We start from the raw sequence: 72,089 nt of genomic DNA on the forward strand, positions 1-72,089 counted from the left end.
ATACGTTTAAGTCTTTGTGTTAATTGTTCAATACAATACACATACTTAACAAATATAAGCCTAGTCTACTCAATCTCTCCTCATAGGGCAATCCCCTCATCCCAGGAACCTGTCTAGTGAACCTTTCTTGCACTCTAAGGCAAGTATGTCTTTCTTTAGGTAAGGAGACCAGAACTGTAGACAGTACAGCAGGTGTGGCCTCACCAATGCCCTGTATAATTGTAGTAAGACTTCTTTACTCTTATACTCTAATCCCTTTGTAACAAAAGCTAACATACCATTTGCTCTCCTAATTGCTTGCTGTACCTGCATGTTAACTTTCTGTCATTCATGTACAAGGACACCCAGGTCCCTCTGAATGCAAACATTTCCCAGACTCTCACCATTTAAAAAGTATTCTGCTTTTATGTTTTTCCTACCAAAGTGGATAACTTCACACTTCCCCACATTGTATACCATTTGCCTTGTTCTTGTCCCTTCGGTCAACCTGTCTATATCTCTCTGCAGCCTCTTTGCGTCCTCCTCACAGCTTACTTTCCCACCTAACTTTGTATCATCAGCAAACTTGGATACATTACACTCAGTCCTTTCATCTAAGTCATTAATATAGATTGTAAATAGCTGAGGCCCAAGCACTGATCCTTGTGGTACCCCGCTGGTTACAGCCTGGCAACCCGAGAAAGTCCCGTTTATTCCCACTCTCTGTTTTGTGTCTATTAACCAATCCTCAATCCATGCTAATATTTTACCTCCAATCCCATGAGTCCTAATTTGTGTAATAACCTCTTGTGTGGCACCTTATCGAATGCTTTTTGAAAATCCAAATACACTACATCCACTGGTTCCCCCTTATCCATCCTACCAGTTACATCTTCAAAAAAACTAACAGATTTGTCAAACACGATTTCCCTTTTATAAAACCATGTTGACTCTGCCTAATCATATTACGATTTTCTAAGTGCCCTGTTAGCACGTCCCGAATAATAGATTCTAGCATTTTGCCTACTACTGATGTCAGGCTAACTGGTCTATAGTTCCCCTTTTTTCCCTCCCTCCTTTCTTAAATAGCGGGGTTATGTTTGCTACCTTCCAATCCTTGTGGAATTTTCTAGAATCTAGGGAATTCTGGAAGATTAATACCAGTGCATCCACTATCTCAGCATCTACCTCTTTTAAAACCCTAGGATGCAGGTCCTCAAGTCCAGGGGACTTGTTGCCACTTATTCTCATTCATTTCTCCATCACTATGCCTTTACTTATACTGATTTCTTTAAGTTCCTCATTCTCTCTAGACCCTTGGTTCCCCATTATTTCCGGAATGCTTTTTGTGTCTTCTACTGTGAAGACAGATACAAAGTATTTGTTTAATGTCTCTGCCATTTCCTTGTTGCCAATTATAATTTCTCCTGTCTCTGCCTCTAATGGGCCCACGTTTACTTTCAATAATCGCTTCCTATTTACATACCTATAGAAATGTTTAAAATCTGTTTTTATGTCTCTTGCTAATTTACTGTCATATTCTTTTTTTTCTTTCCTTATCAAGTTCTTGGTCCTCCTTTGCTGAATTCTAAAATCCTCCCAATCCTCAGGCTTACTACTTTTTTTGGCAACATTATAAGCCTCTTCCCTTGATCTAATACTGTCTTTAACTTCTCTTGTTAGCCACGGTTGGACCACTTTTCCTGTGGGGTTTTTGTGCCTTAAAGGAATGTATATTTGTTGTAAATTATGTATTAATTCTTTAAATAAGCCATTGCTTGTCTACCATCATACCTTTTAATGTAGTTTCCCAATCTACCTTAGCCAACTCACCCCTCATACCTATGTAGTTTGACTTGTTTAGATTTAAGATCCTAGTTTCGAACTTAACTAAATCACTTTCAAACTCACTGTAAAATTCTATCATATTATGGTCACTCATCCCTAAAGGCCCTTTTAGGACAAGGTTATTAATTAACCCTTTCTCATTGTACATTACTAGACCTAAAATAGCCTGTTCCCTAGTTGGTTCCTCAAAATACTGATCTAGAAAACTATCTTGTATACATTCCATGAACTTGTCTTCCACGTTATTAGTGTAAATTTGGTTTGCCCATTCTATATGAATATTAAAGTCCCCCATGATTACTGTATAACCTTGATACATGCTCCTCTAATTTCCTGATTCATACTCTGTCCTACATTACAACTACTGTTTGGGGGCCTATAGACAACTCCCACCAATGTTTTCTGCCCCTTGCCTTTCTTAGCTCTACCCAAACTGATTCTACTTCTTGATTTTACGAGCCAATATCTTTTCTCTCTACTGTCTTTATCCCATCCTGTATTACCAAGGCTGCCCTTCCTCCTTTTCCATTTTGCCTATCTCTTCTAAAGCTTAGGTATCCTGGAATATTTAATTCCCAACCTTGGTCACATTGCAACCATGTCTCCATAATAGCTATGAGATCAAACCTGTTCATTTCTGTCAGCGCTGTTAATTAATCTATTTTGTTGTGAATGCTTTGCGCATTCAGATATAGTGCCTTTAGCTTTGACTTTTGCTATTTTTCCCTGATGTCACCTCAGTCACTGATGCCCTATTACCTTTGTTTCTCTCTCTGTCCCTTCCTGACCCACCCTGCTTATTTTTACCCAAAACTCTGCTCTGCTCTCGAGCCTTGACATTTCCCTTGCTGCGTTTATATTTACTCTTTCCTGAATCCTCCCACCCACACTTTCATTAGTTTAAAACCCTGTCTACTGCCCTAGTTATTCAATTCGCCAGGATACTGGTTCCAGCTTGGTTTAATTGGAGCCCGTCCCAACGGAACAGTACTGGTGCCAATAGCCCATGAAGCAAAACCCGTGCCACCCACACCATTCTTTCAGCCATGCATTTAACCTTCTAATCTGCTTATCCTTATGCCAATTGGCGCGTGGCTCAGGTAACAGTCCAGAGATTATTACCTTTGAATTTCTGCTTTTTAATTTGGACCCCAACTCCTCAAACTCTCTCAGCAGAATCTCATTCCTAGTTCTACCTATGTCGTTGGTTCCTACGTGGACCAAGACAACTGGATCCTCCCCTTCCCACTCCAAGTTCTTCTCCAGCCACGAGGAGATGTCTTTAACCCTGGCACCGGGCAGGCACCACAGCCTTCGGTACTCCCTGTCGCAGCTGTAGAGAGCAGTATCTATCCCCCTGACTATACTGTCGCCTACCACTATCATATTCCTTTTTACTCCCCTCACTTGAATGGCCTCCTTTACCACGGTTCCTTGGTCAGCTTGCCCATCCTCCCTGCAGTCCTTGTTCTCATCCATACAGGTAGCAAGTACCTCATACCTGTTGGACAAGGTCAAGGGCTGGGGCTCCTCCATCACTATGTTCTGGTTCCCCATACCTTCCTGACTCACAGTCACACCCTCCTGTCCCTGACCATTGACTAACTCTAAAGTACTACTTCACCTAAGGGGTGAGACTGCCTCCTGGAACAAAATGTCCAGGTAACTCTCCCCTTCCCTGAGTCATCGCAATGCCTGCAGCTCGAACTCCAGCTCAACAACTCTGAGCCGAAGTTCCTTGAGATGCAGACACTTACCGCAGATGTGGTTGCTTGGGATCTCGTTGGTCTCCACCAACTCCCACATGCTGTAGCTATGACACACCACCTGCACTGCCATCTCTATCTAACCTTATTTTATTTATATAATTAGTTACAATTTTTATTGAAATTATTATTTTAATTTTTAATGGATGTTGATGCGCCAGTCCGTCCAGAACGGGGATTTGCTGCCTTCCTCCTCCTCCTGAGGTGGTTGCGGAACCCGAAGTGGCAAGAGCTGCGTGCTCATGATGGCCAAGTTGTGGAGGATGCATCCAACTACCACAAAATGGGACAGCCGTTCCGGTGTGTACCGGAGGGCTCCTCCCGTGCGGACAAGGAAGTGAAACATTGCCTGAACACCCCGCTGGTCTGCTCGATGACATTCCTCGTGGCAGCATGGTTGTCATTATACGACTGCTGGCCAGGAGTGGTGGGGTTGTGGAGTGGAGTCATCAGCCAGGTATAGAGCAACCAGCCATCCTCTGATTCAGTGTGGTGGCTGGAAAATGGCTGGCACACCGGACTAGAGCAGGGTGAAGACATCATGACTGATGCCAGGATACTGGGCCTTCACCATCATGATATGCTGGGTGTGGTCGACATCAACTACATATTAAGAGAGCAGTAGCCTTTGCGATTGCGGTGAATATTGGGATTGAAATGTGGTGCCCGCAAAGCCACCTCTGTGCACTCAATGGTGGCCTACACCATGGGGAAGCCTGATATCCTGGCAAAGCCACATGCGTGCTCCTCCTGCTTCTCTCTGTCCAGGGAGAAGACAACGAAGTCCCTTCTCCTGGGGTACAGAGCCTCTGTGACCCCTGAATGCAGCGATGGATGGCGAACTGGGAGATGTTAGCCATGTCACCTGCTACAGCTTGGAACGATCCGCTGGCGATAAAATTCAGTGCCACGATCATCTTGACGGACACTGGCAGTGCCATCGTTGCCCTCCTCTGAGGCTGCAGGTCTGAATTAAGAGGTAGTAGAGTTCTGCCACCACCTCCTTTGTGAAGAGGAGCCTCCGAATACTCTGCTCCTGGCTTAAGTGCAGGTAGGAGAAGTGCTCTCGGAAGACCCTAGGTGGGTGCGGCCTCCTGCCGCGAGCTCTCCTGCCCCTCCTCCTCCTCCCTCTGCAAGCAGCTTGTCTTTGCTGCGTCTGCTCCATCTCCCTGTCCTGCTGCAGCGCGAGGGGGATTGTAAGTAGATCCCCGTGACTGGGAGCAAGTGGTGTAGTCAGAGGCCTTCCAGTCACAGCCAATGCCTTCCCAGCGTCCAGCAGCACTCCCTGCACACTTTACCAACTTTATAAATGTGTTCCAGCAAACCAGTGTCGATATAAACACTGCAAGAGCCAGTACAAGAAAAAAATCAACTTACCTGCAAGTTGGATGTATCCCTTTGAATAGCACTGATGGGGAGTCCCTCGTGGAGCTGAACACACATTCAGCTGTTTGTGTTTAGGAGACGGCGTTGATTGGAATGGTGACATCCAAAATGGCCGGTCATTGCATGCTGATTGATGTCTCGATCTGCCTCATTTAAATCCTACCGCCGCACGCAGGTAATGGCCATGCTAGCAACCTGCCCAAAATGGTGACTGCCCCGTCCTGCGCCAGAACCGGTCGGATTGAGGCGACCGCCTTTTTTTGCCAAAACCAGCCTTAACTGCCGGTGCTAAGCAGGGGAATTTTACAGCAAATCTACTGGACAAATTAACAGGCCTAAAAGTTGATAAATCCCCTGGGCCTGATGGCCAATACCCTATGGTTCTAAAAGAGGTGGCTGCAGAGATAGTGGCATTGGTTGTGATCTTCCAAAATTCCCTAGATTCTAGAATGGTCCCAGTGGATTGGAAGGTAGTAAACATAACCCTGCTATTCAAGAAAGGAGGGAGAGAGAAAACAAGGAACTACAGACCAGTTAGCCTGAGATCAGTCGTCAGGAAAATGCTGGAATCCATTATTAAGGAAAATCATATTATGACTAGGCAGAATCAACACGGTTTTATGAAAGGGAAACCATGTTCAAAAAATTTATTAGAGTTTATTGAGGATGTAATTAGCAGGGTAGATAATGGGGAACCAGTGGATGTAGTATATTTGGATTTCCAAAAGGCATTCGATAAGGTTGCACATAAAAGGTTACTATGTAAGATAAGGGCTCATGGGGTTGGGGGTAATATATTAGCATGGATAGAGGATTGGTTAACGGACAGAAAACAGAGAGTAGGGATAAACGGATCATTATCGGGTAGATTGATTCCTGGGTTGAGAGGGTTGTCCTGTGAGGAGAGATTGAGTAGAATGGGCCTATACTCTCTGGAGTTTAGAAGAATGAGAGGTGATATCATTGAAACGTTTAAGATTCTGAGAAGACTTGACGGTGTAGATGTGGAGAGGCTGTTTCCCCTGGCTGGAGAGTCTAGAACTAGGGGCCATAGTCTCAGGATAAGTGGTCGGCCATTTAGGACTGGTGAGAAATTTCTTCACTCAGGTTGTGAATCTTTGGAATTCTCTACCCCAGAGGCTGAGGATGCTCAGTCACTGAGTACATTCAAGGCTGAGGTCGATAGATTTTTGGACTCTAAGGGAATCAAGGGATATGGGCAACAGTTGGGAAAGTGGAGCTGAGCTGGAAGATCTGCCATGATCTTATTGAATGACGGAGCAGGCTTGACGAGCCGTATGGCCTACTCCTGCTTCTATTTCTTATGTTCTTATGACCTCCACAGTTTAGAATTATTTCTGAGGCTGCAAAGTAATCTTTTGACGGTGATGAATCCTAATTTGTACAATTTTTATGAATGATTAATCAGTACATGTTACAGTTGTGTAAAATTCCATACCTGTTGTTGAAGTTGCAGTTGTTCCCGATGCTGGAAAGGATACAGTTAAAGGTGTAAGTGAGGAGAGCACCAAAAGGAGCCATTTTTATCAATGGATGATACCAATTAACAAGTTAATACGAAATCAGGTGCTCCTGATTAATCCCAAATTATAACTCAATTCATATTCATTTGATAAGTTATTGAAGTCTGTCATTCACTGTCAAGGGGGCTTGTGGTTGTCTCCACTTGTAGACTCCAGAAAAGAGATGTAACAAAAGAGGGTGGTGTGACACAGGACTACACACTGTCTGTGTGGAGTTTGCACATTCTCCCCGTGTTTGCGTGGGTTTCCTCCGGGTGCTCCGGTTTCCTCCCACAGTCCAAAGATGTGCGAGTTAGGTTGATTGGCTATGATAAATTGACCCTTAGTGTTAGGGGGATTAAATACGTGGGGTTACGGGGATAGGGTGGGATATGTGTTGGTGTAGGGGTTACGGGGATCGGGTGGGATATGTGTCGGTGCAGGCTCAATGGGCCGAAATGGCCTCCATCTGCACTGTGGGGTTTCTGTGACTCTGTGACTGTGACACTGCTTCCATCACTAAATGTAAAAGAGCAACAACATTCTGCAAAAAGTATTCAGTGAGACACAACAACCAATTTTTGTTTGAAGAGGCCTTATAACTGATATTTCTTGACAATACGCGCTTGTCCCTTCCAGGCAGATAGCACCTAAATGGCAGCTCTGGAATCAGCAGCACCAGATGTTTATGGAGACAGGCTGCCTCTGACCTGAAATTTATTATCGGAAATCTGTGTGCAGAGGCAGCTGACACTCATTTACATCGAACCTACATTGCTGCCCCCTCCTCAGGGACAGTCAGCTGCAGCTACCAGGAAAGCGGAGTCTCGGGGCAGTGTTATTCAGGTAAAGAATTATATTTAAGGATTGGAGCCTGTTTAGCCTGTACGCTGCACAATGTTTTTCACCAATATTTGAGCAATAAAGCCAGGAAAATCTGTCCGCTGGTTTTGTAAAGCTCATGAAAATATTTTCTTCATGCTGGGAGCAATGGATCCCACAGAATGAGAACATGGCCATGTTAAAATAGATCTGTGTAAGGGCTTTTCATGTTACATGAATTGAGGATTGAGCTGAGAAAAAGTCTAATACCGTGCAACTGAATATAAATAAAACTTTACTACTTTGCATTATCTGGTAAAGTAAAATTAAAACATTGCTTACTTCCTTGGGTGCCTCCAACTATACCTTCTGAAAGACAGATCATAATTTGGAATGAGGAATATTAGACATTACTAAGATGAATTTATGTCACTAGTGGCACAGGTGAAAGTTTAAGTATGGAGAATGTTAAATGATGATTCTGTCAACTTTCCTCTATCCTGTTGATAACAGTGATAGTAACCCTTTAAAATTAATGCGTTCCCATTGACATTACAATCAGAAAAGCTTGGCCTGAGTGTGTGACTTTTTATTCCATCTTTATTCAGAAGACATTGCTCAATCTATATTGCTAATATCATACCTGTTGTCGAAATTGATGGCGTAGTTGTTGCTGGAAAGGAAGTATTTCAAGGTATAAGTGTAGCAAATACAAATTAATTCCAACGTCTTTTAATTGAAAATCTCAGTTGTCAAGTCAACAGAAAGGCACTTTAGGACCACAATTTTCAGACTATCCAGCACACTCCTATAATCTCCATGGGAGTTGGCTGGAAGAGCCACAATTTAGGCCAGGCCATGATGGCTCCTTGTGTTACAAGCAAGGCCATCAGTGTTGGGGATTTGTTCAGGGACTATCTACATCGGGACATCCCACTTTCTTGGCTCTCAGAGAGACCAACCATAGTGTTGGCAGAGTTTTGCCTCTTGGCCAATCAACAGTGAAATTAGGGCCTGTGGGGTTCAAGACAGGGTGGCTTAATTTTTATTGTGTTTTTTTTTATTACTTCATCCAAATATACTGCTGAATTTTTGTAAATTCTTCGTCTTGTTTTAGTTGGGGTCACTGATACTGGAAATGAACTTTTGAACGTGTGTCTGTGTGAACAACAGTAATCCACTCTATGATCTTGCAGTGGCTTATATCAGCTAACAAGACATAAGACCTCATCAGTAACAAAGAGCCAATGAGCCCATCAAGGTCACTCCATGTATTAATATTCTTTTCTGCCCCAGCAGCATCTGTTGTTCTCTGAATCATTAATGCTCACTTATTTGCCCTTTTGCCCACAACCAGTGTTGATCATCGGCATTCCATTGGCTATGTTGGATTTGGAGAAGGAAGGCTCATTTCTGTGGAGAAAAGAGTGGAGGAACACTGGTGCAGCAGATGGCTGGCATTCACCCACCTGAGTCATTGGATTCAGGGAGAAAGAATTAATGTCACAAGGGACATGCATTGGCCAGCGAGTGAGGCAGTCCCTGTGTTATGCTATGTACTGGTGCCTGAACTTCACACAATGCAACACGGTGACATCCTTGCCTGTTGCACTTAATGTCTTCACCACATTGAACTTTTAAATTACTTGCTGATTTCAAGACACTATTGGTGACATTGGTGATATTGTCCACTTCAGTCAATCAATCATAATAATAAAACCGGATGACCCACCCGGCATTGACCTAGGCACCGGCCTCAGACAGGACAATGGCACACCCAGCCCAGTCTATTCTCCCAAGTACTCCTCACTAACATCTGGGGACTTGTGCCAAAATTGGGAGAGCTGTCCCACCGGCTAGTCAAGCAACAGCCTGACATAGTCATAGTCTCAGAATCATACCTTTCAGTCAATGTCGCAGACTCCTCCATCACCAACTCTGGCTGTGTCCTCTCCCACTAGCAGGACAGACACACCAGAGGTGGTGGCACAGTGGTATACAGTCGGGAGGGAGTGGCCCTGGGTGTCCTCAACATTGTCTCTGGATCCCATGAAGTCTCATGGCTTCAGGTCAAGCATGGGCAAGGAAACCTCCTGCTGAATACCACATAGTGCCCTCCCTCAGCTGATGAATCAGTACTCCTCCATGTTGAACACGACTTGGAAGAAGCACTGAGATCAGCAAGGGTACAGAATATACTCTGGTTGGGGGACTTCAATGTCTATCACCAAGAGTGGCTCGGCAGCAGCACTACTGAGCGAGCAAGCCGAGTACTGAAGGACATAGCCGCCAGACTGGGCCTGTGGTAGGTGGTGAGAGAACCAACACGAGAGAAAGACCTACTTCAGCTCATCCTCACCAATCTACCTGTCGCAGATGCATCTGTCCATGACAGTATTGGTAGCATTGACCACCGCACAGTCCTTGTGGAGATGAAGTCCCGTCTTGGAAAGAGCAGTCGTGCTTAGTCCCACATCCCCACTTTTTGTCCTCATCCTCAAGTACCTGTCCAACTCCCTTTTAAAATTATTCATGGAATTGTAAGGTTACGGTAGCGTAGTGTTTATGTTACTGGACTAGTAATCCAGAGATATGAGTTCAAATTCCCCCATCGCAACTGCAGAGTTTGAATTATATAAATTTGGAATTAAAAATCTGTAGTGGTGACCATGAAAGTATCGTATTGTTGTAATAACCCTAATGTCCTTCAGGTGTGACTCCAGACCTACAGCAATGTGGTTAACTCTTAACTGCCCTCTGAATTGGCCTAACAAGCCACTCCGTTTTACCAAACTGCTACAACAGAATATAATAAGAATAAAACCGGAGAAATCAACTGGTCTCGTCCTCAACAATCTATCTGTCACAGATGCATCTGTCCATGGTCAGAAGTGGGGATGTTCGCGTGATCACCACTCAGTCCTTGTGGAGATAAAGTCTCATCTTCACACTGAGGATACCCTCCATCGTATTGTGTGACACTACCAGCGTGCTAAATAGGATAGATTCAGAATAGATCTTGTAACTCAAAACTGGTCATCCATGAGGCGCTGTGGGACTTCAACAGCAGCAGAATTGTATTCCACCACAATCTGTAACCTCGTACCCTCACTCTACCATTCCGATCAAGCCAGGCAACCAACCCTGGTTCAATGAGGAGTGTAGAAGAGCACGCCAGGAGCAGCACCAGGCATACCTAAAAATGAGGTGCCAACCTGATGAAGCTATCTTACTGGACTACTGAACAGTGGAAGCAGTATGCTATAGATAGAACGAATAATCCCCAAACCAATGGATCAGATCAAAGCTTTTCAGTCCTGCCTCTTCCAGTCATGAAAGGTGGTGGACAATTATCTCAGTCCCAGGATATTAGTGCAGAAGTTCTTTAGGGTGGTGACCTAGGACCAACCATCTTCAGCTGCTTCATCAGTGACCTTCCCTCCATCATAAGGTCAGAAGTGGGGATGTTCGCTGATGATTGCACAGTATTCAGTTCCATTCACAACCCCTCAGATAATGAAGCAGTCCGTGCCCACATGCAGCAAGAACTGGACAATATTCAGGCTTGGCTGATAAGTAGCAAGTGACATTCGCGCCACACAAGTGCCAGGCAATGACCATCTCCAACAATAGAGAGTCTAACCACCTCCCCTTGACATTCAATGGCATAACCATCACTAAATTTCCCGCTATTATGGAGGCAGGTATGGCAACCCAGGAGGTAGTGATGGAGGAGCCTCAGCCCTTGCTCTTGTCCTACAGTTACGAGGTTCTTACTCCCTGTGTGAACAAGAGCAGGGACTGCAGGGAGGATGAGCAAACTGACCACAGCACCATGGTACAGGGAACCATTCAAGTGGGGGGAGCAAAAAGAAATGTGGTAGAGGTAGCGGGATAGACACTGTTCTCTGCAGCCAAGAGCATGAGTCCCAAAAGCTGTGTTGCCTGCCCGGTGCCAGGTAACTAAGATCACAGAGATGAACGAGTGGCTCAAAGATTGGCGTGGGAAAAATGGGTTTCGATTCCTGGGGCACTGGCACCAGTACTAGGATAAGAGGGAGCTGTTCCGTCAGGACGGGGTTCATTTCAACCAGGCTGGGACCAGTGTCCTAGCGAATCTAGGGCTTTAAACTAAATAGTGGGGGGGAGGGATACGCTGAGCGGAAATTAAAAAAGTCAAAGAAAAATGAGAAGGCAAACGTGCAGGGTAGCAATAGGGGTAATGATAACCAGGGTGTGACAGAAAGGGACAGAGCGTATACACATAAGAGTACATCAGACAGAGGGGTCAGAGTAGGGAAAAATGGTAAAAAGACAACATTAAAAGCTCTATATCTGAATGCACGTAGCATTCGTAACAAGATAGATGAGTTGACGGCACAAATAGAAATAAATGGGTGTGATCTGATAGCCATTACAGAGACGTGGTTGCAAGGTGACCAAGGCTGGAAACTGAATATTCAGGGGTATTTGCCATTTCATAAGGATAGGGAGAAAGGAAAAGGAGGTGGTGTAGCTCTGTTAATAAGGGATGAGATTATTGCAGTAATGAGAAATGATATTGGCCTAGAAGATCAAGACGTAGAATCAGTTTGGGTGGAGATAAGCAATAATAAGGGTAAGATGTCATTGGTGGGAGTGCTCTACAGGCCCCCAAACAGTCACCACACTGTAGGTCAGAGTATAAATCAGGAAATAATAGAGGCTTGTAAGAAAGGTATAACTATAATCCTGGGAGATTTTAATCTTCATATTGATTGGACAAAGCAAATTGGCAAAGGTAGACTTGAGGAAGAGTTCTTTGAGTGTATATGGGATGGTTTCTTGGAACAATATGTTGTGGAACCAACCAGGGAGAAGACTATTTTAGATCTGGTAATGTGTAACGAGGCTGGATTAATTAATGATCTCAAAGTGAAGGATCCTCTTGGGAAGAGTGATCATAGTATGGTAGAATTTCAAATTCATTTTGAGGGTGAGAAAGCTAGGTCTCAAACTAGTGTCCTGAACTTAAACAAGAGTAATTACAAAGGTATGAAGGCAGACTTGGTTAAAGTGGACTGGGAAAATATATTACAGGGTAAGACTGTAGAAAAGCAGTGGCAAACATTTAAGGAGATATTTCATAACTCTCAGCAAAGATATATTCCAGTGCGAAAGAAAGAATTTAAGAGAAGGATGAACCATCCGTGGCTAATTAAGGAAGTAAAGGATGGTATCAAATTGAAAACAAAACCATACAATGTTATGAAGAATAGTGAAAGGCCAGAGGATTGGGAAATTTTAAAAAACCACCAGAGGATGACTAAAAAATGATACAGAGAGAAGATAGCTTATGAGAGTAAGCTAGCAAGAAATATAAAAACAGACAGTAAGAGCTTCTACAGGTATATAAAAAGGAAGAGAGTAGGTAAAGTAAACTTGGTCCCCGAGAGGATGAGTCTGGGGAATTAATGGGAAACAGCGAAATGGCGGAGACTTTGAACGAATATTTTGAATCGGTCTTCACGGTAGAAGACACTAAAAGCATCCCAATAATGGATAATCAAGGGGCTATTGGGGTGGCGGTGGGGGGAACTTAAAACAATCACTATCACTAGAGAGAAAGTACTAGACAAATTAATGGGACTAAAGGTGGATAAGTCCCCTGGACCGGATGGCCTGCATCCTAGAGTCTTAAAAGAGGTAGCTGCAGAGATAGTGGATGCATTGGTTGTAATCTACCAAAATTCCCTGGATTCGGGAGAGGTCCCAGTGAACTGGAAAACCGCAAATGTAACGCCCCTATTTAAGAAAGGAGGGAGACAGAAAGCAGGCAACTATCGACCAGTTAGCCTAACATCTGTCATTGGGAAAATGCTGGAGTCCATCATTAAGGAAGTGATAGCAAGACATTTAGAAAATCATAATATAGTCAAGCAGAGTCAGCATGGTTTTATGAAAGGAAAATCATGTTTGACAAATTTGCTGGAGTTCTTTGAGGATGTAATAAGCAGGGTGGATAAAGGGGAACCAGTAGATGTCGTGTATTTGCATTTCCAGAAGGCATTCGATAAGGTGCCACATAAAAGGTTACTACACAAGATAAGAGCTCACGGGGTTGGGGGTAATATATTAGCATGGATAGAGGATTGACTAACTAACAGAAAACAGAGAGTCGGGATAAATTTGTCATTTTCAGGTTGGCAAACTTTAACTGGTGGGGTGCCGCAGAGATCAGTGCTGGGGCCTCAACTATTTACAATCTATATTAATGACTTGGATGAAGGGACTGAGTGTAATGTAGCTAAATTTGCTGATGATATAAAGATAAGTGGGAAAGCAAATTGTGTGGAGGACGCAAAGAATCTCCAAAGGGATATAGATAGGCTAAGTGAATGGGCAAAAATCTGGCAGATGGAGTTTAACGTGGGAAAATGCGAGGTTATCCACTTTGGTAGGAAAAATAACAAAGCAAATTATTATTTAAATGGGGAGAGATTACAAAATGCTGAGGTACAGAGGGATCTGGGGGTCCTTGTACATGAATCACAAAACGTTAGCATGCAGGTACAACAAGTAATTAGGAAGGCAAATGGAGTGTTGGCCTTTATTGCAAAGGGAATGGAGTATAAATGTAGGGAAGTCCTGTTACAACTGTCCAGCGTTGGTGAGACCACTTCTGGAGTACTGTGTACAGTTTTGGTCTCCTTATTTAAGGAAGGATATACTTGCATTGGAGGCAGGTCAGAGAAGGTTCACGAGGTTGATTCCGGAGATGAAGGGGTTGTCTTATGAAGCAAGTTTGAGAAGGTTGGGCCTATACTCATTGGAGTTTAGAAGAATGAGAGGGGATCTTATTGAAACATATAAGATTCTGAAGGGGCTTGACAGGGTAGATGCAGAGAGGATGTTTCCCCTCGTGGGGGAAATCTAGAACTAGGGGGCATAATTGCACAATAAGGGGGCACCCTTTTAAATCGGAAATGAGGAGGAAAATCTTCTCTCAGAGGGTCGTGAATCTTTGGAATTCTTTTCCCCAGCGAGCTGTGGAGGCTGGGTCATTGAATATATTTAAGGTGGAGATAGACAGATATTTGAAAGGTAAGAGTATCAAGGGTTATGGGGGATGGGCAGGGAAGTGGAGTTCAGGACAAGTTCAGATCAGCCATGATCTTATTGAATGGCGGAGCAGGCTCGAGGGGTAAAATGACCTACTCCTGCTCCTACGTCTTATGTTCTTATGTTATTAACCTCCAGGGCTCACCATAGACCAGAAACTTAGCTGGACCAGGCAGATAAATACTGTGGCAACAAGAGCAGGTCAGCGGCTGGGTATTCTGCAGCGAGTGATTCACCTCCTGATTCCTCAAAGCATTTCCACTATGAACAAGGCACAAGTCAGGTGTGTGATGGAATACTCTCCACTTGCATGGATGAGTGCAGCTCCAACACTCAAGAAGCTCAACACCATCCAGGACAAAGCAACCCGCTTGATTGGCACTCGCTTCCTCCACCACTGGTGCACCGTGACTGAAGTGTGTATCATCTACAAGACGCACTGCAGCAATTCAGCAAGACTTCTTTGACAGCACCTTCCAAACCCGCGATCTCTGTCGCCGAGAAGGACAAGGGCAGCAGTCGCATGGGAACGCCAGAACCGGCAAGTTCCCCTCCAAGTCACACAACATCCTGACTTGGAAATGTATCGAAGTTCATTCATCATCGCTGGGTTGAAATCCTGGGACTCCCTAGCTAACAGATCTGTGGGAGTACCTTCAATACGCGGACTACAGCGTTCAAGAAGGCGGCTCACCACCACTTTCCCGAGGGCAATTAGGAATGGGCAATAAATGCTGGCCTTGCCAGTGATGCCCACATTCCGTGAATGGATTAGTTGTTAAGGATTGTTTCCACTGCATGGCAGATCAGTAATTTCGAGGCATGAGTCAGGATTACCACCAGAAGAATCAATCAGGAAGTTCGAGGAAAGATTCATACTGAGGGTAATTAGAACATGGAATGCTCTTTCAGAAATGGGTGCTGACAGTTACTGGATAATTTTTAAAAGGGAGCTGGATAAGTATTTCAAAATGAAGCCCATGAAAGGATGCAGGAAATGGTCAAGGAAATACGTTTATAGTACTTCACTCCATTAAAAGAGTAAGCACTGCTGCATAACTGATGGAATGAATGGACTTTGTTTAGGGTCTAATTTCTATGATTTGAGGAGTCTATGTACATATCAAAACCATCTGGTCGAAGAATCTACCCTATAGATTCCAGCAAATCTCGCAATCCATTGATCTCTGTGGTTGGTGACTTGGATGAGGGATGTGATGACATGAGTTAGTTCAGCTTAGATTTTACTGATGATCTACAAAGTTTTGATGAGCTTACATTTTTTCTTTGCTCATCATTCTTCTCCCTTCATCGTCACTCAGTTGAACTCCAGAGTGATAGCACTGCCTTCTTCTCTAGCGCACTCTTCCCATGGATCCTAAAACTATGGATATTCCCTTCCTCCTGAAGTCTACAGACCATTAATAGCCAAGCCACCTAACAACCACTCCTTGATTTACCTCCCACCCTCCACCACCTCTCTCTTACACAACACACTGGTGTCCTTCACCATGGTCACCTCATGTATGAAAAATTGCAAAACAGAACTAAATCTTGGGTGTTAAATCAACAAGCGTGGAGAAGGGGAAGGCAGCGAGTAAAATGAAAGCTAGATGTGGAGATGATTGATTTTAAAGTGAGGAAGGGAATCAGTTTGATACATGTGAAGAGATTCTTTCTACAGAATCAGGTTAAGAAATCAGGGAGATAAGATAACCTAATAAGGACCTTGAACTAAATGTAATGGAGGAACGATTCACATTCTGAATCGTTAACTTATAGAGAAGTCTATAAAGAACCAGCACAGTGCTTGATAGATTGAGTTGAAAACACAACAAGCATTAATGAACTTACCAGTGGGAGTTGATGCTGGTAATTTGGAGGGAACAAAAGTTGAAATTAGATTTGACAAATAAAGAGTTGGGCAAACATTTCAATGGAATACAATAATCTATATTATTGTGTGATAGAAAGAACACTTATTATTGTACCAGGAAAAGTGATATATTGGCAATGCTGTTGTATGAAACAATGAAACATGATTGCTGGGGTTTTCTGCCTCTCTTTCCCCAGGCCTGCAATTTCCCCCGACCCCGCTTTTAATTTGAATGTGCATGAAATCATGGGTTGTTACGTACACAGTCAGAAATCCCCCACTGTTCATATTCTTCTGTATGTCTGTAATTTGAAACAGTGTTTGCAAATCAATGGAAAAGATCTTCATGTAAGATTCTCAATGGTTCCTTAGGAACAGCTACAGTGAAGAAAATCTTTGGTCTTACATAATCTAGTCTCTGAACTGTGTTAGACCCTATAATAGACGCACTAGATATTTCTTCAAGAAAACTGCCTCATCACTTTCAGTTAATACAGTTGTTGCTGAAGATGTTGGGAAGAGATGTTGTGACAGTGATTGAAAATTATATTAGATGGTTCACATCAGATTGCAGAATGAAAAACTAGTAACATTATGAAGTAAAGTTATGGCCCCAGTGGTGCAAACTGGGCGGGGAGGCAGTTAAAATAAGGGCAGCGACTTACGCTGTGCTCCCGCTGTCTTCCCGCCAGGCCACAATAACAGCCTACTTTTTTGAGCAGGTGAGCAGGACACCCACAGGAAAGTAGTGGGTCCTGCTTTACATATGCAGATCAATCCCAACTTCAATATTAGTCCGAGGCCTGAGCGGGGGTAAGTGACTTTTATCGGGCAGGCCATGCCTGCCAGGCGTTGGATCGTGGCCCAGAGGATGCACAGGCAGGTAAGGGTTTTACAGTTGTTTAGTCTTCCTTGTGGGCTAGGAAGAGCAGGAGTGCTTCTCCAGGCCCAACAAGGGAATCTTGGGACCACCTTGTCCCAGGCTTCCCTTTCCTTTCCCTTATCATGAACACCTCCTTGCCCCGTTAAAATCGGGGCTATATAAATCCAAACATGAATGAGATTGTAAGCCATGTCTACTTTACCTTTTGTTGAAGATGGTAGTGGAAAATATGCGTGGCCGGTTATTCTGGCTGGCAATGAAAAGATTTGGAAGGAATAAGGAGAAATTAAAAGAGTAAGATCTGTATTTCAAGGAGTACTGCAATGCAACAAGCTGAAGACTACTGAAATTGGAAGTCCATTTGATCCACACTGATTCTATTAGGATGCTGTTTAATATTTTTTTTTATTCCTTCACAGGATGTGGGCATCACTGGCAAGGCAAGCATTTATTGCCCATCCCAATTGCCCTTGAGTGGCTTGCCAGGCCATTTCAGCAGGCAACCACTTTGCTATGGGTGTGGAGTCACATATAGGCCAGACCAGGTAAGGATGGCAGATTTCTTTCCCTAAAGGACATTAGTGAACCAGATGGGTTCTTACGACAATCCGGTGGTTTCATGATCACCATTACAGATACTAGCTTTTTATTCCAGATTTATTTAATTAACTGAATTTAAATTTCCCAGCTGCCATGGTGGGATTTGAACTGCCGGATTATTAGTCCAGGCTTCTGGATTACTAGTCCAGTAACATAACCACTATGCTACTGTTCCCTTATAATATGAAGAGGACAGCCCATTAGCATTATTATACAAGCAAAATAAGTGGCTGGTGATGCCGCTGAATGGAATTATGGGCCGTAATTTGCGGCCCTTACGGGTGCGTACGTGCCCGTAAGGGCCGCGCAAGTTCTGGGTTTTCACACGCGAAGCTCATGTGCGAAAACCCGGAACTTGTGAACTGTGAAGAATTTAACATCATCCGCATCCTCGGGAAAAGGGCTTCCGCTGGCGGAGGGTTGGGCTATTTGCCCAACTTCTGCCCAGCGAATGCCCATGAAATTCTTATGCCTGGCCTGCTTTTACCAGCGTCAGAGTTTAAAAAACATATAAATAAAATTTTATCAATCATTTATACGTTAAAAACCCTGTGCAATAAGGTACGTTTATTTTTAGCCCTGTTAAAATGTAAATTTATTGATCAAAAAATAAAATTTTTGTTTTAAATATTTAATTAAATGCCATGTTAATTAATTTTAAATATTGTTATAAATCTCATCATTCATCAAGAAACTACTCGTGAAATAACACTGGACGGTCAGCTGGTGGCGCCGTACAAGGAGTATAAATACTCGGGCGTGGGCCCAGCTTGCCCAGGGACATTTTGTAAGACAAGGAACTAGTGAAGTACAACTAGACCTCCATGTTCTGAAACAAGTTGATTAAAGCCTTGCTTTATACTCAAACCAAGTCCGGAGTGAGTATTATTACGTCAAATATGAAATGGATTTTTTTATTTAATTGAAGTGTAGATGTATTTTTTGGGGTATTCTCATTTATGCTTATGGGGATAAGCATGAATGGGGATCCCCTTTTATTAGTTGGGCTGGCCCACGCGATCCCAGGGGCGCTTGCGAACCACATGCGTGGGCCTCTACCCACGGGTACCCAGAGAGACCCAGGACCGCGAATCTCCGTACGTCCTGGACCACGAGGTACTCAGACATTTTATTTGTTGATCGGAGGCATTTTCCTACAGAAGCCTCCAAGCGCAAATTCAGGGCCATTGTATTTTGGGATGTGCTTGGAAGATAAGGCTGTGTAGGGAATGAGATGGAAAATCAGAGTTTCAAAGTTTCAGTATGAAGATGCTGTTTATAGTTTTAACTGAAAGTTGCTTTTTGTACACCTTTTGTGTGATTTTGCTGTTGATTGTGGAGAATATTAACTGATTCCATGGGGGTGAAATTCGATTTAGCACAAAAACGGGCGCAGGGATCGCGATGTTCGATCTGCCCATGCCTGTTGAAAGGAGTTCAGGCAGCACGTAAAATTAAGGCTGCCTGCTACTTTGCATGATTGCTGCGCACAGCCCAGTGCTGAACGTGCTGCTGACAGGCTGTCCCCTTTGCTGCCTCTGCTCTATCTCCAAGTCATGCTGCAGCCCATGGGTGACTGCAACTAGACCCCCAGGACTGGGAGCAAGTGGATTTCTCAGAGGACTTCCTTTAAGAGCCAAAGATTTGCAAACAACCACCATCACTCCCTGCACACTTTAACAACTTTTTAAATCTCTTACACCAAGCCATTACTCAAATAAACTGTAGAAGAACCAGTACAAAAGCAACAAGCAAAACTTAGCTCAGAGTTGTGTAGGTCCCTTTACGCAGCACTGGTGGGGGGTCCATCGTGCAGCTGAATGCACGTTCAGCTGTGCGTGCTTTGGAGACGTCGTACATTTGAGCGGGAACATCCAAATAGCAGGTTGTGCGTCAAATCAGCGATTGACGCCACAATCTGTTCACTACCATTTTTCTAGTGAAAACAGGCAACGTCCGCTCTACTGACCTGTCCAAAATGGCAGCTACCGTGGGACACGCTGGAAGTGGGCGAGAGCGAGGCGGACAGAATTTTTTTGCCAAAACTGGCCTTAACATCCGGCGCTAAGGTGCTGAATTTCACATCCCATGTGTTTCAGCGGAAAATAGCCGTTTTAGAGCTAATTTTACAGCTTATTGGAGCAGGATTTTCATTTGACCATTTCTGATGGATAGAGTTAAGTTTTTAGATCTGTTCTCCAGAGTTGCAATTCACACTCTGATGGTGTCCGTGATCAGGGGAACGAAGAGTTGGTATGAGGAATGATGCTGTGGGAATAGGAGGAGGGTGCTGGTTTTACAGTGAGGGCTCTCTCTTTATTCCAGTTAGATGGAGTGTTTTTGTGATCAGGGACAGGGGGCTTTTGTGCTGTGAATAGGGAAACAGTTGTGAGTGGCTCAGGAGAGTGCCAGATGATTTAGATCATTCACTCTCAAGGGGACTTATGGTTGTCTTCACTTGTGGACTCCAGATATCAGATGTAATAATTTTTTTTCTTCTTAAATTGGGATTCCATATGTACAGTGTCTATCGGAAGAAGGTTTATCCATTTCTGAACATTGCTTGAGACAAATGACTTGTGCCCATTGCTCGTATACTCAGTGTCTCAGTAAAATACTGTGGTCAATTCAGACTGATCTGTACCTATTATTGTGTGGAACATTTCTGTGATGTTGGGGTTCCCTCTTTGATATGGGAGTGAAAAAAATTTAGTTGCTGGAACCTTTCCTTGGAACAGTCCACTTCATGGTATGTGGCCTGGAATCATCTGAGTCACTTGTCTGATGTGTTTCTATCCATTCTCAGCTAGAGAGCCTGAATCTACAGCACTTTCTCCAGAATTGTTCTCACCATTGATCAGTCTATTGGCAATATAACTTCTGACTTGTAATCTAGCGGGTAATTTTCACCTTCACCACTTGTGTGTAAATGAACATTGGGTTGTTTCTATAACAGGCGGGTGATCTGCTCCGCTGGTTTACTGTCCAAGTGGTAAAGGTGAAAATTACCCCTTAATGTCTCCAAGATGAATTCCCGTTCCAAGCGACAACTACTGGGGGCTGATTCACACTGATTATTGTGAGTTTCTTTCATGTATATTTATCTCATTTAACAGAGCAAAATGTTTAATGGTCCTTAGTAATAGCTGGATTAATGTGATTCAATCATTTTGAACAACAGTGCCAATTTGGAAACCGCAGAAGACACTTTTTCTGCTGCTTTTCTATAAGTTTGTGCTCAGTGATGACGCAGATGGCAATTGTTACAATGATGTGATCAAGTTCATCCCCGTTTTTGACATTGTCGTGGATATTGGTACCACAGAGAATAGTTAATGATGTAATTGTGGAGAATATAAGTTTAACATCAGTTTAAAAGAATTGAAGCGATACAGTGCTAGTAGAGGAAACTCCTTATTAATATTGAGAATTGTGGTTCCGAGGTTAATTGGAAATCTTTACTGACAGTCTGTTGTTTATTATATACCTGTTGTTGAAGTTGATGTTGATGTTGGTGCTGGAAAGAACACAGTTGATGGTGTGAATATGCAGAATGGAAAATCATCCCACCATCTTTCAATGCAGAATATCAGTTGTGAAGTCATCAAACATGCAGGTTGCATCCATTGATTGTACAGTTTTTACCGAAAATATTGCCCCAATTGCACAGCTAATTTCATACCTGTTGTTGAAGTTGTAGTCGGTGTCGATACTGGAAAGGATGAAATAGAAGGTGTGAGTGTGGAGTGTACAGAACCATCCCATCATCATCAGCACAGAATCCATGGGTCAACTGGATTCCTGTGCTGTTAATTTCTATGTTTAATATAATTTTGTAATTTTTAATGGGAAATATCCAGCACAAAATCAGAGGTTAAAACAAAAGTATTGTTGCAATGATGATCTGAATTATGTTTTGGAAGGTTTAAGAGTGAGAATTACTATCCAATTGGAGTCCATTTCAGTGGATAATGTCAGTCATAAAGTCACAGAGATTTTGATGCATTGATAGAGTAGCTTTGGTGATTGTTAAATGAGTACAAATTATTGGAATTAGGTGATGGATTTTATACCTGTTGTTGAAGTTGGAGTGGCTGTTGACACTGGGAAAGATAGAGTTGAAGTTATAAGTTCAAACAAATCAAATCCAGAAATTACTGATGAATGATGAAAACACTCTCTCTGCTACTTTAAAATACACTGTACTAAAATAACAGATGGAACAATAACATTCTTCATTGGAAAATTCCAATTGTGAAGACAACGATTGACACACATTGTTGTAATTAGATTATTAATTTCCTACCTGGTGAAGGTATAATTGTCGGGAATACTAAATGATACTGTGAACCTTCCATGGAGAACACCAATTATCGTGTACTAAAACCTCCTATCAATCTTCATAGAATGACTATGTGGTGAGGACAATGCAAATACAGAGCTGGATAAATCGTAATCAGAGTGGATCGCAAGCAGAGTGGAAGAATTTGGTGTTAGTAGGAATTTACTGGAGAGGAGGAAGGCGGTTTCTCACGTCCAACTCAAAAGGAGGAATGGAACCACAGAACCCAAGGACTGTAAGTTAAGTATCTAGATATCTAATATTTAGGTTCCTCGTGTTTAGTATCTCAGTGGTTCTTGTTAAACTGCAGTAAGTAATTTTATCCTTTTTCTCTCTAAGTTAGGGCTGTGGGTTAAACTAAAGAAAGACTCGATTTATTAGACGGCAACATACGAAGTTTAGCTTGTAGTCTAATAAATTGAGGCATGGCAGGGCACCTCACTCCCGTCGACTGCACATCCTGTGCCATGTGGGAAGTCCAGGATCTTTCCCATGTCCTGGACAAGCACATGTGCAGGAATTGTCGTCAGCTGGAGGAGGAGGAGGTCTGGGTTTTGGAGCTTGAGCAGCAGCTGGCAACACTGCAGTGCATCCGAGAGGCCAAGAGCTACGTGGATAGCACATTTCAGGAGGTCGTCACCCCACAGCTCAAGAGTTTGCAGGCAGAGAGGGAATGGGTCACCGCCAGTTCAGACAAGGAGAACCAGGCAAGTAATGCAGGAGTTCCCTGAGAGCATCTCGCTCTCTAACTGGTATTCACTTCTGAATACTGGTGAGGGCGATGTTTCCTCTGGGGAGTACAGCCAGAGCCAAGGCCACGGCACCATGGGTGGCTCAGCTGTACGGGGTGGGGAGGAGGAAGGTCAAGAAAGCAATAGTGAATGGGGATTCAATAGTTAGGGGAACAGACAGGTTTCTGCGGCCGCAGACGTGAGTCCAGGATGGTATGTTGCCAGCCTGGTGCCAGGGTTGATGCGGGTAGCTCGTTTGATCTAGTTTACATTGTTATTAGCAAGGCTTTTGAAAAGATCCCACGTGGCAGATTTGTCAGAGAAAGAAAAGCCCAGGGGATCCAAGGGAAAGTGGCAAGTTGGATCCAAAATAGGCTCAGTGGCAGGAAGCAAAGGGTAATGGTCGACGGGTATATTTGTGACTGGAAGGCTGTTACCAGTGGGGTTCTAGAGGGCTCAGTACCAGGTCCCTTGCTTTTTGTAGTATATATCAATGATTTAGACTTTAATGCAGAGGGCATGATTAAGAAGTTTGCAGATGATACAAAAGTTGGCCATGTGGTTGATAATGAGGAAGAAAGCTGTAGACTGCAGGAAGTAGGACAAATCCAACCCGACCAATTACTGCCCCATCAGTCTACTCTCAGTCATCAGCAAAGTGATGGAAGGTGTCATCGACAATACTATCAAGCGGCACTTATTCACCAATAACCTGCTCACTGGTGCCCAGTTTGGGTTCCGCCAAGACCACTCGGCTCCAGACCTCAATACAGCCTTGGTCCAAACATGGACAAAGGAGCTGAATTCCAGAGGTGAGGTGAGAGTGACCGCCCTTGACATCAAGGCAGCATTTGACCGAGTCTGGCATCAAGGAGCCCTAGTAAAACTGAAGTCAACGGGAATCAGGGGGAAAACGCTCCACTGGCTGGAGTCATACCTAGTACAAAGGAAGATGGTTGTGGTGGTTGAAGGTCAATCATCACAGCCCCAGGACATCACTGCAGGAGTTCCTCAGGGCAGTGTCCTAGTCCCAACCATCTTCAGCTACTTCATCAATGACCTTCCCTCCAACATAAGGTCAGAAATGGGGACGTTCGCTGATGACTGCACAGTGTTCAGCGCCATTCACAACTCCACAGATAATGAAGCAGTCCATGCCCGTATGCAACAAGACCTGGATGACGTTCAGGCTTGGGCTGATAAGTGGCAGGTAACATTCGTGCCACAGAAGTGCCAGGCAATGAGTATCTCCAACAAGCGAGAGTCTAAGCACCTCCCCTTGACATTCATTGGCATTACCATCGCCGAATCCCCCACCATCAACATCCTGGGAGTCACCATTGACCAGAAACTTAACTGGACCAGCCACATAAATACTGTGGCAACAAGAGCAGGTCAGAGGCTGGGTATTCTGCGGCGAGTGTCTCACCTCCTGACTCCCCAAAGCATTTCCACCATCTACAAGGCACAAGTAAGGAGTGTGATGGAATACCCTCCACTTGCCTGGATGAGTGCAGCTCCAACAGCACCCAAGAAGCTCGACACCATCCAGGACAAAGCAGCCCGCTTGATTGGCACCCCATCAACCACCTTAAACATTCACTCCCTCCACCACCGGCGTACCGTGGCTGCAGTGTGCACCATCTACAAGATGCACTGCAGCAACTCGCCAAGGCTTCTTCGGCAGCACCTCCCACACCCGCGGCCGCTTCCACCTAGAAAGATGAGGGCAGCAGGCGCATGGGAACACCACCACCTCCAAGTTCCCCTCCAAGTCACACATCATCCTGACTTAGAAGTATATCGCCGATCCTTGATCGTTGCTGGGTCAAAATCCTGGAACTCCCTCCTTAACAGCACTGTGGGAGTACCCTCACCACACGGACTGCAGTGGTTCAAGAAGACGGCTCACCACCACCTTCTGAAGGGCAACTAGGGATAAATGCTGGCCTTGCCAGCGACGCCCACATCCCATAAACGAATATTTAAAAAAAAGACTTCAATGTGAATCAGCCATGGCTCATTAGGTAGCACCTTCACCTTTGAGTCAGAGGTTGTGGGATCAAGTCCCACTCCAGAGCACGGTGGCATAGTGGTTAGCACTGTTGCCTCACAGCTCCAGGGACCCGGGTTCGAATCCGGCCTCGGGTGACTGTCTGTGTGGAGTTTGCACATTCTCCCCGTGTTTGCGTGGGTTTCCTCCCACAGTCCAAAGATGTGCAGGTTAGGTTGATTGGCTATGATAAAATTGACCCTTAGTGTTAGGGGGATTAAATACGTGGGGTTACGGGGATAGGGTGGGATATGTGTTGGTGTTGGTGTAGGGGTTACGGGGATCGGGGGTGGGATATGTGTTGGTGCAGGCTCGATGGGCTGAAATGGCCTCTATCTGCACTGTGAGGTTTCTGTGATTTCTGTGAATTCAGCACAAATATCTATGCTGATACTCCAGTGCAGGACTGGGGGAGTGCTGTACTGTCGGAGATGCCATCTTTCGGTTACACCGAGGCCCCGTCTGCTCTCTCAGCTGGACATAAAAGGTCCCATGGCACTATTTCTAAGTGGTGTTCTGGCCAATATTTATCCCTCAGTCAACATCAGTAAACAGATTACCTGGTTATTATCGCGTTGCTGTTTGTGGGAGCATGTTGAGTGCAAATTGGCTCGAGGAACATCACCTCATCTTTTGATTAGGCACTTTACAGCCTTCTGGACTCAACATTGAATTCAACAATTTCAGACCATAACCTCTGCCCCTATCATTTTTTTTTTCTCTCGCTCACATGGCAGCTGTCGATCATTCTGCCATTGCCATTTACACTCCATCTAGAGTCATCTATTGTTTCTTAACTTGTCCCATTACCATCTCCTTTTGCCTTGCACCTTTTGTCTCTTACACTTTCCTGCCTTCCATCCTATCACATCCTTCCATCCTTTTGTTCTTTCCTCCCCATCCCCATTTCCCTGCCCCGACACTTGCTTAAAAACTTGTTACATCTCCAACTTATTCCAGTTCTGGCAAAGGATCATCGACCTGAAACGTTAACTCTGTTTCTCTCTCTACAGATGCTGCCTGACCTGCTGAGTATTTCCAGCATTTTCTGTTTTTAGTTCAGATTTTCAGCATCCACAGTATTTTGCTTTTGTAGCTAGATACAGTGGTTTAGAAGGTATACCACATACTTTCCTTCATTAGCCAAGGCATAGAATATAAAAGCAGGGAGGTTATGCTTGACTCTATAAAACACTAGTTAGGCCACAGCTGCAATAATACTGTGTACCGTTCTGGTCACCACGTCTATATTGTCCTGTAGCCTGAGGCTTCCCTCCTCGCTATTTACCATTCCACCAATTTTCGTGTCATCTGCGAACTTACTGATCATACCTCCTACATTCATAAATAAATAATTAATGTTCACTACAACAGCAAAGGACCCAGCACCGATCCCTGTGGTACACCACTGGACACAGGCTTCCAGTTACAAAAACAACCTTCGACCATCACCCTCTGCCTCCTGCCACTAAGCCAACTTTGGATCAAATGTGCCAAATTGCCCTGGATCCCATGGGCTCTTACCTTCTTGACCAGTCTCTCATGTGGGACTTTGTCAAAAGCCTTACTGAAGCCCATGTAGACTACTTCAACGCCCCTCAAATCCTTCTAACAATTAGTTTTCTCTCAGGTGCAAGGTCCCCTGGCACTATTTTGAAGAAGGGCAGTGGAGTTATCCCAAGTGTCCTGGCCAATATTTATCCCTCAATGAACATCACTAAAACAGATTAGCTGGTCATTATCACATTGCTGTTTGTGGGAGCTTGTTGAGGGCAATTGGCTGCCGCACTTCCTACATTACAACAGTGACTACATTAAAAAAAAAGTACTTCATTGGAGGTAAAGCACTTTGGGATGTCCGGTGGTCGTGAAAGGTGCTATATCAATGCAAGTCTTTCTTCTTTCAATGGACTGGTTAGGTGGGCAGAAAAGTGGCAAATAGAATTCAATACGGAGAAGTGTGAGGTAGTGCATTTGGGGAGGGCTAACAAAGCAAGGGATTACACAATAAATGGTAGGATACTGAGAAGTGTAGAGAATAGAGGGACGTTGGAGTGCATGTCTACAGATCTCTGAAAGTAGCGGGACAGGTAGATAAGGTGGTTACGAAGGCATACCGGATACTTTCCTTCATTAACCGAGGCATAGAATATAAGAGCATGGAGGTTATGCTTGAACTGTATAAAACACTAGTTAGGCCACAGCTAGAGTACTGCATACAGTTCTTGTCATCACATTACAGGAATGATGTGATTGCACTAGAGAGGGTACAGAGGAGATTTACGAGGATGTTGCCAGGACTGGAGAATTTTAGCTGTCGGGAAAGATGGGATTGGCTGGGGTTGTTTTCTTTGGAACAGATGAGGCTGAGGTGTATAAAATTATGAGGGGCCTAGATGGATTGGATAGGAAGGAACTATGGGGTAAAAATTGAGTCGCGTCCCTTTGGGACGCTAACTTCACCCCTGTGGCCGAAATTCATCGGTAGCGCCCCAAGAGGGAAGCGGGATGCTACTATAAGCTCCCCGCCTCCCTCTTCGGGCGCTGCGAGGGAATATCGCGGCGCTATGTGCTGAAGCGCCGTGTGCTGTGGTACGTCGCGCCGCGTTACTGCAGGCCTTCCTCCCTTTCTTAAAGGGGAGGGGCCTTGCGTAGCGCGTCCTGGGGCCCAGCTGGGCCACCAGGGATTGGAGTGCTGGCAAAAGAGCCCGGCACTCAAGAGAAGTGCCAGGCTCATGGAGCGCAGCCGCGGGGGGGGGGGGGGTGGGGAGGCGGGGGCTTGAGAGGAGGCCGGGGATGGCAACGGGGGCAGCAATTGCCGCAGGTAGGCCCCCCTGACCCCGTCGGACATAGCGTCCGGCCGTAAGTCAGGGGGCGCTACTGAAAATTGCGTCATCACAGCACCGTGGGGGACTAACAGTTACTGTCGGCGCTAATCTCCTGCTGAATTCCACGGGAGGTGTTGGAGGCGCCGCGACCGGGTGCTAGTTGCTTTGGGCCCCGTTAGCGCCAAGCAACCACATTTTTCCCCCTATATCTCTTAGCGGAGAAGTGAATAACCAGGGGGCATAGATTTAAAGTAATTGTTAGAAGGATTGGAGGGGCGTTGAGGAGAACTTTATTCACCCAGACGGTGGTGAGGATCTGGAATTCACTGCCTGACAATGTGGTAGAGCCAGAAACCCTCATCACATTTAAAAAGTACTTGGATATGCATTTGAAGTGCCGTAACATACAAGGTTACGGACTAAGAGCTTGAAAGTGGGATTAGGCTGGATAGCTCTTCGGCCGGCACGGAAACGATGTGCCGAATGGTCTCCTTCTGTGCTGTAAATTTCATTGATTCTGTGAAAACAATTCCATTTATATTGGTAACTTGATACCTGTTGTTGAAGTCACGGTGGTTGTCGGTGTCATTGTTGATGATGCTGCAAAGTAAAGATTTGAAGCTTTAGGTGAGGAGGATACGGTGAAATTCCACCATCTTTCAATGGGAAATACTCGATATGATGTGAACAAACAGGTGGAAATGAGCAGCAGAAGCAATGAATTCAATCCCGTTTAATGTTGATGCTGCAAAGGATACAGTGAGAGGAGCAATTCAAGGTTGAAAACAGGTATTGTAAAGAAAATGCCAATACAAGTACTGCACTGGGGACTGGGGAATGGCAATTACAGTGGATGTGTACTCGCATCGTGACAAACATCCTGCTCCTGGCAATTTCAAATAAAAGCTAAAAAGGATGTAAATACACAGCAGGACAGTCAACACAAGACAGGTTGTTGGTGCCAGGCCATTAGCCAGAGCTGAAAACTGAAATAGAATTGAGATCCTTTGCAGAGTGGAAGAAAAAGGTTAAGGGATAAGAGATCCTGCAGTCAGAGATAGGAAGTTAATGAGTTGAAGGACAAACAAACTGCTTAATAGAAAGGAGGAGGGATACAATCAACAGACATGAGATGAAAAGACGGTGGGACTGGGTAGCCTGGGTACAAACCCGTATGGGAACTAATTCTGCTCAAGGGTCTGCTTCCCAATCATCAACCGTTGTCTACGTCTTTGGATACCAACAGACTCTTTGCAGCCCTGAGTTCTGAACATTGACTCCAGCAACTTCAGAGCATCGTGATATTGCCCATTTCTGTTTGAGCAGGGATTGGTGCGTTTGGGGTGGATCTGTTGGAATCGGACTATTCCTTTTTGTTGAAAAAAGCAACTTCCTTTTATATGATGCCTTTAATATTGAAAATGTCCGAAGTCACGACACAGTTAGACGTGAGGAAAAATGATGCAGAGCCAAGAGAAGAGAACTGAGGAGGAGCGACTGCAAGCTGAGAGCACGAGGTGGGTTTTAAAGAAAACCTTAAAGGAGCTGAGCGTGTGGAGAGACAGAGATGTTCAGAGAGTGACTTCCAGAGAGAGCTTTTCCAGCACTGCTTGTTGGCCAGGAGGAGCAGGGGTGCTTCCCTCGGCCTCACAAGCTAACCTGCATTCAGGCACCCTCGCCGTGATCTCCAGAAACCCTCCCCATGGTCCGATGTTTCTCACCCCCGCGAGCCTATGTTTCTCCCACCGCGAACCTGTGTTGCTGACACCCCTGTGGTCCCATGTTTCTCCCCACCCGAGATATGGTGTTTCTCCCCACCCATGACATGATATTTCTGCCGGTGGTGATCACATGTTTCTCCCCACCCGTGATATGGTGTTTCTTGCTAACCCGTGATATGATATTTCTCCCGCCCGTGATAGCATGTTTCTCCCCCGCCCGTGATCCCGTTTCTCCCCCTCCCATGATCCCATGTTTCTCCCCGCCCGTGATCCCATGTTTCTCCCCGTCCGTGATCCCATGTTTCTCCCCCTCCCGTGATCCCATGTTTCTCCCCGCCCGTGATCCCATGTTTCTCCCTGCCCGTGATCCCATGTTTCTCCCCACCCGTGATACCATGTTTCTCCCCACCCATGATCCCAGGTTTCTCCCCTCCCGTGATCCCATGTTTCTCCCCGCCCTTGATCCAATGTTTTTCTTTTCCCCCCTCCCCCCAGACTCCCAATGACAGACACATCACCTATATTGGAAAAAATGCTCGTGGACTCCATTTTGCAGGATGTGGAAGCACCACAGCTGGAGTGGAACAGGGCGGTACGAGGAGAGTGAGCAGGAGGTTTGTAAACATTTTCGTGGTGCGTTTTCAGAACATACAATACTTCATCACAGGGAATGATTGAGGAGGAGACCATTGCCTCATTTAGCAGAAATGTTAATAGACATGTGAATAGAGGAAAATACAGGGATGTGGAGACAGTGGCCCAATGGGATGAGTTTTAAAGTCTAAGAACAATTTTGTCATTATTCTTGGATCAATGATTAACACATGTATGACATTCCTCTGTCTGCTAATTAATATGCACTGTCCTAAAATAACACATGGAAGAATGTTATCTGAATTATTATAAAATCTTGTGCCAATTTAGCAACTTCCAGACTTAAATCGTGACATCTTTCATTTCAAAATACCAATCTTCAAGCCAGTGATTGACACATTTTGTTGGAATTAAATGGTTCATTTCCTGCCACGTGGTAGTATAACTCTTGGGAATACTGATGATATTGTCAAATTTCCCACGGAAACATCCAAATATCATGTACTAAAACTTCCTGTGCATCTTTTATCATCACTTTGTTGTGAGATCAATACAAAATGATTCAATTTATATTGGTAATTAGATACCTGCTGTTGAAGTCAAGGTTGTTGTCGGTGCCATTGTTGATGATGCTGTAAAGTAAAGATTTGAAGGTTTAGGTGAGGAGGATACGGTGAAATTCCACCATCTTTCAATGGGAAATACTGGATATGAATTGAACAAACAGGTGGAAATAAGCAGCAGAAGCAATGAATTCAATCCCGTTTAATGTTGATGCTGCAAAGAATACAGTAAAAGGAGCAATTAAAGTTTGAAAACGGGTATTGTATAGAATGTGTTATTGGAAGCAATGCACTGGGGAATAGGAAGTACAGTGGACGTCCATTTGCACCGTGATTAACACCCTGCTCCTGGTTACAATCCCTAAGAATGAGGAAAACAGACCGAATGGAGCAATTTTTTTGTTTGAATTCCACTTGAGGCAGCAAGTCAGCATGGAATAATGTATTTAGTAGCATACTGCTGAAGGCTTCAGATAAGCATATAAGGTATTCCTCAATCACATAGGAAGATAAAGGGTTGAATGATATATAAACTGCTTAAAAGCCAGGAGGTACCTGGTGTGAGATCATCTGAGTGAAGCAATGAAAGGAGATGAGATGAAAGAATGTGGAAATGGCTAACAAAGTGTAAAGCATTGGAAAAACCTCAAGAAAAAAGGCAAGATGGGGCAAAAAAGGAGAACAGACGCACGAGGTTCAAAATAAGAACAGGAAATGCTCAAAACAAATTGTGGCCAGTCTAGAAAAACAAAAGAAAGTCCAGCAGCCGGGGTACGACCCATTATGGGAACTAATTCTGCTGAAGTGTCTACAAATCAGGCAACGTCTCGTTCTTTGAAATGCCTTTATTTTAGCAGTGTGTGATGGGATTTGGGGCCAGTCTGTCAGCACCTGACCATGTTTTCACTGAAACACAGCAATTTGTATTCATATAGTGCCTTTGATAGGGAAAATGTCCCAAGTCTGTTCAGAGAGAGACGTGAGGAAAATGGATGAAGAACCAAGAGAAGGGAGCTGAGGAACATTGACTGAAAACTTGTTAATGAGAACCCGTATCATTCTTCTGGAAAAAAAAACGAATTGAAACTTATAAAATTCTAACAGGACTAGACAGACTAGATGCTGGAAGGATGTTCCCGATGGCGGGGCAGTCCAGAACCAGGGGTCACAGTCTAAGGAAAAGGGGTAAACCATTTAGCACTGAGATGAGGAGGAATTTCTTCACCCAGAGTGGTGAACCTGTGGAATTCTCTGCCACAGAGGGCAGTTGAGGCCAATTCATTAAATATATTCAAGAAGGAGTTAGATATATTTCTTAAGGCTAAAGGGATCAAAGAATATGGGGAGAAAGCAGGGACAGGGTACTGAATTTGGATGATCAGCCATGATCTCATTAAATGGCGGAGCAGGCTCGAGTGGCTGAATGGCCTACTCCTGTTCCTATCTTCTATGTTTCTATGTTAAAAGACATGAGCCGAGATGTTCATTGAGTGAGATCCAGATAGTGGCTCCTAAAGAAAAGAATGAAAAACTTGCGTTTAAATAGCACCTTTCACAATGTCAGATATCCCAAAGTGCTTTACAGCCAATGAAATACTTTTGAAGTGTAGTCGCTGTTGTAATGTAGGGAATGCAGCAGCCAAATTGCACAACTCCCATAATCAGCAGTTTGATAATGACCAGAAAATCTGTTTTTGGTGATGCTGATTGAGGGATAAATATTGGTCAACACATAGGGCTAAAAATTCAGTTTGGGGCGCCAAGCTCGCCTGGGCGCCGGAATTACCGCTGCGTGCGGAGCCACTTGCGCCATCCGGATATTCAGTTTCTGCGCCCCAAATGGAAGCAGGCCGCTAAACGAGGCTTCCCGCGCCCCGCTTGGGGCGCTGAAACTGAATATCGGCGCGCTAAGGGCCGCAGCGCCACACGCTGCGGCACGGCAGGCTGCGGTACTGCAGGCCTTCCTCCCACTGTTAAGGGGGAGGTGCCTGCAACAGCGCGATCCCCGCTCGCGAGTGCCGGCAAATGAGCCCGGCACCAAGGAGAAGTGCCAGGCTCTCGGGAAACAGCCGGCAATGCCGCGGGGGGGGGGGGGGGGTGTAGGAGGCTGGGGACGGAGGTTGGGGGCAGGCGTGCGCCGAAAATGCGGCCGGCCGCACCTCCACCTTAACTAGCGCCACTACCGCCACGGGTAGGCCCCTGTGTACCGGTCGCTATTTGCGGCCGGCGCTGAAGAGGCGGGCGCGACCAAATATGGCCATCGGGGCGATAGCGGGGCGCTGCGCACACCGATGACGTCATCGGTGGCGGCGCAGCGCTACAGGCTAACGCCGCCATTAGCGCCCCGCTAAATATCGCGGTAAGTGTGGCCAGTGGCGCAAAAGCCACTGAGTGCCCTCTTTGGGCGCAAACTGGTGGCGCAGGCCACTGAATTTCTAGGCCATAGTGCCATAGGATATTTTACGTCCACCTGAGAGAGCAAACTTTCATCCAAAAGATGACACTTTTGACAGTGCAGCACTCTTTCAGGACTGCACTGGAGTGTCAGCCTAGATTTTTCTGTTCAAGTCTCTGGAGTGGGACACTGAACCCACAACCTTCTGACTCAGAGGCAAGGTTACTCTCAACTGAACCACAGTTGTAGATGAAGCTTCTGTCTCCAATGAATGTGGTAAAGAGATGTACGAGTGGCTTGAGTATAAATGAGGATGTTCATGGGGAGAGTAAGGGGATGGAGAAGGTTATGGATATAGGGAGCGGTATGGCCATGGAGGAATTTTAAGGCGATGGTGAGAATTTTAAAGTTGAGGTGCTGTGGGATGGATAGCTCGTGCTGTGAGGATAGTGTGATAGGAGCAGGACTTGGAATTTTTAACTTCTCTTCTCAGGTGAACAGAAGAACATAAGAAATAGGAGCAAGAGTAGGCCATTCAGCCCTTTGAGCCTGCTCCGCCATTCAACAAGATCATGGCTGATCTATTACCTTAACTCCACCTTCTCGCACTATCCCCATATCCCTGAATCCCCTTAGTTTCCAAAAATTTATTGACCTCAGTCTTGAATACACTCAATGATTGAGCATACACAGCCCTCTGAGGTAGAGAATTCCAAAGATTCACAACCCTTTGAGTGAAGAAATTTCTCCTCATCTCAGTCATAAATTGCCGCCACCTTATCCTGGGACTGTGACCCTGTGTTCTAGATTCCCCAGTCAGGGAAAACATTTTCTTAGCATTAACCCTGTCAAGCCCCTTAAGAATTTTATATGTTTCAATTAGATCAGCTCTCATTCTTCTAAACTCTAGGGAATATAAGCCTAGTCTACTCAATCTCTCCTCATAGGGCAATCCCCTCATCCCAGGAACCTGTCTAGTGAACCTTTCTTGCACTCTAAGGCAAGTATGTCTTTCCTTAGGTAAGGAGACCAGAACTGTAGACAGTACAGCAGGTGTGGCCTCACCAATGCCCTGTATAATTGTAGTAAGACTTCTTTACTCTTATACTCTAATCCCTTTGTAACAAAAGCTAACATACCATTTGCTCTCCTAATTGCTTGCTGTACCTGCATGTTAACTTTCTGTCATTCATGTACAAGGACACCCAGGTCCCTCTGAATGCAAACATTTCCCAGACTCTCACCATTTAAAAAGTATTCTGCTTTTATGTTTTTCCTACCAAAGTGGATAACTTCACACTTCCCCACATTGTATACCATTTGCCTTGTTCTTGTCCCTTCGGTCAAACTGTCTATATCTCTCTGCAGCCTCTTTGCGTCCTCCTCACAGCTTACTTTCCCACCTAACTTTGTATCATCAGCAAACTTGGATACATTACACTCAGTCCTTTCATCTAAGTCATTAATATAGATTGTAAATAGCTGAGGCCCAAGCACTGATCCTTGTGGTACCCCGCTGGTTACAGCCTGGCAACCCGAGAAAGTCCCGTTTATTCCCACTCTCTGTTTTGTGTCTATTAACCAATCCTCAATCCATGCTAATATTTTACCTCCAATCCCATGAGTCCTAATTTGTGTAATAACCTCTTGTGTGGCACCTTATCGAATGCTTTTTGAAAATCCAAATACACTACATCCACTGGTTCCCCCTTATCCATCCTACCAGTTACATCTTCAAAAAAACTAACAGATTTGTCAAACACGATTTCCCTTTTATAAAACCATGTTGACTCTGCCTAATCATATTACGATTTTCTAAGTGCCCTGTTAGCACGTCCCGAATAATAGATTCTAGCATTTTGCCTACTACTGATGTCAGGCTAACTGGTCTATAGTTCCCCTTTTTTCTCTCCCTCCTTTCTTAAATAGCGGGGTTATGTTTGCTACCTTCCAATCCTTGTGGAATTTTCTAGAATCTAGGGAATTCTGGAAGATTAATACCAGTGCATCCACTATCTCAGCATCTACCTCTTTTAAAACCCTAGGATGCAGGTCCTCAAGTCCAGGGGACTTGTTGCCACTTATTCTCATTCATTTCTCCATCACTATGCCTTTACTTATACTGATTTCTTTAAGTTCCTCATTCTCTCTAGACCCTTGGTTCCCCATTATTTCCGGAATGCTTTTTGTGTCTTCTACTGTGAAGACAGATACAAAGTATTTGTTTAATGTCTCTGCCATTTCCTTGTTGCCAATTATAATTTCTCCTGTCTCTGCCTCTAATGGGCCCACGTTTACTTTCAATAATCGCTTCCTATTTACATAACTATAGAAATGTTTAAAATCTGTTTTTATGTCTCTTGCTAATTTACTGTCATATTCTTTTTTTTCTTTCCTTATCAAGTTCTTGGTCCTCCTTTGCTGAATTCTAAAATCCTCCCAATCCTCAGGCTTACTACTTTTTTTGGCAACATTATAAGCCTCTTCCCTTGATCTAATACTGTCTTTAACTTCTCTTGTTAGCCACGGTTGGACCACTTTTCCTGTGGGGTTTTTGTGCCTTAAAGGAATGTATATTTGTTGTAAATTATGTATTAATTCTTTAAATAAGCCATTGCTTGTCTACCATCATACCTTTTAATGTAGTTTCCCAATCTACCTTAGCCAACTCACCCCTCATACCTATGTAGTTTGACTTGTTTAGATTTAAGATCCTAGTTTCGAACTTAACTAAATCACTTTCAAACTCACTGTAAAATTCTATCATATTATGGTCACTCATCCCTAAAGGCCCTTTTAGGACAAGGTTATTAATTAACCCTTTCTCATTGTACATTACTAGACCTAAAATAGCCTGTTCCCTAGTTGGTTCCTCAAAATACTGATCTAGAAAACTATCTTGTATACATTCCATGAACTTGTCTTCCACGTTATTAGTGTAAATTTGGTTTGCCCATTCTATATGAATATTAAAGTCCCCCATGATTACTGTATAACCTTGATACATGCTCCTCTAATTTCCTGATTCATACTCTGTCCTACATTACAACTACTGTTTGGGGGCCTATAGACAACTCCCACCAATGTTTTCTGCCCCTTGCCTTTCTTAGCTCTACCCAAACTGATTCTACTTCTTGATTTTACGAGCCAATATCTTTTCTCTCTACTGTCTTTATCCCATCCTGTATTACCAAGGCTGCCCTTCCTCCTTTTCCATTTTGCCTATCTCTTCTAAAGCTTAGGTATCCTGGAATATTTAATTCCCAACCTTGGTCACATTGCAACCATGTCTCCATAATAGCTATGAGATCAAACCTGTTCATTTCTGTCAGCGCTGTTAATTAATCTATTTTGTTGTGAATGCTTTGCGCATTCAGATATAGTGCCTTTAGCTTTGACTTTTGCTATTTTTCCCTGATGTCACCTCAGTCACTGATGCCCTATTACCTTTGTTTCTCTCTCTGTCCCTTCCTGACCCACCCTGCTTATTTTTACCCAAAACTCTGCTCTGCTCTCGAGCCTTGACATTTCCCTTGCTGCATTTATATTTACTCTTTCCTGAATCCTCCCACCCACACTTTCATTAGTTTAAAACCCTGTCTACTGCCCTAGTTATTCAATTCGCCAGGATACTGGTTCCAGCTTGGTTTAATTGGAGCCCGTCCCAACGGAACAGTACTGGTGCCAATAGCCCATGAAGCAAAACCCGTGCCACCCACACCATTCTTTCAGCCATGCATTTAACCTTCTAATCTGCTTATCCTTATGCCAATTGGCGCGTGGCTCAGGTAACAGTCCAGAGATTATTACCTTTGAATTTCTGCTTTTTAATTTGGACCCCAACTCCTCAAACTCTCTCAGCAGAATCTCATTCCTAGTTCTACCTATGTCGTTGGTTCCTACGTGGACCAAGACAACTGGATCCTCCCCTTCCCACTCCAAGTTCTTCTCCAGCCACGAGGAGATGTCTTTAACCCTGGCACCGGGCAGGCACCACAGCCTTCGGTACTCCCTGTCGCAGCTGTCGAGAGCAGTATCTATCCCCCTGACTATACTGTCGCCTACCACTATCATATTCCTTTTTACTCCCCTCACTTGAATGGCCTCCTTTACCACGGTTCCTTGGTCAGTTTGCCCATCCTCCCTGCAGTCCTTGTTCTCATCCATACAGGTAGCAAGTACCTCATACCTGTTGGACAAGGTCAAGGGCTGGGGCTCCTCCATCACTATGTTCTGGGTCCCCATACCTTCCTGACTCACAGTCACACCCTCCTGTCCCTGACCATTGACTAACTCTAAAGTACTACTTCACCTAAGGGGTGAGACTGCCTCCTGGAACAAAATGTCCAGGTAACTCTCCCCTTCCCTGAGTCATCGCAATGCCTGCAGCTCGAACTCCAGCTCAACAACTCTGAGCCGAAGTTCCTTGAGATGCAGACACTTACCGCAGATGTGGTTGCTTGGGATCTCGTTGGTCTCCACCAACTCCCACATGCTGTAGCTATGACACACCACCTGCACTGCCATCTCTATCTAACCTTATTTTATTTATATAATTAGTTACAATTTTTATTTAAATTATTATTTTAATTTTTAATGGATGTTGATGCGCCAGTCCGTCCAGAACGGGGATTTGCTGCCTTCCTCCTCCTCCTGAGGTGGTTGCGGAACCCGAAGTGGCAAGAGCTGCATGCTCGTGATGGCCAAGTTGTGGAGGATGCATCCAACTACCACAAAATGGGACAGCCGTTCCGGTGTGTACCGGAGGGCTCCTCCCGTGCGGACAAGGAAGTGAAACATTGCCTGAACACCCCGCTGGTCTGCTCGATGACATTCCTCGTGGCAGCATGGTTGTCATTATACGACTGCTGGCCAGGAGTGGTGGGGTTGTGGAGTGGAGTCATCAGCCAGGTATAGAGCAACCAGCCATCCTCTGATTCAGTGTGGTGGCTGGAAAATGGCTGGCACACCGGACTAGAGCAGGGTGAAGACATCATGACTGATGCCAGGATACTGGGCCTTCACCATCATGATATGCTGGGTGTGGTCGACATCAACTACATATTAAGAGAGCAGTAGCCTTTGCGATTGCGGTGAATATTGGGATTGAAATGTGGTGCCCGCAAAGCCACCTCTGTGCACTCAATGGTGGCCTACACCATGGGGAAGCCTGATATCCTGGCAAAGCCACATGCGTGCTCCTCCTGCTTCTCTCTGTCCAGGGAGAAGACAACGAAGTCCCTTCTCCTGGGGTACAGAGCCTCTGTGACCCCTGAATGCAGCGATGGATGGCGAACTGGGAGATGTTAGCCATGTCACCTGCTACAGCTTGGAACGATCCGCTGGCGATAAAATTCAGTGCCACGATCATCTTGACGGACACTGGCAGTGCCATCGTTGCCCTCCTCTGAGGCTGCAGGTCTGAATTAAGAGGTAGTAGAGTTCTGCCACCACCTCCTTTGTGAAGAGGAGCCTCCGAATACTCTGCTCCTGGCTTAAGTGCAGGTAGGAGAAGTGCTCTCGGAAGACCCTAGGTGGGTGCGGCCTCCTGCCGCGAGCTCTCCTGCCCCTCCTCCTCCTCCCTCTGCAAGCAGCTTGTCTTTGCTGCGTCTGCTCCATCTCCCTGTCCTGCTGCAGCGCGAGGGGGATTGTAAGTAGATCCCCGTGACTGGGAGCAAGTGGTGTAGTCAGAGGCCTTCCAGTCACAGCCAATGCCTTCCCAGCGTCCAGCAGCACTCCCTGCACACTTTACCAACTTTATAAATGTGTTCCAGCAAACCAGTGTCGATATAAACACTGCAAGAGCCAGTACAAGAAAAAAATCAACTTACCTGCAAGTTGGATGTATCCCTTTGAATAGCACTGATGGGGAGTCCCTCGTGGAGCTGAACACACATTCAGCTGTTTGTGTTTAGGAGACGGCGTTGATTGGAATGGTGACATCCAAAATGGCCGGTCATTGCATGCTGATTGATGTCTCGATCTGCCTCATTTAAATCCTACCGCCGCACGCACGTAATGGTCATGCTAGCAACCTGCCCAAAATGGTGACTGCCCCGTCCTGCGCCAGAACCGGTCGGATTGAGGCGACCGCCTTTTTTTGCCAAAACCAGCCTTAACTGCCGGTGCTAAGCAGGGGAATTTTACAGCAAATCTACTGGACAAATTAACAGGCCTAAAAGTTGATAAATCCCCTGGGCCTGATGGCCAATACCCTATGGTTCTAAAAGAGGTGGCTGCAGAGATAGTGGAATTGGTTGTGATCTTCCAAAATTCCCTAGATTCTAGAATGGTCCCAGTGGATTGGAAGGTAGTAAACATAACCCTGCTATTCAAGAAAGGAGGGAGAGAGAAAACAAGGAACTACAGACCAGTTAGCCTGAGATCAGTCGTCAGGAAAATGCTGGAATCCATTATTAAGGAAAATCATATTATGACTAGGCAGAATCAACACGGTTTTATGAAAGGGAAACCATGTTCAAAAAATTTATTAGAGTTTATTGAGGATGTAATTAGCAGGGTAGATAATGGGGAACCAGTGGATGTAGTATATTTGGATTTCCAAAAGGCATTCGATAAGATTGCACATAAAAGGTTACTATGTAAGATAAGGGCTCATGGGGTTGGGGGTAATATATTAGCATGGATAGAGGATTGGTTAACGGACAGAAAACAGAGAGCAGGGATAAACGGATCATTATCGGGTAGATTGATTCCTGGGGTTGAGAGGGTTGTCCTGTGAGGAGAGATTGAGTAGAATGGGCCTATACTCTCTGGAGTTTAGAAGAATGAGAGGTGATATCATTGAAACGTTTAAGATTCTGAGAAGGCTTGACGGTGTAGATGTGGAGAGGCTGTTTCCCCTGGCTGGAGAGTCTAGAACTTGGGGCCATAGTCTCAGGATAAGGGGTCGGCCATTTAGGACTGGTGAGAAATTTCTTCACTCAGGTTGTGAATCTTTGGAATTCTCTACCCCAGAGGCTGTGGATGCTCAGTCACTGAGTACATTCAAGGCTGAGGTCGATAGATTTTTGGACTCTAAGGGAATCAAGGGATGTGGGCAACAGTTGGGAAAGTGGAGCTGAGCTGGAAGATCTGCCATGATCTTATTGAATGATGGAGCAGGCTTGAGGGGCCGTATGGCCTACTCCTGCTTCTATTTCTTATGTTCTTATGACCTCCACAGTTTAGAATTATTTCTGAGGCTGCAAAGTAATCTTTTGACGGTGATGAATCCTAATTTGTACAATTTTTATGAATGATTAATCAGTACATGTTACAGTTGTGTAAAATTCCATACCTGTTGTTGAAGTTGCAGTTGTTCCCGATGCTGGAAAGGATACAGTTAAAGGTGTAAGTGAGGAGAGCACCAAAAGGAGCCATTTTTATCAATGGATGATACCAATTAACAAGTTAATACGAAATCAGGTGCTCCTGATTAATCCCAAATTATACCTCAATTCATATTCATTTGATAAGTTATTGAAGTCTGTCATTCACTGTCAAGGGGGCTTGTGGTTGTCTCCACTTGTAGACTCCAGAAAAGAGATGTTATAAAAGAGGGTGGTGTGACACAGGACTACACACTGCTTCCATCACTAAATGTAAAAGAGCAACAACATTCTGCAAGAAGTATTCAGTGAGACACAACAACCAATTTTTGTTTGAAGAGGCCTTATAACTGATATTTCTTGACAATACGAGCTTGTCCCTTCCAGACAGCTAGCCCCTAAATGGCAGCTCTGGAATCAGCAGCACCAGATGTTTATGGAGACAGGCTGCCTCTGACCTGAAATTTATTATCGGAAATCTGTGTGCAGAGGCAGCTGACACTCATTTACATCGAACCTACATTGCTGCCCCCTCCTCAGGGACAGTCAGCTGCAGCTACCAGGAAAGCGGAGTCTCGGGGCAGTGTTATTCAGGTAAAGAATTATATTTAAGGATTGGAGCCCGTTTAGCCTGTATGCTGCACAATATTTTCCACCAATATTTGAGCACTAAAGCCAGGAAAATCTGTCCGCTGGTTTTGTAAAGCTCATGAAAATATTTTCTTCATGCTGGGAGCAATGGATCCCACAGAATGAGAACATGGCCATGTTAAAATAGATCTGTGTAAGGGCTTTTCATGTTAGATGAATTGAGGATTGAGCTGAGAAAAAGTCTAATACCGTGCAACTGAATATAAATAAAACTTTACTACTTTGCATTATCTGGTAAAGTAAAATTAAAACATTGCTTACTTCCTTGGGTGCCTCCAACTCTACCTTCTGAAAGACAGATCATAATTTGGAATGAGGAATATTAGACATTAGTAAGATGAATTTATGTCACTAGTGGCACAGGTGAAAGTTTAAGTATGGAGAATGTTAAATGATGATTCTGTCAACTTTCCTCTATCCTGTTGATAACAGTGATAGTAACCCTTTAAAATTAATGCGTTCCCATTGACATTACAATCAGAAAAGCTTGGCCTGAGTGTGTGGCTTTTTATTCCATCTTTATTCAGAAGACATTGCTCAATCTATATTGCTAATATCATACCTGTTGTCGAAATTGATGGCGTAGTTGTTGCTGGAAAGGAAGTATTTCAAGGTATAAGTGTAGCAAATACAAACTAATTCCATCGTCTTTTAATTGAAAATCTCAGTTGTCAAGTCAACAGAAAGGCACTTTAGGACCACAATTTTCAGACTATCCAGCGCACTCCTATAATCTCCATGGGAGTTGGCTGGAAGAGCCACAATTTAGGCCAGGCCATGATGGCTCCTTGTGTTACAAGCAAAGCCATCAGTGTTGGGGATTTGTTCAGGGACTATCTACATCGGGACATCCCACTTTCTTGGCTCTCAGAGAGACCAACCATAGTGTTGGCAGAGTTTTGCCTCTTGGCCAATCAACAATGAAATTAGGGCCTGTGGGGTTCAAGACAGGGTGGCTTAATTTTTATTGTGTTTTTTTTTATTACTTCATCCAAATATACTGCTGAATTTTTGTAAATTCTTCGTCTTGTTTTAGTTGGGGTCACTGATACTGGAAATGAACTTTTGAACGTGTGTCTGTGTGAACAACAGTAATCCACTCTATGATCTTGCAGTGGCTTATATCAGCTAACAAGACATAAGACCTCATCAGTAACAAAGAGCCAATGAGCCCATCAAGGTCACTCCATGTATTAATATTCTTTTCTGCCCCAGCAGCATCTGTTGTTCTCTGAATCATTAATGCTCACTTATTTGCCCTTTTGCCCACAACCATTGTTGATCATCGGCATTCCATTGGCTATGTTGGATTTGGAGAAGGAAGGCTCATTTCTGTGGAGAAAAGAGTGGAGGAACACTGGTGCAGCAGATGGCTGGCATTCACCCACCTGAGTCATTGGATTCAGGGAGAAAGAATTAATGTCACAAGGGACATGCATTGGCCAGCGAGTGAGGCAGTCCCTGTGTTATGCTATGTACTGGTGCCTGAACTTCACACAATGCAACACGGTGACATCCTTGCCTGTTGCACTTAATGTCTTCACCACATTGAACTTTTAAATGACTTGCTGATTTCAAGACACTATTGGTGACATTGGTGATATTGTCCACTTCAGTCAATCAATCATAATAATAAAACCGGATGACCCACCCGGCATTGACCTAGGCACGGGCCTCAGACAGGACAATGGCACACCCAGCCCAGTCTATCCTCCCAAGTACTCCTCACTAACATCTGGGGACTTGTGCCAAAATTGGGAGAGCTGTCCCACAGGCTAGTCAAGCAACAGCCTGACATAGTCATAGTCTCAGAATCATACCTTTCAGTCAATGTCGCAGACTCCTCCATCACCAACTCTGGCTGTGTCCTCTCCCACTAGCAGGACAGACACACCAGAGGTGGTGGCACAGTGGTATACAGTCGGGAGGGAGTGGCCCTGGGTGTCCTCAACATTGTCTCTGGATCCCATGAAGTCTCATGGCTTCAGGTCAAGCATGGGCAAGGAAACCTCCTGCTGAATACCACATAGTGCCCTCCCTCAGCTGATGAATCAGTACTCCTCCATGTTGAACACGACTTGGAAGAAGCACTGAGATCAGCAAGGGCACAGAATATACTCTGGTTGGGGGACTTCAATGTCTATCACCAAGAGTGGCTCGGCAGCAGCACTACTGACCGAGCAAGCCGAGTACTGAAGGACATAGCCGCCAGACTGGGCCTGTGGCAGGTGGTGAGCGAACCAACACGAGAGAAAGACCTACTTCAGCTCATCCTCACCAATCTACCTGTCGCAGATGCATCTGTCCATAACAGTATTGGTAGCATTGACCACCGCACAGTCCTTGTGGAGATGAAGTCCCGTCTTGGAAAGAGCAGTCGTGCTTAGTCCCACATCCCCACTTTTTGTCCTCATCCTCAAGTACCTGTCCAACTCCCTTTTAAAATTATTCATGGAATTGTAAGGTTACGGTAGCGTAGTGTTTATGTTACTGGACTAGTAATCCAGAGATATGAGTTCAAATTCCCCCATCGCAACTTGTGGTAAACCACTGTTTGTATTCCTGTTTGTCCTGTTTGTATTCCACTGTGTACATGCCTGGACATGCCTCGGCTGACTCCTCCCACAGGTCCTAGTATAAAGGTGACTGCTCCCCAGCCCTTAGTATCATGGACCGGTCGGCCACGCGAGGCAGACCTCCATTCTGTTGTTAATAAAAGCCTTTGGTTACTCTTCTAACTCTCAGTCTTTTATGAGTAATTGATAGCGCATCAATTTTATTAACAACATTTTTATAATGGAGAAGATCCTCACACCAGCATGCCTGGACTTAGATCATCGGGAGGCGGACTCATCCACCAAGTTTACTCACTGGCTTAAGTGTTTCGAAAAATTCCTGACCGCCTCCGAAGCAATCAAATCGGACGAGGACAAACTGGATGTCCTGACCTCCAAAGTGAACCACCGAGTGTACTCGGTCATCCAAGACGCGACCTCGTACGCGGACGCTATCAAGCTCCTCAAGGACCAGTACACGCGCCCAGTGAACGAAGTGTACGCCAGGCACCTCCTGGGGAGTCGTAAACAACAACCTGGGGAATCGACCGTGGAATACCTTCAGGCACTGTCTGTGCTTGGCCGGGCCTGTGGTTGTCAGGATGTAAAGGCCGCCGTGTACACAGAGGAACTTATCCGGGACGCTTTTGTAGCGGGCCACAGATCCAATTACACCCGACAGCGACTGTTGGAGCAGAGTAACCTCGACCTCAACAAGGCCTCTGAACTCGCACTATCGTTGGATGCAGCCTACCAGGGCATGGATGCCTACTCCTCTGCACCGTGGACGCCGCGGGGAATGACAGCCTGGGACATGGTAGGACCGCCTCATAGCGCCGTGCCACCCCAGCCACACCCCAACAACGGCCCAACTACCGCAGCAGTGTCCCAAGGCCAGACAGCAGTGCCCCAAGGCCAGAAATGCTACTTCTGTGGCCAGGCAAAACACCCCAGAGCGCGCTGCCCGGCGAAAAACGCGATCTGCTCGGGCTGCGGGAAGAAGGGACACTACGCTAGCGTCTGCAGGGCCAAAGCCACCCCGAACCCCAGCAGCGCCGCGTGTGGGCCATGCGGGCCGCCATCTTGGACCTCCCCGGCCATGTGCGAATCACCGGTACAGCAGCCATTTTGGACGCCTCCAGCCACATGGGGATCATGGACACCGCCATCTTGGACGACAGCCGGGACGCAGCAGGCCCCCGACACCGCCTCATCTGATACCCGCAGCGACACACCGACCCCTACGCTGGCATCCGTTACACTGGACCAAGCGAGACCGCACCAACTGGCCAGTTCCACAATGGACATTAAGGTAAATGGTCACGATACAATCTGCCTTTTTGACTCTGGGAGCACGGAGAGCTTCATCCACCCCGACACGGTGCGGCGTTGCTCTCTCCCAGTCCTGCCTGCGCAACAGCGGATTTCTATGGCCTCCGAGTCCCAGTCGGCGGACATCGGCGGCTACTGCGTGGTGACACTCGTAGTAGACGGGACCGTGTACGATCATTTTAAACTTCTGGTCCTGCCTGACCTCTGCGCTGCCGTCCTGCTGGGGTTAGATTTTCAGTGCCACCTTAAAAGTGTTACGATGGCGTACGGTGGACCCCTACCCCCACTCACAGTCCGCAGCCAGCAGCTTCCAAACTGCCCGCCGCGCACCAGGTGCAACCTCTCCACACTCAGAGTCACCCCCCCCCCAACTGTTTGCTAACCTCACCCCCGACTGTAAGCCCATCGCCACAAAGAGCAGGCGATACAGTGCCGGGGACAGGGTTTTCATTAAAACCGAAGTGGAGCGGCTCCTGAAAGAAGGGATTATTGAGGGCAGCACCAGCCCCTGGCGAGCCCAGGTTGTGGTCGTTAAGACCGGCGAGAAGCAGCGCCTGGTCATCGACTACAGCCAGACAATAAATCGCTACACCCTGCTGGACGCCTACCCACTCCCCCGTATAGCTGATATGGTCAACCAGATCGCGCAGTACCGCGTCTTCTCGACCATTGACCTGAAATCAGCGTACCACCAGCTCCCCATCCGCCCTGAGGACCGCCAGTACACTGCCTTTGAGGCAAACGGCCGCCTCTATCACTTCCTTAGGGTTCCCTTTGGCGTCACCAACGGGGTCTCCGTCTTCCAAAGGGAGATGGACCGGATGGTAGATCAAAATGCGTTGCAGGCCACTTTCCCATATCTGGACAATGTGACCATCTGCGGCCGTGACTTGCAGGACCATGACGCAAACCTCGAAAAATTCCTCCGCACCGCCCAACTCCTAAACCTGACATATAACAAGGAGAAGTGCATATTCCGCACAAACCGCCTCGCCATCCTTGGCTGTGTTGTGGAACACGGAGTCATCGGCCCCGACCCCGACCGGATGCGTCCCCTTATGGAACTTCCACTGCCCCACTGCCTCAAGGCCCTGAAGAGGTGCCTAGGGTTTTTCTCCTATTACGCCCAGTGGGTCCCCTACTATGCGGACAAGGCCCGTCCGCTGATCAAGTCCACCTCTTTTCCCTTGACGGCAGAGGCCCGCTTAGCCTTCCACCGTATCAAGGAGGACATTGCCAAAGCCACCATGCACGCAGTGGACGAATCCATCCCCTTCCAGGTGGAAAGCGACGCGTCTGACTTTGCCCTGGCCGCTACCCTCAATCAGGCGGGGAGACCCGTGGCCTTCTTTTCACGAACCCTCCAAGGCCCGGAGACCAGACACTCCGCTGTTGAGAAGGAGGCCCAGGCGATTGTGGAGGCTGTGCGTCATTGGAGGCACTACCTGGCCGGAAAACGATTTACCCTGCTCACTGACCAGCGTTCAGTTGCTTTTATGTTTAACAACAAGCAGAGGGGCAAAATCAAAAATGACAAGATCTTGAGGTGGAGAATCGAACTTTCCACCTACAACTACGAGATCTTGTACCGGCCCGGGAAGCTAAATGAATCCCCGGATGCGCTATCGCGTGGCACCTGCGCCAGCGCGCAGATCGATAGACTGCGGGCCCTCCACAATGACCTCTGCCACCCGGGGGTCACCAGGTTCTTCCACTTCATCAAGGCCCGCAACCTGCCTTACTCTATTGAGGAGGTCAGGACCATGACCAGGAACTGCCAAGTCTGCGCTGAGTGCAAACCGCACTTTTATAGACCAGACAGGGCCCACCTGATAAAAGCCACTCGCCCCTTCGAGCGCCTGAGCGTCGATTTTAAAGGGCCTCTCCCCTCCTCCGACCGCAATGTGTACTTCCTCAATATTATTGATGAGTACTCCCGTTTCCCGTTCGCCTTCCCCTGCCCGGACATGACCAGTGCCACGGTCATTAAATGTCTGAACAACCTCTTCACCCTGTTCGGCTTCCCCAGCTATATCCATAGCGACCGGGGCTCATCGTTTATGAGCGACGAACTCCGTCAGTACCTGCTAACTAGGGGTATTGCCACAAGCAGGACCACCAGTTACAACCCCCGGGGGAACGGACAGGTGGAAAGAGAAAATGCGACAGTTTGGAAGGCCGTCCTGCTAGCCTTAAAGTCTAGGGGCCTTCCAACCTCCCGCTGGCAGGATGTGCTCCCCGATGCGCTCCACTCTATTCGGTCACTGCTCTGCACTGCCACTAACGCCACCCCTCATGAGAAAATGTTTGTCTTCCCAAGGAAGTCCACATCGGGGACATCGCTACCGCCATGGCTGACGTCCCCAGGGCCGGTCCTACTGAGAAGACACGTGAGGACCCATAAAACGGACCCCCTGGTCGAGAGGGTCGACCTCCTCCACGCCAACCCCCAGTATGCTTACATCGCATACCCGGACGGGCGGGAGGACACAGTCTCCATAAGAGACCTTGCACCCTCGGGGGCCGCAGTAACCCACTACCCACTACCACCCCCCCCCATGATCCGATATCCAGCCGCAGCAGACGGCAGGCCTGGGCCCCGCGACCCGCTCGACATCTACGAGGACGACACGCCTGTGCCACAGCCTACGCTGGACTCGACGCCGGAAACTTCACTACCCCTGCCGTCGCCACGCAGATCACAGCGGCAGACAAGACCTCCGGAGAGACTCCAATACACTAACTTTTAATACGCTTCACCCCGCCGGACTCAATTTTAAACAAGGGGTGAATGTGGTAAACCACTGTTTGTATTCCTGTTTGTCCTGTTTGTATTCCACTGTGTACATGCCTGGACATGCCTCGGCTGACTCCTCCCACAGGTCCTAGTATAAAGGTGACTGCTCCCCAGCCCTTAGTATCATGGACCGGTCGACCACGCGAGGCAGACCTCCATTCTGTTGTTAATAAAAGCCTTTGGTTACTCTTCTAACTCTCAGTCTTTTATGAGTAATTGATAGCGCATCACAACTGCAGAGTTTGAATTATATAAATTTGGAATTAAAAATCTGTAGTGGTGACCATGAAAGTATCGTATTGTTGTAAAAACCCTAATGTCCTTCAGGTGTGACTCCAGACCTACAGCAATGTGGTTAACTCTTAACTGCCCTCTGAATTGGCCTAACAAGCCACTCCGTTTTACCAAACTGCTACAACAGAATATAATAAGAATAAAACCGGAGAAATCAACTGGTCTCGTCCTCAACAATCTATCTGTCACAGATGCATCTGTCCATGGTCAGAAGTGGGGATGTTCGCGTGATCACCACTCAGTCCTTGTGGAGATAAAGTCTCATCTTCACACTGAGGATACCCTCCATCGTATTGTGTGACACTACCAGCGTGCTAAATAGGATAGATTCAGAACAGATCTAGTAACTCAAAACTGGTCATCCATGAGGCGCTGTGGGACTTCAACAGCAGCAGAATTGTATTCCACCACAATCTGTAACCTCGTACCCTCACTCTACCATTCTGATCAAGCCAGGCAACCAACCCTGGTTCAATGAGGAGTGTAGAAGAGCACGCCAGGAGCAGCACAAGGCATACCTAAAAATGAGGTGCCAACCTGATGAAGCTATATTACTGGACTACTGAACAGTGGAAGCAGTATGCTATAGATAGAACTAATGATCCCAAAACCAATGGATCAGATCAAAGCTTTTCAGTCCTGCCTCTTCCAGTCATGAAAGGTGGTGGACAATTATCTCAGTCCCAGGATATTAGTGCAGAAGTTCTTTAGGGTGGTGACCTAGGACCAACCTTCTTCAGCTGCTTCATCAGTGACCTTCCCTGCATCATAAGGTCAGAAGTGGGGATGTTCGCTGATGATTGCACAGTATTCAGTTCCATTCACAACCCCTCAGATAATGAAGCAGTCCGTGCCCACATGCAGCAAGAACTGGACAATATTCAGGCTTGGCTGATAAGTAGCAAGTGACATTCGCGCCACACAAGTGCCAGGCAATGATCATCTCGAACAATAGAGAGTCTAACCACCTCCCCTTGACATTCAATGGCATAACCATCACTAAATTTCCCGCTATTATGGAGGCAGGTATGGCAACCCAGGAGGTAGTGATGGAGGAGCCTCAGCCCTTGCTCTTGTCCAACAGTTACGAGGTTCTTACTCCCTGTGTGAACAAGAGCAGGGACTGCAGGGAGGATGAGCAAACTGACCACAGCACCATGGTACAGGGAACCATTCAAGTGGGGGAGCAAAAAGAAATGTGGTAGAGGTAGCGGGATAGACACTGTTCTCTGCAGCCAAGAGCATGAGTCCCAAAGGCTGTGTTGCCTGCCCGGTGCCAGGTAACTAAGATCACAGAGATGAACGAGTGGCTCAAAGATTGGCGTGGTAAAAATGGGTTTCGATTCCTGGGGCACTGGCACCAGTACTAGGATAAGAGGGAGCTGTTCCGTCAGGACGGGGTTCATTTCAACCAGGCTGGGACCAGTGTCCTAGCGAATCTAGGGCTTTAAACGAAATAGTGGGGGGGAGGGATACGCTGAGCGGAAATTAAAAAAGTCAAAGAAAAATGAGAAGGCAAACGTGCAGGGTAGCAATAGGGGTAATGATAACCAGGGTGTGACAGAAAGGGACAGAGCGTATACACATAAGAGTACATCAGAAAGAGGGGTCAGAGTAGGTAAAAATGGTAAAAAGACAACATTAAAAGCTTTATATCTGAATGCACGTAGCATTCGTAACAAGATAGATGAGTTGACGGCACAAATAGAAATAAATGGGTGTGATCTGATAGCCATTACAGAGACGTGGTTGCAAGGTGACCAAGGCTTGAAACTGAATATTCAGGGGTATTTGCCATTTCATAAGGATAGGGAGAAAGGAAAAGGAGGTGGTGTAGCTCTGTTAATAAGGGATGAGATTATTGCAGTAATGAGAAATGATATTGGCCTAGAAGATCAAGATGTAGAATCAGTTTGGGTGGAGATAAGCAATAATAAGGGTAAGATGTCATTGGTGGGAGTGCTCTACAGGCCCCCAAACAGTCACCACACTGTAGGTCAGAGTATAAATCAAGAAATAATAGAGGCTTGTAAGAAAGGTATAACTATAATCCTGGGAGATTTTAATCTTCATATTGATTGGACAAAGCAAATTGGCAAAGGTAGACTTGAGGAAGAGTTCTTTGAGTGTATATGGGATGGTTTCTTGGAACAATATGTTGTGGAACCAACCAGGGAGAAGACTATTTTAGATCTGGTAATGTGTAACGAGGCTGGATTAATTAATGATCTCAAAGTGAAGGATCCTCTTGGGAAGAGTGATCATAGTATGGTAGAATTTCAAATTCATTTTGAGGGTGAGAAAGCTAGGTCTCAAACTAGTGTCCTGAACTTAAACAAGAGTAATTACAAAGGTATGAAGGCAGACTTGGTTAAAGTGGGCTGGGAAAATATATTACAGGGTAAGACTGTAGAAAAGCAGTGGCAAACATTTAAGGAGATATTTCATAACTCTCAGCAAAGATATATTCCAGTGCGAAAGAAAGAATTTAAGAGAAGGATGAACCATCCGTGGCTAATTAAGGAAGTAAAGGATGGTATCAAATTGAAAACAAAACCATACAATGTTATGAAGAATAGTGAAAGGCCAGAGGATTGGGAAATTTTTAAAAACCACCAGAGGATGACTAAAAAAATGATAGAGAGAGAAGATAGCTTATGAGAGTAAGCTAGCAAGAAATATAAAAACAGACAGTAAGAGCTTCTACAGGTATATAAAAAGGAAGAGAGTAGGTAAAGTAAACGTTGGTCCCCGAGAGGATGAGTCTGGGGAATTAATGGGAAACAGCGAAATGGCGGAGACTTTGAACGAATATTTTGAATCGGTCTTCACGGTAGAAGACACTAAAAGCATCCCAATAATGGATAATCAAGGGGCTATTGGGGTGGCGGTGGGGGGAACTTAAAACAATCACTATCACTAGAGAGAAAGTACTAGACAAATTAATGGGACTAAAGGTGGATAAGTCCCCTGGACCGGATGGCCTGCATCCTAGAGTCTTAAAAGAGGTAGCTGCAGAGATAGTGGATGCATTGGTTGTAATCTACCAAAATTCCCTGGATTCGGGAGAGGTCCCAGTGAACTGGAAAACCGCAAATGTAACGCCCCTATTTAAGAAAGGAGGGAGACAGAAAGCAGGCAACTATCGACCAGTTAGCCTAACATCTGTCATTGGGAAAATGCTGGAGTCCATCATTAAGGAAGTGATAGCAAGACATTTAGAAAATCATAATATAGTCAAGCAGAGTCAGCATGGTTTTATGAAAGGAAAATCATGTTTGACAAATTTGCTGGAGTTCTTTGAGGATGTAATAAGTAGGGTGGATAAAGGGGAACCAGTAGATGTCGTGTATTTGCATTTCCAGAAGGCATTCGATAAGGTGCCACATAAAAGGTTACTACACAAGATAAGAGCTCACGGGGTTGGGGGTAATATATTAGCATGGATAGAGGATTGACTAACTAACAGAAAACAGAGAGTCGGGATAAATTTGTCATTTTCAGGTTGGCAAACTTTAACTAGTGGGGTGCCGCAGAGATCAGTGCTGGGGCCTCAACTATTTACAATCTATATTAATGACTTGGATGAAGGGACTGAGTGTAATGTAAGTAAATTTGCTGATGATATAAAGATAAGTGGGAAAGCAAATTGTGTGGAGGACGCAAAGAATCTCCAAAGGGATATAGATAGGCTAAGTGAATGGGCAAAAATCTGGCAGATGGAGTTTAACGTGGGAAAATGCGAGGTTATCCACTTTGGTAGGGAAAATAACAAAGCAAATTATTATTTAAACAACAAGCAGAGGGGCAAAATCAAAAATGACAAGATCTTGAGGTGGAGAATCGAACTTTCCACCTACAACTACGAGATCTTGTACCGGCCCGGGAAGCTAAATGAATCCCCGGATGCGCTATCGCGTGGCACCTGCGCCAGCGCGCAGATCGATAGACTGCGGGCCCTCCACAATGACCTCTGCCACCCGGGGGTCACCAGGTTCTTCCACTTCATCAAGGCCCGCAACCTGCCTTACTCTATTGAGGAGGTCAGGACCATGACCAGGAACTGCCAAGTCTGCGCTGAGTGCAAACCGCACTTTTATAGACCAGACAGGGCCCACCTGATAAAAGCCACTCGCCCCTTCGAGCGCCTGAGCGTCGATTTTAAAGGGCCTCTCCCCTCCTCCGACCGCAATGTGTACTTCCTCAATATTATTGATGAGTACTCCCGTTTCCCGTTCGCCTTCCCCTGCCCGGACATGACCAGTGCCACGGTCATTAAATGTCTGAACAACCTCTTCACCCTGTTCGGCTTCCCCAGCTATATCCATAGCGACCGGGGCTCATCGTTTATGAGCGACGAACTCCGTCAGTACCTGCTAACTAGGGGTATTGCCACAAGCAGGACCACCAGTTACAACCCCCGGGGGAACGGACAGGTGGAAAGAGAAAATGCGACAGTTTGGAAGGCCGTCCTGCTAGCCTTAAAGTCTAGGGGCCTTCCAACCTCCCGCTGGCAGGATGTGCTCCCCGATGCGCTCCACTCTATTCGGTCACTGCTCTGCACTGCCACTAACGCCACCCCTCATGAGAAAATGTTTGTCTTCCCAAGGAAGTCCACATCGGGGACATCGCTACCGCCATGGCTGACGTCCCCAGGGCCGGTCCTACTGAGAAGACACGTGAGGACCCATAAAACGGACCCCCTGGTCGAGAGGGTCGACCTCCTCCACGCCAACCCCCAGTATGCTTACATCGCATACCCGGACGGGCGGGAGGACACAGTCTCCATAAGAGACCTTGCACCCTCGGGGGCCGCAGTAACCCACTACCCACTACCACCCCCCCCCATGATCCGATATCCAGCCGCAGCAGACGGCAGGCCTGGGCCCCGCGACCCGCTCGACATCTACGAGGACGACACGCCTGTGCCACAGCCTACGCTGGACTCGACGCCGGAAACTTCACTACCCCTGCCGTCGCCACGCAGATCACAGCGGCAGACAAGACCTCCGGAGAGACTCCAATACACTAACTTTTAATACGCTTCACCCCGCCGGACTCAATTTTAAACAAGGGGTGAATGTGGTAAACCACTGTTTGTATTCCTGTTTGTCCTGTTTGTATTCCACTGTGTACATGCCTGGACATGCCTCGGCTGACTCCTCCCACAGGTCCTAGTATAAAGGTGACTGCTCCCCAGCCCTTAGTATCATGGACCGGTCGACCACGCGAGGCAGACCTCCATTCTGTTGTTAATAAAAGCCTTTGGTTACTCTTCTAACTCTCAGTCTTTTATGAGTAATTGATAGCGCATCACAACTGCAGAGTTTGAATTATATAAATTTGGAATTAAAAATCTGTAGTGGTGACCATGAAAGTATCGTATTGTTGTAAAAACCCTAATGTCCTTCAGGTGTGACTCCAGACCTACAGCAATGTGGTTAACTCTTAACTGCCCTCTGAATTGGCCTAACAAGCCACTCCGTTTTACCAAACTGCTACAACAGAATATAATAAGAATAAAACCGGAGAAATCAACTGGTCTCGTCCTCAACAATCTATCTGTCACAGATGCATCTGTCCATGGTCAGAAGTGGGGATGTTCGCGTGATCACCACTCAGTCCTTGTGGAGATAAAGTCTCATCTTCACACTGAGGATACCCTCCATCGTATTGTGTGACACTACCAGCGTGCTAAATAGGATAGATTCAGAACAGATCTAGTAACTCAAAACTGGTCATCCATGAGGCGCTGTGGGACTTCAACAGCAGCAGAATTGTATTCCACCACAATCTGTAACCTCGTACCCTCACTCTACCATTCTGATCAAGCCAGGCAACCAACCCTGGTTCAATGAGGAGTGTAGAAGAGCACGCCAGGAGCAGCACAAGGCATACCTAAAAATGAGGTGCCAACCTGATGAAGCTATATTACTGGACTACTGAACAGTGGAAGCAGTATGCTATAGATAGAACTAATGATCCCAAAACCAATGGATCAGATCAAAGCTTTTCAGTCCTGCCTCTTCCAGTCATGAAAGGTGGTGGACAATTATCTCAGTCCCAGGATATTAGTGCAGAAGTTCTTTAGGGTGGTGACCTAGGACCAACCTTCTTCAGCTGCTTCATCAGTGACCTTCCCTGCATCATAAGGTCAGAAGTGGGGATGTTCGCTGATGATTGCACAGTATTCAGTTCCATTCACAACCCCTCAGATAATGAAGCAGTCCGTGCCCACATGCAGCAAGAACTGGACAATATTCAGGCTTGGCTGATAAGTAGCAAGTGACATTCGCGCCACACAAGTGCCAGGCAATGATCATCTCGAACAATAGAGAGTCTAACCACCTCCCCTTGACATTCAATGGCATAACCATCACTAAATTTCCCGCTATTATGGAGGCAGGTATGGCAACCCAGGAGGTAGTGATGGAGGAGCCTCAGCCCTTGCTCTTGTCCAACAGTTACGAGGTTCTTACTCCCTGTGTGAACAAGAGCAGGGACTGCAGGGAGGATGAGCAAACTGACCACAGCACCATGGTACAGGGAACCATTCAAGTGGGGGAGCAAAAAGAAATGTGGTAGAGGTAGCGGGATAGACACTGTTCTCTGCAGCCAAGAGCATGAGTCCCAAAGGCTGTGTTGCCTGCCCGGTGCCAGGTAACTAAGATCACAGAGATGAACGAGTGGCTCAAAGATTGGCGTGGGAAAAATGGGTTTCGATTCCTGGGGCACTGGCACCAGTACTAGGATAAGAGGGAGCTGTTCCGTCAGGACGGGGTTCATTTCAACCAGGCTGGGACCAGTGTCCTAGCGAATCTAGGGCTTTAAACGAAATAGTGGGGGGGAGGGATACGCTGAGCGGAAATTAAAAAAGTCAAAGAAAAATGAGAAGGCAAACGTGCAGGGTAGCAATAGGGGTAATGATAACCAGGGTGTGACAGAAAGGGACAGAGCGTATACACATAAGAGTACATCAGAAAGAGGGGTCAGAGTAGGTAAAAATGGTAAAAAGACAACATTAAAAGCTTTATATCTGAATGCACGTAGCATTCGTAACAAGATAGATGAGTTGACGGCACAAATAGAAATAAATGGGTGTGATCTGATAGCCATTACAGAGACGTGGTTGCAAGGTGACCAAGGCTTGAAACTGAATATTCAGGGGTATTTGCCATTTCATAAGGATAGGGAGAAAGGAAAAGGAGGTGGTGTAGCTCTGTTAATAAGGGATGAGATTATTGCAGTAATGAGAAATGATATTGGCCTAGAAGATCAAGATGTAGAATCAGTTTGGGTGGAGATAAGCAATAATAAGGGTAAGATGTCATTGGTGGGAGTGCTCTACAGGCCCCCAAACAGTCACCACACTGTAGGTCAGAGTATAAATCAAGAAATAATAGAGGCTTGTAAGAAAGGTATAACTATAATCCTGGGAGATTTTAATCTTCATATTGATTGGACAAAGCAAATTGGCAAAGGTAGACTTGAGGAAGAGTTCTTTGAGTGTATATGGGATGGTTTCTTGGAACAATATGTTGTGGAACCAACCAGGGAGAAGACTATTTTAGATCTGGTAATGTGTAACGAGGCTGGATTAATTAATGATCTCAAAGTGAAGGATCCTCTTGGGAAGAGTGATCATAGTATGGTAGAATTTCAAATTCATTTTGAGGGTGAGAAAGCTAGGTCTCAAACTAGTGTCCTGAACTTAAACAAGAGTAATTACAAAGGTATGAAGGCAGACTTGGTTAAAGTGGACTGGGAAAATATATTACAGGGTAAGACTGTAGAAAAGCAGTGGCAAACATTTAAGGAGATATTTCATAACTCTCAGCAAAGATATATTCCAGTGCGAAAGAAAGAATTTAAGAGAAGGATGAACCATCCGTGGCTAATTAAGGAAGTAAAGGATGGTATCAAATTGAAAACAAAACCATACAATGTTATGAAGAATAGTGAAAGGCCAGAGGATTGGGAAATTTTTAAAAACCACCAGAGGATGACTAAAAAAATGATAGAGAGAGAAGATAGCTTATGAGAGTAAGCTAGCAAGAAATATAAAAACAGACAGTAAGAGCTTCTACAGGTATATAAAAAGGAAGAGAGTAGGTAAAGTAAACGTTGGTCCCCGAGAGGATGAGTCTGGGGAATTAATGGGAAACAGCGAAATGGCGGAGACTTTGAACGAATATTTTGAATCGGTCTTCACGGTAGAAGACACTAAAAGCATCCCAATAATGGATAATCAAGGGGCTATTGGGGTGGTGGTGGAGGGGGGGGGAACTTAAAACTATCACTAGAGAGAAAGTACTAGACAAATTAATGGGACTAAAGGTGGATAAGTCCCCTGGACCAGATGGCCTGCATCCTAGAGTCTTAAAAGAGGTAGCTGCAGAGATAGTGGATGCATTGGTTGTAATCTACCAAAATTCCCTGGATTCGGGAGAGGTCCCAGTGAACTGGAAAACCGCAAATGTAACGCCCCTATTTAAGAAAGGAGGGAGACAGAAAGCAGGCAACTATCGACCAGTTAGCCTAACATCTGTCATTGGGAAAATGCTGGAGTCCATCATTAAGGAAGTGATAGCAGGACATTTAGAAAATCATAATATAGTCAAGCAGAGTCAGCATGGTTTTATGAAAGGAAAATCATGTTTGACAAATTTGCTGGAGTTCTTTGAGGATGTAATAAGTAGGGTGGATAAAGGGGAACCAGTAGATGTCGTGTATTTGCATTTCCAGAAGGCATTCGATAAGGTGCCACATAAAAGGTTACTACACAAGATAAGAGCTCACGGGGTTGGGGGTAATATATTAGCATGGATAGAGGATTGACTAACTAACAGAAAACAGAGAGTCGGGATAAATTTGTCATTTTCAGGTTGGCAAACTTTAACTAGTGGGGTGCCACAGAGATCAGTGCTGGGGCCTCAACTATTTACAATCTATATTAATGACTTGGATGAAGGGACTGAGTGTAATGTTGCTAAATTTGCTGATGATACAAAGATAGGTGGGAAAGCAAATTGTGTGGAGGACGCAAAGAATCTCCAAAGGGATATAGATAGGCTAAGTGAATGGGCAAAAATCTGGCAGATGGAGTTTAACGTGGGAAAATGCGAGGTTATCCACTTTGGTAGGAAAAATAAAAAAGCAAATTATTATTTAAATGGGGAGAGATTACAAAATGCTGAGGTACAGAGGGATCTGGGGGTCCTTGTACATGAATCACAAAACGTTAGCATGCAGGTACAACAAGTAATTAGGAAGGCAAATGGAGTGTTGGCCTTTATTGCAAAGGGAATGGAGTATAAATGTAGGGAAGTCCTGTTACAACTGTCCAGCGTTGGTGAGACCACTTCTGGAGTACTGTGTACAGTTTTGGTCTCCTTATTTAAGGAAGGATATACTTGCATTGGAGGCAGGTCAGAGAAGGTTCACGAGGTTGATTCCGGAGATGAAGGGGTTGTCTTATGAAGCAAGGTTGAGAAGGTTGGGCCTATACTCATTGGAGTTTAGAAGAATGAGAGGGGATCTTATTGAAACATAAGATTCTGAAGGGGCTTGACAGGGTAGGTGCAGAGAGGATGTTTCCCCTCGTGGGGGAAATCTAGAACTAGGGGGCATAATTGCACAATAAGGGGGCACCCTTTTAAATCGGAAATGAGGAGGAAAATCTTCTCTCAGAGGGTCGTGAATCTTTGGAATTCTCTTCCCCAGCGAGCTGTGGAGGCTGGGTCATTGAATATATTTAAGGTGGAGATAGACAGATATTTGAAAGGTAAGGGTATCAAGGGTTATGGGGGATGGGCAGGGAAGTGGCGTTCAGGACAAGTTCAGATCAGCCATGATCTTATTGAATGGCGGAGCAGGCTCGAGGGGTAAAATGACCTACTCCTGCTCCTACGTCTTATGTTCTTATGTTATTAACCTCCAGGGCTCACCATAGACCAGAAACTTAGCTGGACCAGGCAGATAAATACTGTGGCAACAAGAGCAGGTCAGCGGCTGGGTATTCTGCAGCGAGTGATTCACCTCCTGATTCCTCAAAGCATTTCCACTATGAACAAGGCACAAGTCAGGTGTGTGATGGAATACTCTCCACTTGCATGGATGAGTGCAGCTCCAACACTCAAGAAGCTCAACACCATCCAGGACAAAGCAACCCGCTTGATTGGCACTCGCTTCCTCCACCACTGGTGCACCGTGACTGAAGTGTGTATCATCTACAAGACGCACTGCAGCAATTCAGCAAGACTTCTTTGACAGCACCTTCCAAACCCGCGACCTCTGTCGCCGAGAAGGACAAGGGCAGCAGTCGCATGGGAACGCCAGAACCGGCAAGTTCCCCTCCAAGTCACACAACATCCTGACTTGGAAATGTATCGAAGTTCATTCATCATCGCTGGGTTGAAATCCTGGGAATCCCTAGCTAACAGATCTGTGGGAGTACCTTCAACACACGGACTACAGCGGTTTGAGAAGGCGGCTCACCACCACTTTCCCGAGGGCAATTAGGAATGGGCAATAAATGCTGGCCTTGCCAGTGATGCCCACATTCCGTGAATGGATTAGTCATTAAGGATTGTTTCCACGGAATGGCAGATCAGTAATTTAGAGCCATGAGTCAGGATTACCACCAGAAGAATCAATCAGGAAGTTCGAGGAAAGATTCATACTGAGGGTAATTAGAACATGGAATGCTCTTTCAGAAATGGGTGCTGGCAGTTACTGGATCATTTTTAAAAGGGAGCTGGATAGGTATTTCAAAATGAAGCCCATGAAAGGATGTAGGAAATGGTCAAGGAAATACGTTTATAGTACTTCACTCCATTAAAAGAGTAAGCACTGCTGCATAACTGATGGGATGAATGGACTTTGTTTAGGGTCTAATTTCTATGATTCGAGGAGTCTATGTACATATCAAAACCATCTGGTCGAAGAATCTACCCTATAGATTCCAGCAAATCTCGCAATCCATTGATCTCTGTGGTTGGTGACTTGGATAACGGATGTGATGACATGAGTTAGTTCAGCTTAGATTTTACTGATGATCTACAAAGTTTTGACGAGCTTACATTTTTTCTTTGCTCATCATTCTTCTCCCTTCACCTTCACCCTGTGGAACTCCAGAGTGATAGCACTGCCTTCTTCTCTAGCGCACTCTTTCCATGGATCCTAAAACTATGGATATTCCCTTCCTCCTGAAGTCTACAGACCATTAATAGCCAAGCCACCTAACAACCACTCCTTGATTTACCTCCCACCCTCCACCACCTCTCTCTTACACAACACACTGGTGTCCTTCACCATGGTCACCTCAGGTATCAAAAATTGTAACACAGAACTAAATCTTGGGTGTTAAATCAACAAGCGTGGAGAAGGGGAAGGCAGCGAGTAAAATGAAAGCTAGATGTGGAGATGATTGATTTTAAAGTGAGGAAGGGAATCAGTTTGATACATGTGAAGAGATTCTTTCTGAAGAATCAGGTTAAGAAATCAGGGAGATAAGATAACCTAATAAGGACACCTTGAACTAAATGTAATGGAGGAACGATTCACATTCTGAATCGTTAACTTATAGAGAAGTCTATAAAGAACCAGCACAGTGCTTGATAGATTGAGTTGAAGACACAACAAGCATTAATGAACTTACCAGTGGGAGTTGATGCTGGTAATTTGGAGGGAACAAAAGTTGAAATTAGATTTGACAAATAAAGAGTTGGGCAAACATTTCAATGGAATACAATAATCTATATTATTGTGTGATAGAAAGAACACAGTCACTTATTATTGTACCAGGAAAAGTGATATATTGGCAATGCTGTTGTATGAAACAATGAAACATGATTGCTGGGGTTTTCTGTCTCTCTTTTCCCAGGCCTGCAATTTCCCCCGACCCCGCTTTTAATTTGAATGTACATGAAATCATGGGTTGTTACGTGCACAGTCAGAAAACCCCCACTGTTCATATTCTTCTGTATGTCTGTTATTTGAAACAGTGTTTGCAAATCAATGGAAAAGATCTTCATGTAAGATTCTCAATGGTTCCTTAGGAACAGCTACAGTGAAGAAAATCTTTGGTCTTACATAATCTAGTCTCTGAACTGTGTTAGACCCTATAATAGACGCACTAGATATTTCTTCAAGAAAGCTGCCTCATCACTTTCAGTTAATGCAGTTGTTGCTGAAGATGTTGGGAAGAGATGTTGTGACAGTGATTGAAAATTATATTAGATGGTTCACATCACATTGCAGAATGAAAAACTAGTAACATTATGAAGTAAAGTTATGGCCCCAGTGGTGCAAACTGGGCGGGGAGGCAGTTAAAATAAGGGCAGCGACTTACGCTGTGCTCCCGCTGCCTTCCCGCCAGGCCACAATAACAGCCTACTTTTTTGAGCAGGTGAGCAGGACACCCACAGGAAAGTAGTGGGTCCTGCTTTACATATGCAGATCAATCCCAACTTCAATATTAGTCCGAGGCCTGAGCGGGGGTAAGTGACTTTTATCGGGCAGGCCATGCCTGCCAGGCGTTGGATCGTGGCCCAGAGGATGCACAGGCAGGTAAGGGTTTTACAGTTGTTTCGTCTTCCTTGTGGGCTAGGAAGAGCAGGAGTGCTTCTCCAGGCCCAACAAGGGAATCTTGGGACCACCTTGTCCCAGGCTTCCCTTTCCTTTCCCTTGTCACGAACACCTCCTTGCCCCGTTAAAATCGGGGCTATATAAATCCAAACATGAATGAGATTGTAAGCCATGTCTACTTTACCTTTTGTTGAAGATGGTAGTGGAAAATATGCGTGGCCGGTTATTCTGGCTGGAAATGAAAAGATTTGGAAGGAATAAGGAGAAATTAAAAGAGTAAGATCTGTATTTCAAGGAGTACTGCAATGCAACAAGCTGAAGACTACCGAAATTGGAAGTCCATTTGATCCACACTGATTCTATTAGGATGCTGTTTAATATTTTTTTTTATTCCTTCACAGGATGTGGGCATCACTGGCATGGCAAGCATTTATTGCCCATCCCAATTGCCCTTGAGTGGCTTGCCAGGCCATTTCAGCAGGCAACCACTTTGCTATGGGTGTGAAGTCACATATAGGCCAGGCCAGGAAAGGACGGCAGATTTCTTTCCCTAAAGGACATTAGTGAACCAGATGGGTTCTTACGACAATCCGGTGGTTTCATGATCACCATTACAGATACTAGCTTTTTATTCCAGATTTATTTAATTAACTGAATTTAAATTTCCCAGCTGCCATGGTGGGATTTGAACTGCCGGATTATTAGTCCAGGCTTCTGGATTACTAGTCCAGTAACATAACCACTATGCTACTGTTCCCTTATAATATGAAGAGGACAGCCCATTAGCATTATTATACAAGCAAAATAAGTGGCTGGTGATGCCGCTGAATGGAATTATGGGCCGTAATTTGCGGCCCTTACGGGTGCGTACGTGCCCGTAAGGGCCGCGCAAGTTCTGGGTTTTCACACGCGAAGCTCATGTGCGAAAACCCGGAACTTGTGAACTGTGAAGAATTTAACAGATCATCCGCATCCTCGGGAAAAGGGCTTCCGCTGGCGGAGGGTTGGGCTATTTGCCCAACTTCTGCCCAGCGAATGCCCATGAAATTCTTATGCCTGGCCTGCTTTTACCAGCGTCAGAGTTTAAAAAACATATAAATAAAATTTTATTAATCATTTATACGTTAAAAACCCTGTGCAATAAGGTACGTTTATTTTTAGCCCTGTTAAAATGTAAATTTATTGATCAAAAAATTAAATTTTTGTTTTAAATATTTAATTAAATGCCATGTTAATTAATTTTAAATATTGTTATAAATCTCATCATTCATCAAGAAACTACTCGTGAAATAACACTGGACGGTCAGCTGGTGGCGCCGTCCAAGGAGTATAAATACTCGGGCGTGGGCCCAGCTTGCCCAGGGACATTTTGTAAGACAAGGAACTAGTGAAGTACAACTAGACCTCCATGTTCTGAAACAAGTTGATTAAAGCCTTGCTTTATACTCAAACCAAGTGCGGAGTGAGTTTTATTACGTCAAATATGAAATGGATTTTTTTATTTAATTGAAGTGTAGATGTATTTTTTGGGGTATTCTCATTTATGCTTATGGGGATAAGCATGAATGGGGATCCCCTTTTATTAGTTGGGCTGACCCACGCGATCCCAGGGGCGCTTGCGAACCACATGCGTGGGCCTCTACCCACGGGTACCCAGAGAGACCCAGGACCGCGAATCTCCGTACGTCCTGGACCACGAGGTACTCAGACATTTTATTTGTTGATCGGAGGCATTTTCCTACAGAAGCCTCCAAGCGCAAATTCAGGGCCATTGTATTTTGGGATGTGCTTGGAAGATAAGGCTGTGTAGGGAATGAGATGGAAAATCAGAGTTTCATAGTTTCAGTATGAAGATGCTGTTTATAGTTTTAACTGAAAGTTGCTTTTTGTACACCTTTTGTGTGATTTTGCTGTTGATTGTGGAGAATATTAACTGATTCCATGGGGGTGAAATTCGATTTAGCACAAAAACGGGCGCAGGGATCGTGATGTTTGATCTGCCCGTGCCTGTTGAAAGGAGTTCAGGCAGCACGTAAAATTAAGGCTGCCTGCTACTTTGCATGATTGCTGCGCACAGCCCAGTGCTGAACATGCTGCTGACAGGCTGTCCCCTTTGCTGCCTCTGCTCTATCTCCAAGTCATGCTGCAGCCCATGGGTGACTGCAACTAGACCCCCAGGACTGGGAGCAAGTGGATTTCTCAGAGGACTTCCTTTAAGAGCCAAAGATTTGCAAACAACCACCATCACTCCCTGCACACTTTAACAACTTTTTAAATCTCTTACACCAAGCCATTACTCAAATAAACTGTAGAAGAACCAGTACAAAAGCAACAAGCAAAACTTAGCTCAGAGTTGTGTAGGTCCCTTTACGTAGCACTGGTGGGGGGTCCATCGTGCAGCTGAATGCACGTTCAGCTGTGCGTGCTTTGGAGACGTACATTTGAGCGGGAACATCCAAATAGCAGGTTGTGCGTCAAATCAGCGATTGACGCCACAATCTGTTCACTACCATTTTTCTAGTGAAACCAGGCAACGGCCGCTCTACCGACCTGTCCAAAATGGCGGCTGCCGTGGGACACGCTGGAAGTGGGCGAGAGCGAGGCGGACAGAATTTTTTTGCCAAAACCGGCCTTAACATCCGGCGCTAAGGTGCTGAATTTCACATCCCGTGGGTTTCAGTGGAAAATAGCCGTTTTAGAGCTAATTTTACAGCTTATTGGAGCAGGATTTTCATTTGACCATTTCTGATGGATAGAGTTAAGTTTTTAGATCTGTTCTCCAGAGTTGCAATTCACACTCTGATGGTGTCCGTGATCAGGGGAACCAAGAGTTGGTATGAGGAATGATGCTGTGGGAATAGGAGGAGGGTGATGGCTTTACAGTGAGGGCTCTCTCTTTATTCCAGTTAGATGGAGTGTTTTTGTGATCAGGGACAGGGGGCTTTTGTGCTGTGAATAGGGAAACAGTTGTGAGTGGCTCAGGAGAGAGCCAGATGATTTAGTTCATTCACTCTCAAGGGGACTTGTGGTTGTCTTCACTTGTGGACTGCAGATATCAGATGTAATAATTTATTTTCTTCTTAAATTGGGATTCCATATGTACAGTGTCTATCGGAAGAAGGTTAATCCATTTCTGAACATTGCTTGAGACAAATCACTTGTGCCCATTGCTCGTATACTCAGTGTCTCAGTAAAATACTGTGGTCAATTCAGACTGATCTGTACCTGTTATTGTGTGAAACATTTCTGTGATGTTGGGGTTCCCTCTTTGATATGGGAGTGAAAAAAGTTTAGTTGCTGGAACCTTTCCTTGGAACAGTCCACTTCATGGTATGTAGCCTGGAATCATCTGAGTCACTTGTCTGATGTGTTTCTATCCATTCTCAGCTAGAGAGCCTGAATCTACAGCACTTTCTCCAGAATTGTTCTCACCATTGATCAGTCTATTGGCAATATAACTTCTGACTTGTAATCTAGCGGGTAATTTTCACCTTCACCACTTGTGTGTAAATGAACATTGGGTTGTTTCTATAACAGGTGGGTGATCTGCTCCGCTGGTTTACTGTCCAAGTGGTAAAGGTGAAAATTACCCCTTAATGTCTCCAAGATGAATTCCCGTTCCAAGCGACAACTACTGGGGGCTGATTCACACTGACTAATGATTATTGTGAGTTTCTTTCATGTATATTTATCTCATTTAACAGAGCAAAATGTTTAATGGTCCTTAGTAATAGCTGGATTAATGTGATTCAATTATTTTGAACAACAGTGCCAATTTGCAAACCGCAGAAGACACTTTTTCTGCTGCTTTTCTATAAGTTTGTGCTCAGTGATGACGCAGATGGCAATTGTTGCAATGATGTGATCAATTTCATCCCCGTTTTTGACATTGTCATGGATATTGGTACCACAGAGAATAGTTAATGATGTAATTGTGGAGAATATAAGTTTAACATCAGTTTAAAAGAATAGAAGAGATACCGTGCTATTAGAGGAAACTCCTTATTAATATTGAGAATTGTTGTTCCGAGGTTAATTGGAAGTCTTTACTGACAGTCTGTTGTTTATTATATACCTGTTGTTGAAGTTGATGTTGATGTTGGTGCTGGAAAGAACACAGTTGATGGAGTGAATATGCAGAATGGAAAATCATCACAACACCTTTCAATGCAGAATATCAGTTGCGAAGTCATCAAACATGCAGGTTGCATCCATTGATTGTACAGTTTTTACCGAAAATATTGCCCCAACTGCACAGCTTACCTGTTGTTGAAGTTGTAGTCGGTGTCGATGCTGGAAAGGATGAAATTGAAGGTGTGAGTGTGGAGTGTACAGAACCATCCCATCATCATCAGCACAGAATCCATAGGTCAACTGGATTCCTGTGCTGCTAATTTCTATGTTTAATATAATTTTGTAATTTTCAATGGAAAATATCCAGCACAAAATCAGAGATTAATTCAAAAGTATTGTTGTAATGATGATCTGCATTATGTTTTGGAAGGTTTAAGAGTGAGAATTACTATCCAAGTCCATTTCAGTGGATAATGCCAGTCATGAAGTCACAGAGATTTTGATGCATTGATAGAGTAGCTTTGGTGGTTGTTAAATGAGTACAAATTATTGGAATTAGGTGATGGATTTTATACCTGTTGTTGAAGTTTGAGTGGCTGTTGACACTGGGAAAGATAGAGTTGAAGCTATAATTTCAAACTAATCACATCCAGAAATTACTGATGAATGATGAAAACACTCTCTCTGCTACTTTAAAATACACTGTACTAAAATAACAGATGGAACAATAACATTCTTCATTTGAAAATTCCAGTTTTGAAGGCCACGATTGCTGCACATTGTTGTAATTAGATTATTAATTTCCAACCTGGTGAAGGTATAATTGTCGGGAATACTAAATGATACTGTGAAATTTCCATGGAGAACACCAATTATCGTGTACTAAAACCTCCTGTCAATATTCATAGAATTACTATGTTGTGAGGACAATGCAAATACAGAGCTGGATGAATCGTAATCGGAGTGGATCGCAAGCAGAGTGGAAGAATTTGGTGTTAGTAGGAATTTACTGGAGAGGAGGAAGGCGGTTTCTCACGTCCAACTCAAAAGGAGGAATGGAACCACAGAACCCAAGGACTGTAAGTTAAGTATCTAGATATCTAATATTTAGGTTCCTCGTGTTTAGTATCTCATGGTTCTTGTTAAACTGCAGTAAGTAATTTTGTCCTTTTTCTCTCTGTTACAGCAGTGGGTTAAACTTAAGAAGTTTAGTTTGTAGACTGATAAATCGAGGCATGGCAGGACAACTCAGTCCCATCGAATGCACATCCTGTGCCATGTGGAAAATCCAGCATCCTTCTCGTGTCCTGGACAACCATATGTGCAGGAAGTGTCGTCAGCTGGAGGAGCTCGAGGTCCGGGTTTCGGATGAGAAGGTCCCCTGGCACTACTTTGAAGAAGGGCAGTGGAGTTATCCCAAGTGTCCTGGCCAATATTTATCCCTCAATGAACATCACTAAAACAGATTAGCTGGTCATTATCACATTGCTGTTTGTGGGAGCTTTTTGAGGGCAATTTGTTGCCGCACTTCCTACATTACAACAGTGACTACATTAAAAAAAAAAGTACTTAATTGGAGGTAAAGCACTTTGGGATGTCGAGTGGTCGTGAAATGCAAGTCTTTCTTTCTTCTTGCAATGGACTGGTTAGGTGTGCAGAAAAGTGGCAAATAGAATTCAATACGGAGAAGTGTGAGGTAGTGCATTTGGGGAGGGCTAACAAGGCAAGGGAATACACAATAAATGTAGGATACTGAGATGTGTAGAGGTTATACTTCAACTGTACAAAACACTAGTTAGGCCACAGCTAGAGTACAGCATACATCTGATGTTTCTCTCCCCACCTTTGATCCAATGTTTCTCCTCTCCCCCTCCCCCCAGACTCCCCACCACAGGCACATCACCTATATTGGAAAAAACGCTCGTAGACTCCATTTTGCAGGATGTGGAAACACCACAGCTGGAGTGGAACAGGGCGGTACGAGGAGAGTGAGCAGGAGGTTTGTAAACATTTTCTTGGTGCGTTTTCAGAACATACAATACTTCATCACAGGGAATGATTGAGGAGGAGACCATTGCATCATTTAGCAGAAATGTTAATAGACATGTGAATAGAGGAAAATACAGGGATGTGGAGACAGTGGCCCAATGGGATGAGTTTTAAAGTCTAAGAAGAATTTTGTCATTATTCTTGGATCAATGATTAACACACGTTTGACATTCCTCTGTCAGCTAATTAATATACACTGTACTAAAATAACACATGGAAGAATGTTATCTGAATTATTATAAAATCTTGTGCCAATTTAGCAACTTCCAGACTTAAATCGTGACATCTTTCATTTCAAAATACCAATCTTCAAGCCAATGATTGACACATTTTGTTGGAATTAAATGGTTCATTTCCTGCCACGTGCTAGTATAACTCTTGGGAATACTGATGGTATTGTCAAATTTCCCACGGAAACATCCAAATATCATGTACTAAAACTTCCTGCTCATCTTTTATCATCACTTTGTTGTGAGATCAATACAAAATGATTCAATTTATATTGGTAATTAGATACCTGCTGTTGAAGTCAAGGTTGTTGTCGGTGCCATTGTTGATGATGCTGTAAAGTAAAGATTTGAAGGTTTAGGTGAGGAGGATACTGAGCAATTCCACCATCTTTCAATGGGAAATACTGGATATGAATTGAACAAACAGGTGGAAATAAGCAGCAGAAGCAATGAATTCAATCCCGTTTAATGTTGATGCTGCAAAGAATACAGTGAGAGGAGCAATTAAAGTTTGAAAACGGGTATTGTAAAGAATGTGTTATTGGAAGCAATGCACTGGGGAATAGGAAGTACAGTGGACGTCCATTTGCACCGTGATTAACACCCTGCTCCTGGTTACAATCCCTAAGAATGAGGAAAACAGACCGAATGGAGCAAATTTTTTGTTTGAATTCCACTTGAGGCAGCAAGTCAGCATGGAATAATGTATTTGGTAGCATACTGTTGAAGGCTTCAGATAAGCATATAATACATTCCTCAATTGATGCGCCATCAATTACTCAAAAGACTGAGGTTGAGCGAGTAACAATCAGGCTTTTATTAACTAAAGAATGAAGGTCTTGTCTCGAGTGGTCGACCCGTCCAGAATACTAAGGGACTGGGAGGTAGTCACTTATATACCTGGAATAGTGGGAGGAGTCAGCCGAGGCATGTCCAGACCTGTACCTAGTGGAATACACATACAGACACAGACAGGTATGACAGTGGTTTACCACATCAATCACATAGGAAGATAAAGGGTTGAATGATATTTAAACTGCTTAAAAGCCAGGAGGAACCTGGTGTGAGATCATCTGAGTGAAGCAATGAAAGGAGATGAGATGAAAGAATGTGGAAATAGCTAACAAAGTGTAAAGCATTGGAAAAACCACAAGAAAAAAGGCAAGATGGGGCAAAAAAGGAGAACAGATGCACGAGGTTAAAAATAAGAACAGGAAATGCTCAAAACAAATTGTGGCCAGTCCAGAAAAACAAAAGAAAGTCCAGCAGCTGGGGTACGACCCATTATGGGAATTAATTCTGCTGAAATGTCTGCAAATCAGGCAATGTCTCGTTCTCTGAAATGCCTTTATTTTAGCAGTGTGCGATGGGATTTGGGGGCAGTCTGTTAGCACCTGACCATGTTTTCACTGAAACACAGCAATTTGAAATCATATTGTGCCTTTGATAGGGAAAATGTCCCAAGTCTGTTCAGAGAGAGACGTGAGGAAAAATGGATGAAGAACCAAGAGAAGGGAGCTGAGGAGCATTGACTGAAAACTTGTTAAAAGACGTGAGCCGAGATGTTCATTGATTGAGTTCCAGAGAGTGGCTCCTAAAGAAAAGAATGAAAAACTTGCATTGAAATAGCACCTTTCACAATGTCATCACAACCCAAAGTGCTTTACAGCCAATGAAATACTTTTGAAGTGTAGTCATTGTTGTAATGTAGGGAACGCAGCAGCCAAATTGCACAACTCCCATAAACAGCAGTTTGATAATGACCAGATAATCTGTTTTTGGTGATGCTGATTGACGGATAAATATTGGTCAACACATAGTGCCCTGGGATCTTTTACGTCCACCTGAGAGAGCAAACTTTCATCCAAAAGATGGCACTTTTGACAGTGCAGCACTCCCTCAGGACTCCACTGGAGTGTCAGCCTAGATTTTTCTGTACAACTCTCTGGAGTGGGACACTGAACCCACAACCTTCTGACTCAGAGGCAAGATTGCTGCCAACTGAGCTACAGTTGTAGATGAAGCTTCTGTTTCCAATGAATAGGGTAAAGAGATGTACGAGTGGCTTGAGTATAAATGAGGATGTTCATGGGGAGAGTAGGGATGGGGAAGGTTATGGATATAGGGAGGGGTATGGCCATGGAGGAATTTTAAGGCGATGGTGAGAATTTTAAAGTTGAGGTGCTGTGGGATGGGGAGCCAGTGCTGTGAGGATAGTGTGATAGGAGCAGGAAATTTTAAGTTCTCGTCTGAGGTGAATAGAAGAACATAAGAAATAGGAGCAAGAGTAGGCCATTCAGCCCTTCGAGCCTTCTCCGCCATTCAACAAGATCATGGCTGACCTTTTACCTCAACTCCACCTTCCCGCACTATCCCCATATCCCTGAATTCCCTTAGTTCCCAAAAATGTATCGACCTCAGTCTTGAGTATACTCAATGATTGAGCATCCAGAGCCCTCTGGGATAGAGAATTCCAAAGATTCACAACCCTTTGAGTGAAGAAATTTCTCCTCATCTCAGTCCTAAATTGTCGACCCCTTATTCTGAGACTGTGACCCTGTGTTCTAGATTCCCCAGTCAGGGGAAACATTTTCTTAGCATTAACCCTGTCAAGCCCCTTAAAAATTTTATATGTTTCAATTAGATCAGCTCTCATTCTTCTAAAGTCTAGGGATTATAAGCCGAGTCTACTCAATCTCTCCTTATAGGGCATTCCCCTCATCCCAGGAACCAGTCTAGTGAACCTTTCTTGCACTCACTCTGAGGCAAGTATGACTTTCCTTAGGTAAGGAGACCAGAACTGTAGACAGTACTGCAGGTGTGGCCTCACCAATGCCCTTTATAATTGTAGTAAGACTTCTTTACTCTTATACTCTAATCGCTTTGTAACAAAAGCTAACATACCATTTGCTCTCCTAATTGCTTGCTGTACCTGCATGTTAACTTTCTGTCATTCATTTACAAGGACACCCAGGTCCCTCTGAATGCAAACATTTCCCAGTCTCCTACCATTCAAAAATTATACTGCTTTTTTGTTTTTCCTGCCAAAGTGGATAACTTCACACTTCCCCACATTGTATTCCATTTGCCTTGTTCTAGCTCCTTCAGTCAACCTGTCTATATCTCTCTGCACCCTCTGCGTCCTCCTCACAGCTTACTTTCCCACCTAACTTTGTATCATCAGCAAACTTGGATATGTTACACTTAATCCATTCATCTAAGTCGTTAATATAGATTGTAAATAGCTGAGGCCCAAGCACTGATCCTTGTGGTACCCCGCTGGTTACAGCCTGCCAACCCGAAAAAGTCCCGTTTATTCCCACTCTCTGTTTTCTGCCTATTAACCAATCCTCAATCCATGCTAATATATTACCTCCAATCACATGAGTCCTAATTTTGTGTAATAACCTCTGGTGTGGCACCTTATCGAATGCTTTTTGAAAATCCAAATACACTACATCCACTGGTTCCCCCTTATCTACCCTACTAGTTACATCTTCAAAAAACTCCAACAGATTTGTCAAACATGATTTCCCTTTCATAAAACCATGTTGACTCTGCCTAATCATATTACGATTTTCTAAGTGCCCTGTTACCACGTCCTGAATAATAGATTCTAGCATTTTGCCTACTACTGATGTCAGGCTACCTGGCCTATAGTTCCCCGTTTTTCTCTTCCTCCTTTCTTAAATAGCGGGGTTATGTTTACTACCTTCCAATCCTTGGGGACTGTTCTAAAATCTAGGGAATTCTGGAAGATTAATACCAGTGCATCCACTATCTCTGCATCTACCTCTTTTAAAACCCTAGGGTGCAGGTCGTCAAGTCCAGGGGACTTGATGCCACTTATTCTCATTCATTTCTCCATCACTATGCCTTTACTTATATTGATTTCTTTAAGTTCCTCATTCTCTCTAGACCCTTGGTTCCCCATTATTTCCGGAATGTTTTTTGTGTCTTCTACCGTGAAGACAGATACAAAGTATTTGTTTAATGTCTCTGCCATTTCCTTGTAGCCAATTATAAATTCTCCTGTCTCTGCCTCTAATGGGCCCATGTTTACTTTCACTCATATCTTCCTATTTACATGACAGCTTTAGCATACATGTCAAGCTTAGGGCAGTGACCTTCCGGAGGGGTCCGCACTCACAAGGCAGTCCAGAATGTCACCCGAGCACAACACAACGCCATCCACGCTCTCAAGACCAACCACAACATCATCCTCAAACCAGCGGACAATGGAGGAGCCATTGTCATACAGAACAAAATGGACTATTGCAAAGAAGCATACCGACAACTGGACAACCAGGAACACTACAGACAGTTACCTGCAGATCCGACCAAAGAACACACCCGCTAACTCAACAGACTGGTCAAGACCTTCGATCCAGACCTTCAAAGCATCCTACGCGCTCTCATCCCACGTACTCCCCGCGTGGGAGACTTCTACTGCCTCCCAAAGATACACAAAGCCAACACACCCGGACGCCCTATCGTATCGGGCAACGGAACCCTGTGTGAAAACCTCTCTGGATACGTCGAGGGCATCCTGAAACCCATCGTACAGGGAACCCCCAGCTTCTGTCACGACACTACAGACTTCTTACAGAAACTCAGCACCCACGGACCAGTTGAACCAGGAACACTCCTCGCCATGATGGACGTCTCGGCACTCTACACCAGTATCCCCCATGATGACAGCATCGCTGCGACAGCCTCAGTACTCAACACCAACAACAGCCAATCTCCAGACGCCATCCTACAACTCATCCACTTCATCCTTGACCACAATGTCTTCACCTTCGACAACCAGTTCTTTACCCAAACACACGGAACAGCCATGGGGACCAAATTTGCACCCCAATACGCCAACATCTTCATGCACAAGTTCGAGCAAGACTTCTTCGCTGCACAGGTCCACCAACCAATGCTATACACCAGATACATCGACGACATTTTCTTCCTATGGACCCACGGTGAAGAATCACTGAAAAGACTACACGATAACATCAACAAGTTCCAGCCCACCATCAAACTCACCATGGACTACTCCTCAGAATCAGTTTCATTCTTGGACACACGAATCTCCATCAAAGACGGACACCTCAGCACTTCACTCTACCGCAAGCCCATGGACAACCTCACCATGCTCCACTTCTCCAGCTTCCACCCTAACC

The 72,089-nt window shown here is 45.0% G+C and overlaps 1 long non-coding RNA gene across 1 annotated transcript; it reads right to left on the bottom strand.

Moving 5' to 3' along the window:
* Window positions 1–21,185: 21,185 nt before the first annotated feature.
* On the bottom strand, window positions 21,186–41,341 carry LOC147106535 (uncharacterized). Its single transcript, XR_015080945.1, has 6 exons — window positions 41,255–41,341; window positions 40,312–40,341; window positions 30,641–30,685; window positions 28,294–28,338; window positions 21,467–21,496; window positions 21,186–21,301 (listed from the first exon to the last, which is right to left on the bottom strand). It is a non-coding gene; the product is annotated as an uncharacterized LOC147106535 (long non-coding RNA).
* Between the last annotated feature and the right edge of the window lie 30,748 nt (window positions 41,342–72,089).

The sequence above is a fragment of the Somniosus microcephalus genome, chromosome 15, assembly GCF_052327205.1.
Source record: "Somniosus microcephalus isolate GS21.2 chromosome 15, FLI_Smic_1.0, whole genome shotgun sequence".
Classification (NCBI taxonomy): Eukaryota; Metazoa; Chordata; class Chondrichthyes; order Squaliformes; family Somniosidae; genus Somniosus; species Somniosus microcephalus.